Genomic DNA, 67034 nt, shown 5'->3' with positions numbered 1-67034 from the left:
AATTATTATATGTCATTGTCTTTTCTCTCCTTTCAAATCTTCAATAAATTGGGTAGTAGATTTTCATCATGATATAATGAGGTTCATTTACTTCTCATAATTATTTAGGTTATATGTCAATATCAACTTAAGTTTATCTATACAAGTGAATGTCAACCTTCTACCACCATGAATATAACATTTAAATTACTAAAATAATAATAATAAATATGGAACTGGGAGATAATACATGTGATACATATATATGGGGAGCAAAATTGTGTGGCCAATCTCTTGGTCAATAAAGCTGGACTTGGGACAAGCTATTGAGAACGACAAGTAGGGATCCGGATCCCTCAACTAAGAAGAATCTTTGAGAAACCGGGGTTATCTCCTAGTCACATTTTTTAAATCAGAAGAGTTCATGATTACATATGGCAAGCCACCATGCAATCTTTAGCATTAACTATTATTAAAGACCTACACAAGTAACCCGGTGTGTGATTGAGTGGAAGGAATTTATCCATCTTTAAATTTCCGAACTAGCTAGCAGTCTCACCCAATACAGTGTTCTATATTGAAAAACGAGGGTTATCTCCTAGTGATCCCCCCCCCTCCCCCCCCCCCCAAAAAAAAAAAAAAAAAAAAAGATGTAAGTATTGTTTCTAAGAATGAGGAAAACTTTTTTGTCTTAGCTCAAGCCTTAGTATTTTGTTTTTAATTTCAAGGGAACACTTTTTTTCTAAGCTCACCCTTACTATTTTGTTTTAATTTCAATAAAAATTATTAGGATAATTTTGCCCTCACTAAAGTTTATAATAATAATCATCATTATCGTCGTCGTCGTCGTCATCATCATTATTGTGTAGGAGTATATTTGTCTTTATACTCATTATTTTTTAAAATAATGAAATCAACATTCTCACTAATTTCTTTTTCCACCAACTGAAAAATGTATATGATTGGATACAACCCAAATTCATGTTGCATGGAATTAAAAATAAAAGTTGTCATACAATTTTGCTAATTTTCTAGAAAATGAATCAAATGCACAAAGACATTTTAATTTTTTATTGTGTAACCAAACACTGGAAAGAAATTTTTTTTCTGAGAAATGAATCACTTTCTAGAAGTCATTTTTATGTTTTCCAAACATACGCTTAGTAGATTTGTATACACATAATAATATCTTGTATTCTGTTTAATCCGACATAAATCGAAATTTTCCTATGCACACTTTAAATTAATGTCAAAGATGTGATGTATGAGCATTGATCATTGATCATTTTTATTTCTACGTATTTCATGCCCATGCCTTTGTCCATCCGGCCATCATTACACCAAAGAGAGTCACTCTCTTTCACAATTATGAGCCTACAACAACTATTAATATCGTTGGAGGAACTTAATGCTTCTTTAGTATCATTCTTTAGTACAATTAATTTTTTAATTATATATATATTACATTATACTGAAGGTATATAAGTATAATTGTACAATATTAGTATAATTATCTAATAATTATTATCGTAATTAAGTTATTAATTACACAGATATTAATATAATTGATTAATAATTATTATATTAATTAAGCTAAAATTACACAGATATTAGTATAATTTTTTCTAAGAACAAAAAGAATGCAATAAAGGTTAGAGTGGTGCATACCTATGAGATTTAGAGAGAAGAGGTGCTGAAACAGTGAAGTCTATAGAGTACATATTCCATGATGAAGAGGTATTGTATTTGTACAATCGGTTTTGTTTATGCATATGGTTTTTCACTATATTTTTTTGTAACACTTCAATTTCAAGCGATTTTTCTTCATGCACATATTACTAAAGATTATGTCCAAAAGTATTCGAACAGATTTAAAAAATGTCGACTTTTTTGTATAAAGAATTTTTTAGTAATTACTAATTTGTATAGATACAAACTGTTGGAAATATTCCATTCAAAGCAAGCAGCGCATAATGTGGATACATGGTCACTAATGACTTGACACGTACAAAGGAGTGGCTGCATGGGTTGCTCATTTCCACTCCCTAATTTCTAGCTAATATGTGGATGAAATGAGCTAAAATCTCTCCTTTGTACAGTATATAAAGGAGTTTGTCTTTTGTCTAAAACACACAAAAAGAGATATCTTCTTCTTCATTCCTTCTCATACTCATTATATAATATATATATATATATATATATATATATATATATATATATATATATATATATTATATATATATATATATATATATATATATATATATATATATATAGGTAAAAGTTCAGGTGTAAACTATTACTAATGTGTGCACATATGCACTGATTAGAACCGTGTGATGTATGATGATCTATGGATGTGAATTAGGGTGCACAAACACCGGGTGCACCCCGCCACATTTACCATTTTATTAGAACGGGGGATTGTATGTGTGTGTTCATACTGTTGGCGGCACACTCCGAGCAAAGCGGCACACTCCGAGCAACTCTCGTGACTTCGAAAAAAGCGAATGGCTCGTTCTGGTGGCTACCGGCGTTCTAGGAGGGGGAGGTCACAATCGTCGTTCTCGCCCACGACTCCACCGTCAGCTTCGGTGCACAGGCTCGCCGACGCGTCACGGGCGTTCAGACGCCGGGCTGGACGTCAGACTCCGGCGGCGGCCGATCGTGCAAGGTTCGAACGAGCTGCTCCGGGATTGCGGCTAGGGTTTCTGCACGGCGGCGGACCGCGCATCGAAGGGGTACGCGAGGTTTGTGCATTGCTAGATGATATCTTCGTGTATAATTTTTTTGCGGTTTTTGAATTATCTCCTCTGTTCCTCCTGCAAAAATGCAGAAAACTGGGAATTGAATGTGTGGGTATTAAGGTTTCTTGTTGTATTGCATGGATTTTCTTCATACTTGTTTTTTTTTTCCATTTGCGGTTTTTGAATTATCTCCTCTGTTCCTCCTGCAAAAATGCAGAAAACTGGGAATTGAATGTGTGAGTATTAAGGTTTCTTGTTGTATTGCATGGATTTTCTTCATACTTGTTTTTTTTCCATGCACAACATGAGACCATAAATATTCCAGGATTGGGGGAAAAGAAAATGACAGTGGGAGAGTGGGAGCTGGGAATGGTAAATTTGTTTTGACTTGGGGAATGTAATTTTTTTTGCAAATTCTATAGACAACAACATTGGCTTGCGTGCTCTTAGTCTTTGTGTCTATATATATAGAAGCCATTGTATGCCTGTATTCTTCCTTATTGTGAAGAAGAACACACATACCATCCAAACACTACTTACAAAGAAGCTAAGGAAATTGGGAGAATGTTGCTGCAAATTAGGCTTGCAGCAGTCTCACTTCTACTTCTAGTGTTGTATTGCATGGATTCTCTTCTTACTTGTTTTTTTTTTTCCATGCACAACATGAGACCATAAATATTCCAGGATAGTACAATATGCAAAGATAAAATGCAAAGCTAAAATGCAACAGTACCTCTGTTCTTATGCAAAGCTAAAATGCAGAAACCAATAAAAGTAGGGTAAGTTTATGCTTGTGAGACCATAAATATTCTAGGATAGTACAATATGCTGATGAGATCACAGAATTAGGAATTTTTATCCTAGGAACAATGTGTTGTTAACATCATAAACACGTTTGGAGTTCCTTGAGTTATAAATGGTAACCACCATGTGGAATATTGCATAAGCAACTGCCGTTTTCAGTCGTCTGGGAGAAAGTATTATGCCGAGCAGATATAGTCAGTCAGCACAGGGCAGTATGGATATCCAAAATACGCTTTCCACATAACAAAATTGTAACCTAAATTCTGAGTCACTTACTATTGTCACTTACCAGCACTGTAGAGAATTCCAGACATAGTAAGAGCAAGGAAAAAATCAAATGTTGTTTAATTAATTTGAGTCCCTACAATTTAGCTCTAAAAGATTACAATAACACATTATCTAAGCTGTTTTGCACTAGATATTTAAAGATGTTAACGAAAACAATGCCTAGCGATGACAAACTAGAATAAGTATGGCGGTAGAATAGTGAGTATGGGATGGGAGTATGGCAGTAGAATAGCATCCTCTGCATTTTTTGATTGCATGGAGAATTCCAGACATAGTAAGAGCAAGGAAAAAATCAAATGTTGTTTAATTAATTTGAGTCCCTAGAATTTAGCTCTAAAAGATTACAATAACACATTATCTAAGCTGTTTTGCACTAGATATTTAAAGATGTTAACGAAAACAATGCCTAGCAATGACAAACTAGAATAAGTATGGCGGTAGAATAGTGAGTATGGGATGGGAGTATGGCAGTAGAATAGCATCCTCTGCATTTTTTGATTGCATGGAGAATTCCAGACATAGTAAGAGCAAGGAAAAAATCAAATGTTGTTTAATTAATTTGAGTCCCTACAATTTAGCTCTAAAAGATTACAATAACACATTATCTAAGCTGTTTTGCACTAGATATTTAAAGATGTTAACGGAAAACAATGCCTAGCAATGACAAACTAGAATAAGTATGGCGGTAGAATAGTGAGTATGGGATGGGAGTATGGCAGTAGAATAGCATCCTCTGCATTTTTTGATTGCATGGAAAGTGTTTCTAAGTACTGAAGTAGGGTAACATTTTACCCGGTTAGTTATTATTACAAAAAAAAATATTACACTGGATCTTGCAATGCACAAATCTAATGTGGTACGTTGTTGTGGTGTTTCAGGTCGGGATGATGGCCACCCGGTGGGGTCTAGTGACGTCGAAAGTGATATGGACGAGGGGTTTCAAACGCCGCTGGAGGATTCTGAAGACCTCAGTGATACAGAACCGGAGCATGGTGCGGCGGCCCGCGAAAGCCAGTTGTTCCCTAAGATCAAGACCCGCGGCAGCCCAAGGGAGCTTGTTCGTCTTGTTTCATCGCTCACGACACGGCAACGGCAAGATGTTAATGCCATGGGTATGAGTGGGTTGGTGGGGTTAAGGATTAACGAACTACCCCTGCACCTCGGCCATTGGTTGCTGTCTAATTTCGACCCGGTGGGAATGAAGATAAATGTAAGCCACGGGAGGTCAATTGACATTACGAGAGAGGATGTGGCAGCGGTGTTGGGACTTCCGAATGGATCGATCCCCATAACAGAACGTGATAGCCTGGTGGTATGCCCCGACCTGCGAGCGTGGAGGAGCAAAGTTAAAAAACGGGAGGGTAATATCACCGTGAAGGGGCTTACAACGCAGCTGCTGGAACTGAAGGGGGGCGGCGTATGGTTTAAGAGACATTTTTGCGTGGTGGTGGTTAGCACTCTGATCGCAAGCACACTCAATGGGTATGCAAACCAACGGACTGTGCACATGTTCCGCGATGTTGCCAGGGTTAGGGAGCTGGACTGGTGTGGGTACCTCCTGCGAACATTGGCCAGTACACATGTGAGTTGGATGCATCGTACTGGTACGCGTGTGAAGAAATACCCGGGGCCATTGCTGTTCCTAACTGTAAGTGGGGTGTAGACATACAAGGTGGGGTGTGTGGTGGGGGTTCTAGATTTTGCATACATAGTGATATGTTTCAATTATTTTCGTGCAGCTGTTGTATGTGGACAGGGTTGTTGTCGGTGCTCGGGATGTACCCAGGACCATACCAGCATTGCGCGGATGGACGCCAGAATGGTTAAAAGCACGGCAAAGACGGGAAGTTCAAGGTGGGGGATTCGGGAATGGTCAGCTGGATGCACCGCTCCGTGCACCGGCGGCGCGTGATTGGCGAGATATGCCGCAAGGAACTAATGGTGACACAGGGCTCCAGTCGGCTCAGCATGGACTCGATCCAGGTCCCATTATGGTATGTTATCGACGTGTTATGTATTCGGGGTTAATGTGATAGGTAGTGCAGGTTTGGTACCGCATGTCATTACTATATATGTATATATAATAATTCAGGGCTGTTACCACATGCCATTTCTATATATGTGTATCTAATAATACAGATCTTGTGCGGGTGTGCAGGGGGATGCACGGCCTCCTAATAGCCCACGGGGAGAACCGCAAGACACTCTTGGTAGGCCAACGGGCACGGCTGGATCACCACACACCCGAGCATAGTGCCGATATGGTATGGCAACTTAACTAGTGCAGTTTGTTTATTCCAGTGTCTATTATTTATTTTTATTGCTTGCGGGTGGTGGAGGTCATGGGAATAGTGTAAAAAACAGAATACTAGTTACTCAAAATAATCAAGATACTCTAATTGCCAAAAAAAAAAAAACAATAACTGAAGGTAATCGAGATGCTAGGTAGTGAGGTAGCAACTTTAACTAGTGCATTTTTTGTGTTATTCCAGTGTATTTAAAAAAAAAAAAAGATTATTAGCGGTGTTGTGCTGTGATTTATCTATTATTAAGTTTTTCTAGCTAGTTATATATTTAGGTTGTGTTTAAACAGGTATCTACAGTTTCTGTTCATGGCATTATTATATATGTATGTCTGACTCAGGACCTACAGGGGGATGCACCGCCTAATAATAGTCCACGAGGAGAACCGCAGGTCGCTCGGGTTGGCCACACGCCACGGCCAGTTCACCACGGGGCCGGGCCTAGTGCTATTACGGTAAAGTAGTGTATTTGTGCATTGTAATACTGTTTCGTACTGCCTAAATTATAGGTTTATTTAATTTGATTGTGGTGTGTATATCTAGTTAGATATGTAGGTGGTGGCTAAGTAGTTTATATACAGTTTCTGCGCATGGAACTATTATATATGTATGTCTAATTCAGGACATGCAGGAGGATGCACCGCCTAATAATAGTGCACGGAGAGAACCGCAGGACACTCGGATTGGCCAAGGGCCACGACCGGTTACGGTATGGCAGCTCATAGAAAATGTGTGCACAAACCACGCAGAATAGCCTGTTTGTGCATTGTAATACTGGTTCATACTGTAATAGCCCTAATTTCTTATTAAGTATGCACATCTGTTATGTGCCCGGTCAGATTTGAGTGCCCGGGCAGATTATTTTACCGTATCCCTGTGCTTATTATACAGGAGGTTGTTTAAATTTTAGTTTTATTTAATTTTATGTGTACAGGAGTTGTGTGGTTCATTTTTTTTTCCTTTGAATCATTTATAGGGGGATGCACGGCAAGTACCATAAGCTACTCGGGTTGAACAACGCCCACGCGTTCCTAGACCCATTACAGTATGCCAAAATAAACTGGTGCACTAGGTTATACAATGTGCACGAGTGTCCGTAACAAAATTGATTTAACTGCAGGTTGATGCACTGGTACATGCGGCGGCGGCACGTGCTAGGAACCCTACTGCACGAGTAGGAGACGGGGCTACACAAACAGTGCACAACGCCACCACTACAAGTTCTACCGGGGTATGCATATTGTTTCCTTACTATTGCACCGGTTGACGTTGCTATATTGTTTCTTTTCTAACCAATCGCTTGCCTGTAGGGGTTCCACCAAGAATTCGCAGCCATGACTAGGGACCTGCTAGCGATAGCCACACGGGTTGCAGAAACAATAAGGAAAAATCAAACACTAGCTTTCGAGGACCGAAATTTCCCGAGGATTGCCAACGTGGGTAATCTGTTATTAAGCTGGGCACGTAAAGGGACACCACAAACCGGCCCACAGCCACCTCAACCACGAACCGGCCCACAGCCACCCCAACCACAAACCGGCCCACAGCCACCTCAACCACAAACTGTGACGACTGGCCATCTAGACGACAACCTTTGGCAAGACTCGCAATTCATAAGGGAGCTAGACCGGGTGGAGGAGGAAGCAAGACGAGCGATAATACCAAGGCAGGCACAACAGGTTGCAACGCAGGACACAGGGGACTTTGAGGCACCAACATTTAGTCTAGGGTTGACTCAGGAGTTCGTAACCACGTGGGCAGACGGCAACACGCTAGGGCCGTCAACTGTACACACGCCAACTCAGCAGGTGAGGGGTATTAATAGGTACAGCCATGTGAATTACGCGCGATTTGCATGGTATTTTCTAACTTCTAGGTGCAGGTATCCATGCAAGCGCAACCGGGAGGGGGGTCAACAGCACAGCCCGTATCCCCAGGGGTGAGAGCAGGCCCGGATCGTCAGCCAAGGACCACCGTTGGGGCGGCAGACCAGCATTTTGGCATGTTTTTCAGCACCAGCAATGGGTACCCTAACATACCGTTACCACCAGTGTATGTCGTTTGGATGTGGCTGTTCAACTCCCCACACGGTCATCGGTAAGTTGCATGGATGTCACGTGCGAATATATACAAGCCTGCGTTGGCTCCGTCATTTTGTCTTTAAAAAAAAGTAAAAATACAGGAATGAAGTTCTATTCCGCCATGCCACGCGCACAGTCAGATGGTATCAATTTTTAACATTAAAGGCAAGGACGGATGTTGGGAAACCAGTGGTAGATGCATGGTGCTCGGTGCTCAATGCAAGGGAGCAACCGGGGGGTCGGGACATGCCTTCTCGATTGTTTGTGTCAGCGTCGGCGACGGTAGTGTGGATCATGCAATTTAATTTACATTCTTCGCAAAACAGTCAACACATAATGTTACACTATATACAATTAACAAGAGTATATATTCTTCGTAGTGCACCCATTCAGCACCGCACTGTGCACAAACAAACACAATTAGCATCTTGGGGTTTATATATATCTACTAACTAGTATTGGTGCAGATTGGGACGGTGGTGAACGTTGCAGCCAGGCGGGATCAAAGGGTAATGTGGTTTCAACGGCGTCTTGATGCTGAATTCCAAACAACTCACCATGTGGGGACAACCACATTGGACATGGTAAGACGCCAGTCGTGTTCCGAATAGGCGATCCAATCGGCTACGCATAGCGGACATCGTAGGCTAACCACTATTATTTGGGTTTTGCAGTATTTCTTCCCCGTATTCCATGAGGCACGATTCTACGTGATGTGCGTAAGTTTTAAGCATAATGGGTTTCTCATCATAGACAGCTCACCGACGACTAGCGTGGGGACAGAGATGTACGGCGCAGCTCCAAATGAGTTGGTAAACATCATGCACCCTCAACACTTAATACTATTGGTTAAGTATACTCGCACACCTGCTGAACTAATCTTTTGTTTCCAGAGGGACCTACTCGCCGCATACCTAGATAACAACCAGCACACTGTGCGGGCGCTGCGGTTGAGGAACATGCAGCCCGAGAGGATGAGGTTGGCGTGGTCAGACAACCCTACCAACGGTGACTCGGGAGTATACACAATGAGACATATGGAAGATTTTGTTGGTCAAGATCCCAGATATTGGCATTGTGGGTTGGGGACGGGGGATGCCGCAGTGATTGAAAATATGCGGACGAGGTTTCTGCATAACATCTTACTATGTACAGTCAATGCCAACATCGATGATATCCGCACACGGGCAGTGGAGTATGACCGCCATAGGGCCGAACAACTAATGGGAGGAGCACCACAATGAAAAACTCGGGTATGAGGTAGTGGCTGCTTAGATCTATTTAGGTTAGTGCACAGCCTGAGCAAAGTATTGGCTGTTTAATTTTGTTTAGTTTGGTGCGCAGCACTAGTCTTCATATGGGGTATATATACTTTTCCAGGCTGGAATAAAAATTTCTTCAATGTTATCTCTAGAAAATGCCGGCACAAATGCATGAAAGGGTTCGTAATTGTATTTAATTTTACACTACTAATTTGGTAAAGTACAACTTCAGTGAAATAAATACACCACTAATTTCATGCGACACATGAAATAAATTCACCACTTAATTTAACTTACTATCACCATAGACCATGAAAAGCACCAGGGGTATGAGGTTGAAATAAATGCATTATGAGAGGGAAAGGTAGGTAGCTTAGATAGTTAATTTAACACGAAATAAAAGAAACAAAAGACAGAACCATTCTAATTTGCTAATGATGATGGTATTTAAATTACATGCATGCAATACAATGCACTTTTACTCCAATCCCATTATCCCATCTCCACCCCAATACCCCTTTCGGCATTTATATAATGCATGCATTGCATGCTTCAAATAATACACATTAAATTTACCACTGCAACAATATATGCATGCATAAATGCTTTAATCTTTTGTTTTTGTTTGGGTAGGGGTATATGCTTGAATTTGCTTTAAAATATTTACTCTATAACAAAGGTACACAAGCATTTGGAAACTTTTTATCGGTATTACAAGCTTACACCACAAGAGAATCCCTAGGACAACATATATTTTCCCCACATTTGAACACCTTGAATCCCTAGGACAAATTAACAGCAAACAGAATGATAACATGAGTATTTAGATCCAAGAACCCCACTTACCAGTCATAATGCGGGCAGCCAAACACCCACACCCACAAAAAAAAAAAAATTAATAGTTTTTAGAAGGTTAACCAATCACCATTCAGGTACCACAGAAAGCAGACCCCACACACACTCCAAACACTCCAAAGTCATTATTAATAACCAGATACACATGCATCTGCACTCCAAAGTCATTATTAATAATCGGATACAAAGGATATAAACGTAGAGTTAATAAAATTAGCTAAAATCGCCAGAGGAATGAATTAATAAAATGGACCAGGACTATGTGGTCCAATGGTACCCGGGTTGGACTTCCATTTGGAAGATTGTGAGTTCGAGCCTCAGTGGAGGCGTTATTAGCTCTTTGTGTTTCAGTAGGTTGAGAAAGTATATGAACAGATACTACAATGTAATAGAGCTAGTAGCATTCAAAAAAAGAATTAATAAAATGGACAAACACTCCAAAGTCATTATTAATAACCAAATACAAAGGATAGAAACCTAGAATTAATAAAATTAGCCAAAATCCCAATGTATCTAATCATAACCAGTAATGTCTGTTTGGGCGCACTAATCACTTCAACGGACAGCTGCGGGCATTATGATGTGCATACTCGCCGCACACCCCGCACTTTCTGCTAGCCTTGCCACTCCTCTCAATAGCTAACTCGCGTTGGCTTTTAATTCGCTTGCCGGTCCCTTTGTTTTTTGCTTGAGCTGGCGGTTTGATAATTATGGACGTCGGCGGCTCCACACCGCACAAAGCTGCAATGGCAACACCGTTTCCTTTTGGGGGGTCAACGTCCATACCATCGCCCAGAAACTCGTCTCTTAATTCTTTTATTACCTGTAGCATTCGCGTTTGGCGCACTTTATTGCTTCCAACTATCACGGCACAATTGTGTATCTCAGTCCACAACTGACTAGGCACAGTTTCTAAAGGAGGGCAGTCAGAACATCGAGCACACCAGCTAGCTAGTCCTTCTTGCTTACACCATCGTGCTGCGATGTACCGCGATGGCAAGCTCACCATTTCGGCATCTTTGAACACAAGAAACATATGCCGGCAAACAAACCCCAATCTTTCAAACAACTTGCAGCTACATGTCGCAATAGTCAAAGACGGGGTATATTCAACAGTATGGACAACGTTGTACTCCCCTCTAATGTCGTAACGGATGCACTCACCATATGCATGGATCCCCACAACACTGCAATAAAAACATGCAGCTTCGATCTCTACCTGGAGCTCATAAAACACTGTTAAGGTAAATACCTGCGCCATGTGTCGCTCCAATGCTAAAGGAGTTTTGAAATCAGGCAAGGACCCTTCACTCTCAGCATTTAATTTACTTTGTCTGTGCCGTTGAGTTTCTAGGACGCTCTCAAATTGCACGTAGAACTCGACCAGACTACAATGTGGGCGTGTGTTTTTACCGTACGCACTGTTCTCCGCTTCTGAACGCGAGGTGGTACGTAGAACACCGCTCATGGGTAAATCTAAAAAATATGAAGGAATCCAAAACCTCCGGTCTGTGTATAATTTAGTAAACCATCGGTGCCCCGTTAAGTTGTACTTCTCCATTAATGACTGCCATTGCGTTTCAAAATCATCAATGCTAATGGTCTCATTCCACACAATGTTGTTAAGCTGGTTACGGAAATTCTGATCTTTTGATAGTTCAGCCCCTGACTTCTCACTCACTTTGGTCATGATATGCCACATGCAGTAACGATGACGGCACTCTGGCAGTACTCGTGCAATAGCACTCTTCATAGCCGGATCTTCATCAGTTACGACGCACAAGGGGCTCTTTCCCATTGCTGTTTTAAATCTCTCCAGGACCCACACGTATGAGTCAGTGTCTTCTCGAGTTACCAACCCACCAGCAAACGTAATGCACCGTTTGTGATGGTCTACTCCGGTAAAAGGTATGAACACCAAACTGTACCTGCAATACAACGAGTTCACACGTTAGCATGGTGGCAACAAATTTAGTGATTCGGACGCCGCCCAATTCCCACTAACATGTCACCAACGTGCACTTAACATGAACAATACAAAAATTCACAAAAACAATATTAAGTGACTACTACATTTCAGTATGATTAGCATGCACAGAATGAACGGTGTAACGTTGACATACCTATTCGTACCATACGTTGCATCAAAAGAAATCACATCACCGAAACTCAAAAAATTTTGACGCCCGGTGTGGTCAGCCCAAAAAAGACGCGCAACATGGTTTCCTTCATCAAGATAGTAATCAAAGAAAAAGTTCTCACAGACGTCATGTTTTTGGTTAAACATTGCAATGATCATCTCTCCGTCCTTATCGGCAACGTATGACTGGAGGTCCCGTTTGAAATTATGGAACTCCGTTTCTGTTGCACCAACGTTGGCGAACGACCCCACTGATTCCTTGTATAATCGGAAGCCTTTAGACCCACCCACGTTAACTTTAATACAATTCGTAAGGAACGCTTGCTGGGCCACGTCCAGTTTTCTGTTGATTCGCATAAACAGTTTCGAAGGCTCGGAGCACATGCGGTGGGTGTGTTCGGGAACAAAAATACTGACAATGAAGCCCGCACCTTTGTCTTTTGTGATGCAAATTCGAGCGTTGCAATTAACCCTGTTAGATACTCGTCTCCTACGTTGAGTGCTCGGACCACCACTGCCACCCTCTACTGGTTTTGGGGTGCTTCTACCGCCACCTTTTACGCCTTCTCGGTTGCATAACAAATAACATGTTGTAACCTTGCCATCACGGCCTCGCTTTAGTGTGCCTTGCCTCACAGAGAAGCCACATGTTCTCGCATAGGTCATATAGAAATGCACCCCTTCTGCTATTGTGTTGAAACGGTAACCGACAGCTGGGGTAATTGCACTATCCACGGTAGGCCACCAATATTTGACTGGTATACTGATGTACCCACCCGTGCCCACACTCTCTTGCCTCCAGTCAGCTGCGGGGGGGAAAAAAAAAGAATTATCAACACCCGAATATGCATACCAAAAATGTTAGTTTGAGCTATTATATTATAATAACTGTACCCAACCAGCAACAGAGTCAACATGTATCCCCAAAAAATAGACAAATTGTAGCAATATGCAGCCTGCCAAAAGGTTCAGAACATCCATTGCATGCTACCCGCCACAGTTTTCATTAAATGCATACTTCCCCATGACTTAATTAAGTAAAATCACAAATTTAAAGGATAATAGTTATAGTAAATTCATACACGATCTGTACAAGAACCAATTGCTTCTTAACCGTAAAATACTTGCGCAAATAGCTATATCAAATAAGAAATGTCTTGATATGATTTCAAACGAGATCGTATAAATAAAAAAAGTAGATTGTAAAGAATCCAACGGAATATTTTCAATGGAGTTCCCGGAGAATGAACTCCGGGAAGGTAGAGTAGAAATTACGATGATCAAATATGATAAAATAGTAAAACACGTTCAATCCAAAAAGATTTCTGATTCATTTTTTCCTTATGACACGATAATCAAATATAGATTCACGGATTTTTCGAGCAAAACACCAATCCGCATTTGAGTTCGGATTGGAATTATGATTCAAGTGAAGTAAGCCTATTTCTTTTTTTTGAAAACCCAAGCATACAACAGGATGCCACTATTGCTTCATAGAAAATGATGCCACTAATCTAAATTAAATCAAATAATTGATATGGATTACTATATATTCCAGTGGTGAGAAAATACCATATCATGCTAATAATGTCCTTAATGTAAGTTATGGATTACTAGCTTCAGTAAGTTAAAAAATCTTAGCCACCAAACAAGTAAAAGTAGACAATTTACTCTATAATCTCAAAACAACAGATTAGATAAACTTTATCAAACACTACCAACATGTATAACAACAATTACCGATCCTGAACAGAAAAATATGTCAATGTGATGTATACATGATGTTCCAAGTATTTAAATAGTTAGTTCATATACTATCATTCTAAGTGTTTCAGCAATCCATTGGCAATATTGCTGGCATAGCTACATGAGGCCCGATAGACATTCTGTAAAACTGATATGAACATTCAGTAGAAAGACAGCTGAACATTCCAATACTGAGCGTTTAACTTAAATGTGATGAAATTTTAAGTTCATAGATAATCAATATCCGATCCAACACACTGGGCTAGGGGAGCTTGGCTCATAGTACAATTCGCATAAACAAGCATTCCAAAAAAAAAAAAATGGAAAATTCAGAATTTCTTTCCACAACAAAGCTTTAAAAATTAAATTTCAATTCGTTCTCAACAGTAGAGGTAGAAGAAGTTTTTCCGAACTATTTGAACTATTATTGGTGCACCGGAAAAGGTTATTGGTTGGCATGGTACTCTGTGAACATGGGGGACGTACCTGGTGGATTACCCGGAGGGAGTTGCAGCGGCGGCATGCCGTAGTCGCCGGTAGTCTCTGGTGCGGTGCTTTCCATGGTTCCACGCGCAAATCTAACCACTGCAAAAGTGAAAAGTCTCTAAACATAGCATTTGACAAAATGTAAGCTTAATTAACTTCATTAAATTCTGACTGGCTTTTGGATGTCAAGATCAGAAGAAGAGTTCTGGCTCGTCGGTGGTTTGCAAGCGCATAGGGTATTGGTGCACCGGAAAAGGTTGTTGCTTGTCATCATGCTGCTCTGTGAACATGGGGGACGTACCTGGTGGATTGCCCGGAGGGGGTTGCAGCGGCGGCATGCCGTAGTCGCCGGTAGTCTGTGGTGCGGTGCTTTCCATGGTTCCACGCGCAAATCTCTCCAGGGTATGTGCTACGGAAAAACAAAAAAAAAAAAAACACAAATGATGAACGACCGCATAGTTTGCAGGAAACACGCACAGTTTATTAAAATTAGTTTATCGCAAACTCTGAAATGCACCCCTACATGGCAGTGCACGGGAACTACAATGCACCAAATCTCCAACCGTCAGATCGCACAAATCAGTGCACCACAACAGTCCACTAGTTCACATTAAAACAAGGGTGTGCACCAGAAAAGAACCCTATATATATATATATATATATATATATATATATATATATATATATATATATATATATATATATATATATATATATATATATATATGTATATATAATATATAATTTGTGTCTGCCTATTAAAGTCTGAGCAATAGTGAGGTTCGCCTACGTGATTGCTAGTGCATGCTATCCGTAGAAGGTCTGTGTAGCCTGTCGAAAGCGTGCCAGGGTCCTAACTGCACCGTTACCGGGCAAATAACGCTTGTACGGTAGTGTTATTATAACACGGCACAGATTTCCTTTCAACCATACACCAATAGTGTCCGTGCTTCTTAAAAGGCTTCCAGATCGCGCGTTGACGTTGCAATTTTCCCCAACAGTTAAAAGCGTTATTCTGCAACAGTCAGCCTTTAACATTATGGCACCTTCTGTCATACCGGATCTATCAAAAATTACCGCGCTTGATGGGAAAAATTACAGTAGGTGAGCTAAAAGAATGCTTATTCTTTTCGAACAATTAAAGTTTGTTTACGTGTTATATTCAGTTGCACCTGAACCTACTCCAACAGTGTTCTCTCCCTTTGGTGCTACAAAAGCTAACCATGATTCTGATTACACTCCGGGTGAAGAATCGAGAGAAAGCTCTCCTGAAATAGATTATATTCCGGGTCAAGAACCGGGTGTAACTCTGATTCAATTTAGAAATGACAATGCGGCAGCCAGAGGATACCTGCTGTCACAAATGAATGACGATTTGTTCGACATCTATGTCAAACAAGATTCGGCAAAAGTCATTTGGGAATCACTGTCAGAAAAGTACGGTGTCAATGGAACTGAAAATCAAAGTGTCAGAACCGTCTACAACGAAAGTAGTAGAAAAATCAAGAAGTTTAGAGGAAGGTGTTTTGCGTGCAGAAAGCAAGGACACCGAGCTCACCAGTGCTGCCATCACAAGGGCAAAACTATTAAAAGTCAATCTGACAGAGCAAGATGAGTATTGAGTCTCTTTAAATAAATAGTTATTTTGAGTAACTATGTTTGCTCTAGTTCTAAGGGTTCGCATGAAATATGGTTATCTTAGTACTGAATTCTAGTTGAGCTGTCTAGATTTTGATTACTTAGTAGTACTTATTTCTTTAGTATTTTGAATACTAATGACATTGATTGAAATAATTCGTGCATAGATATTACTCAAACTTTTTACTAAAATTATTTGTATAAAATTAAGAGCATATATCATAGGCTTCAATTGTAATTTAGTGAGAACATGGAAAAGTCATCATTCTTGAACACTCTGTCTAGGAAGATGGTTTTTAAGTAAACTTCGGTTTCACCACTCGACCTGGGAGTTTTAAGATGTAGGGTGTTGATCATGCAGGCTAGTTAGAGCGCCACTTGATCTTTACCTGAAATGAGGATGACTTTCATATGTTGCTAATACAATCAAAGCCTTGCAATAGAAGTTGTTGAAGTACTGCAATAGTAATATTGATCTGCATCCTATAAATGCTTTATATGAGGTTTAAATTCCTTAAGGGAAGGAAAAAATTGTGCTAGTGGCAACTGTGAAGTCTCATTGTTGAGAGATATTCTGAATAAATATGAACTCAAACATATTCCTTTTGTATGAGATTAATTTCTTATAAAGAATATGATGTGAAATTTGTGATTATGTTGTTCAACTTGATGTAGCATGTGGACAACATTATTTCTATGGCTTACTAACAATGAACATTTGTATATATATTATTTAAACTCTTGGTTGAGTCATATTGAAATACCTATAATTCCTAGTTAAAGGGTAATTGTGATCAATTGAGGTAACCAAGCTTGTTGAAATATATTCAACTGTTGAGCATGTATCAGGCAAAGTGCGAAGCTTCTATAATGCTCCACAAAGCAAATCGGCAAAACTCAGTCTACAAAGGAGCTAACGTTGGGCACCAAAGATCAGTCTGGGTAAGAGATCAAATACGCTTGACAAAAATATTTGTAAGTATTGCATTGTGGGGGTAATAAACTCCTTATATTTTCATCAAAAGTTTCTCTGTGGTATTGAGAATAATGGTGAAAGAGAATGTTTCATGTTAAACATGAAAATCTCAAGGGATTGTTTACGAGTAAACGAAGTACTCGTCAAAGTGCATGTAAGTTTGGTCAAGAGAATCAACTTACTTGAGGGCTAATTATGAGGATTAGTCGTTGACTCATTGGAAGGACTTAAAGTCCAAGTGGTAATGAATTCGTGGTGGATCCCACTTCTGTGGTCAAACGAAGCCATGAAAAGAGTTACAAAATAGTACACTAGTTGGTCATTCCGACAATGTGTGTACTTGTGAGGTTGAGCTACAGCTCTTAATGAATTCATAAATCTTTGAGAAAGGGTGGTTTTGTTGAGACAAACCTAATGAATTCACCGCATGTGAGGTTGAGCTACAGCTCTTAATGAATTCATAACTATTTGAGAAAGGGTGGTTTTGTTGAGACAAACCTAATGAATTCACCGCATAATGACATGAGTACAAAGTGCTCGTGGTGCCCATAGATACTCTGTAGCCAGTCATGGTGGTCTGTGTTGAGGTAGACTTGACAGAGTCGAAGGTCTATCCTAGAATAGACCTAACAGGGGATATCTCAGGGTCAAGAGTATGACCTCACATATTTTAAAGCGACCAAAGCAAATTAAGTGCGTTAAGTTCAAACTTTGTCTATTCGATGAGTTCAAGATCAAATTCACTCCCGTTTAGAGAAGTACTTAATGTCACTATATGACAGTTCAAGTTTTATACATTGGCATGAAAATTTGTTTTGATCGTTGTCAGGCAATGACAGCATCAGCCTAAGTCCCTTTAATGGTGGGGGATTGTTGGGAGCATTTAAAAGGAAAGGCTTCCTTTTGCCTATCCATGTTGTCCCACATTGGAAGTTTAGCCTCTTATACTCAATTGGGATGGTCTATGTTGAGATAGACCTAAAGAGATCCTTAACTTGAGTGGAAAAAGGCTACCATGGTCTATGTTGAGATAGACCTAAAGAGATCCCTAACTTGAGTAGAAAAGGGCTAACCGCCTCTTATGAAAGATAATGGGGTTATCCCAAGAAGCCGAGTGGCTAAGAAACATGGTGATAACCGTGTAATTGTGGAGGTGTCCATCACCTTCACCACATTGTGATTCACAAACTGTCGTTTGCATTGCAAATAACAGCCTATGATAGAAAGAAAAGACTTACAACTGATTTATGTCCTTGACTACTCTATAAGCCTTTAATGGTAGTCTATACTAAGATAGACTTGATAGAGTTAACAGTCTATATTGAGATAGACTTGATAAGACATAAAAATTTGTAATGCGATAAGACTTGTCAGAGTTAAAAGTCTATTTTGTGATAGACTTTGACAGGGTAGAAGTCCATTTTTGAGACAGACGTAACATTCTTTAATACTAAGGGTGTTCATAAGAAGTCAAAGAGTTTGACTTTTGTAGAACCTGCTTTTTGAGTTGGTGTGTGCATTCGAGTTCAAAATTTATCTAACCGGTCAGTTCAAGATTCACATCACTCCCGGGAAGAAAATTACTCAGTGTCACTACGTGTCAATTCAAGTTCTCAAACACTGACATTAAGATCAACTCATTTGTATTGCTCAGACATTACCTTCTTCTAGCCCCTACTTTGAATGTGTGGGGGATTGTTGGAAACATTCCATTCAAAGCAAGCAGCGCATAATGTGGATACATGGTCACTAATGACTTGTCACGTACAAAGGAGTGGCTGCATGGGTTGCTCATTTCCACTCCCTAATTTCTAGCTAATATGTGGATGAAATGAGCTGAAATCTCTCCTTTGTACAGTATATAAAGGAGTTTGTCTTTTTGTCTAAAACACACAAAAAGAGATATCTTCTTCTTCATTCCTTCTCATACTCATTATAATATATATATATATATATATATATATATATATATATATATATATATATATATATATATATATATATATATATATATATATATATATAATATGTATATATAATATATAATGTGTGTCTGCCTATTAAAGTCTGAGCAATAGTGAGGTTCGCCTACGTTATTGCTAGTGCATGCTATCCGTAGAAGGTCTGTGTAGCCTGTCGAAAGCGTGCCAGGGTCCTAACTGCACCGTTACCGGCAAATAACGCTTTTAAGGTAGTGTTATTATAACACGGCACATATTTCCTTTCAACCATACACCAATAGTGTCCGTGCTTCTTAAAAGGCTTCCAGATCGCGCGTTGACGTTGCAATTTTCCCCAACAAAACCAGTCACAAGTATATATTGAAGTTCTATTCTAACACAGTTGTGAGAGAATTCAAGGATGCAACTTTCTCTAGGTATATTTATGACAAAGAAGATGATGATTTCTTTGATGAGGTGCAGTATTGTTTGCATTTGTGATTACTTATTTGTCACTAATGTTTTTTTCCTTTTTGTGTAACTTTATTTAGTTATTTAACTTTTCCTGCCTTTTAGGACTTTCTAGATGGAGAGGTGACCGAAAGTCGTATTGGAACTCTGGAGTGTAACAAGCAATGTGATGCAAAGGATGGTGCATCTGTTAAGGCTGAGGAGGTTGAGAAGCTAGATTGAAATTATTAATAAAATGTTTTCTTGTTGAGAGCCTAGCCATTTATGCCTTTGGGCATTAAACATTGTTTCTATGATTGATGACGGGCATTTTACTGACATTTGTCTCTGATCATTTCAATGTTTTTGTTATATTTTATATTAAAACTTTTAAAATTTGTGTTTTTTTTAAAAAAATTGTAAGATTGCATGGTTTTACATCACTTTGAATATGCATTTGTTTTATTGGTTTATTCACACCATGTTTAGAGGTGAAATTATAGCTTAAAAATGAATATTACAAGAAAGCATTATTAACTAAGAATAAAAACTGCACAGAATTTAGGCCAATTGAAAAAGAAAATGAATATTAATAATTGACTAAAAATGAAAAATGATCCAAACTGACTCAAATGCAAAAAAAAAAAAAAAAAATGGTCAGACAACCCAAACAATGTATAGGTAAATTGGTAAAGTATTTTGTTATATATATATATATATATATATATATATATATATATATATATATATATATATAAATAGTATAGGTATTAGAGTCACTATCAATAATAATCACAATATATATATATATATATATATATATATATATATATATATATATATATATATATATAATGATATGGCGTGTTTAGTTTAAATGTCGACTAACGTGTTAAATTTTCTCTACAACATCATATCGGCCCCTTACTTGATTTTTCTGATTCAGTCCTGGTGTACAAGTTATCAATACACATTATTACACCCACACAATTTTTATTCCCATTATAACTTTACCAATATTAACTTGAATCATATTTAGTTGATTTTTAAAAAAAAAATTATATTTAGTAGATTTGTATACACTATACACATAATAGTATCTTAGTATCTTCTGTAATCTGACGTCATTTGCAATTTTCTCAAGCACACTTTAAATAATAATCACAATAACGTATGATATATATAATGATATGGCACGTTTAGTTTAAATGTCGACTAACATGTTAATTTTTCTCTACAACATCATATCGGCCCCTAACTTGATTTTTCTGATCCAGTCCTGGTGTACAAGTTATCAATACTCATTATTACACCCACACAATTTTTATTCGCATTATAACTTTACCAATATTAACTTGAATTATATTTAGTTGATTTTTTTTGAAAATTATATTTAGTAGATTTGTATACACTATACACATAATATTATCCTGTATCATGTGTAATCCGACGTCATTTGCAACTTTCTCAAGAACACTTTAAATGTCAGAGATGTGATGTATGAACATTGATGATTTTTGTTTGTACGTATTTAATTTTGTGCCCATATATGCCTTTTACCCATCCGGCCATCAATACAACAGAGAGTCACTTTCTTTAACCACTGTTAATATCCCCTTTCTCCTTCTCTTTTCTTTGACTGTAAACAGAGAGACAAATACAGAGTTGCTTGAAACACACTTACCTTTCATTTATCTTCTTTACTTTGCACCAAACAAAAAATCCTTCATTTTTAACCAGACCAAAATCCTAAAGAGTTAACCAGCTTAGTTGGCGTGAGTGGTCGTGCACTCTTGTCCCTTAAGAGAGGTTAGGAGTTCAAACCTTGGTATCAGAGCTTAGAGCATACAAGTGAGTAATGAGCTTAGGTTGCTAATTTATTAGGCTCTGATACAAGTGTACAAGTGGGTATCAAGAGCTTAGGTTGCGACAATCATGATTATGCTCCGATACAATTGGTATTAGAGCTAGGGTATCAAGACTTAGGTTTCGAAATGATTATGCTTTGATACCAATGTTACAAGTAGGGTATCAGGACATACGTTGCGAAATCTTAGGTAGAAAAAATAAAATTAATTAGGCTCTGATATAATATATCAGAGCGGTACCAATCTTTTGGATATAAAAGCAAAGTTACAAAGTGGTCTTAAAGCCTAAGTTAGGAAGTTTGGTTATATAAAATGAAATTGGGTAGGAATTTAAAATTTTGAAAATCGGTGTTAGGATATGTGACATTGCATATTAGGTATAGTTGCATAATTATTGGTACTTTAAATGGTGTTCTGAAATTTGGGGAAATATTTGGCCTTGGTTGTTTTATTTAGACTTATTGCTTATTTATCTACTTGCTTATTCTTTTTATATGTGATTGTTGGGTTAGTTTGGCAATTCAAGAGAAAAAAGTGTTATTATTTCTTCAATACATACTAAAATATTAAACGATGAAAAGAAAAAACAAAAAGAATTTACCTGTAAGAATAATTAAATGGGATTATGTAAACATAAAGTTGTAAGAAAGAGGTATGGGAATTAAATAATAGAGTAGAGGATAAGGAGGTAAACCGACTTCGCCCGAAAAGGCCAGGTTAGCAGTTCTGTATGATCAAAGGAGCTTTGCCTCTCATCGGATTGTTCGTCGATAATAAAGTCTGGTTTCGTTAAAAAAAAAAAAAAAGAAAAAAAGGGTAAACCGAATTAAATATAGTTGTCTATCTTAAACCAAGAAGGCTAATAGATAGCTTTCTCAAGATAGTTGATATTTAATTTGAATCTTGTGGTTATAATTACGAAGTCAACTATTCGACTAACTTACTTAGTTGGAGTTGTCCATAGTAAGACAATTCTTAATTTAGGTGAATGCCACCCATGGAAAATATTTTGTGTTAGAAATTTTACCTGTATTATATAGACAATTTTATTGCAGGATATATGGAGTATATACAATTTTAAGAAAACCCCAAATTCTTTGGTAATAAGGTCAAGGCTAAGGCATAGATTTTAGTTTGTCCACAAACAGGAACATAATAATTCTTGAGGGTTTTTAAGGATTGCTAATTTTGTTGTGTGTATAAGTGTTGGTTGTGCAAGTCTTGAGTATGGATTGATGATTACTTTGAGAGTATTGGCTTGGCTTGTTGAACCCATGATGAAGATCCTTTCTATATTTATTTCATGTACTAATGAATAGGTCTTTCCAAGATCATAAAAGATTATTAAAAGATATTTATCTTGGTAAGGATGCTCACACTCCGCTGTCAAATACAAAATAACCTAGAAAACCTCATCCTCCACCCCCTTCCCCCATCCTCTTATTATTATTAGGAAAAACTGCAATTTTAGTCACTAAATTGTTTATAACTAGCGTTTTAGTTTATGTTTCTGTTTATAATTTATATGTATTTTTGTTAAGTTACGTTTGACATGAATATTTTGATAATAACATATAAAGTATTTATCAATTTAAATTAAATATTGATCAATCTACTTAAAGTAAATAGTCATATAGCCTAGCTGGTTCTCAATAGCTTAAGAGGAAAGCTACATGATTTTGGTAGAACTGTTGTATCTTTACCAAAACTGTCTAATTGGGGCAAGGTGTTGCAAATAGCAATTGATTGTTTACAAAGGAGCAGAAAAATGATATATAGCTTTATTGTTGTTATTTTACAGCTAGCCGAGATAATGACAGACGAAGCAACATTCACTTTGTGTAGCTAGGACACTATTATCTACCATAATAAATGTTTATTCAACATCTACTTTACATAAATATATGTAGCCAGTGCAATGAGTTCAACTTAACAATTTGCAAAACCTTTTGATAATTCTAGTATGTGGCACATTGAAAATTTCCTTTTCTAATCTTAGTGGTCAAAAATATATAAGAAAATATTTTATATTGTCCATGCATCCGTCATATTTCTCAATCATACAATAAGAACCGAAGCATGTAAAAAAAAAAATGTTCATTGTACCCAAAATCGAAAGATAAATAATAAATAAATAAATAAAAACAACACCAACAATAATAATAAATTAGTTCGTTGTATAGCTAGCCTTATAATAAAAATTCGCCATTCAAATAAAAATTTGTTCGACCTTCAAATAAATCATACTTTTGCAACTTCCCAACCAAAATACCTCCCAAACAATTACTATATAAAATCTGATAATTATTATTGTAAACAATAGCTCAATAAATGTGACAATTATTATTATTATTATTATTATTATTATTATTATTATTATTATTATTATTATTATTATTATATATTATAAAATCTAATAATTATTATGGTAAATAATAGCTCAATAGCAAGTTTGCAATTGACTTTTATTTCCTTTATATGTTTTAAAAAAAAAAATTATCCGTGCATTGCACATTGAGTAATTAGTTACTCGAATTCAAACAATGAACATCAAAATAATATAATGATAATTTAAACACTCATTAATTATTTGACTTAATTAATAATCTATAGGGATCTGCCCCAATGCTTCCATCATCCTACATTGCAAAAGTCTCTAAACCAAGTTTGGTAAGTATATATGTTTATTAGTTACATACATTCACTGTGATACGAATTAATTAAGTCTAAGTTGTTGAATTAACAATGCTTTTTCCCTCAATACATACTGCAAACCATTGCACGCAACACCACTGTTTGTTGTGATGTCAGCCTTTGTTCGAATCCAGGTTAGCTCGATCCATTGTTATATAGATACAAATTATAAAGTACATACTTATCAATTGACTTTATTTTAATATTAATTAATATTGACATTGTAGTCCTGTTTTAGACCAGGACTATGTGGTCTAATGGTACCCGGGTTGGACTTTCATTTGGAAGGTTGTAAGTTCGAGCCTCAGTGGAGGCGTTATTAGCTCTTTGTGTTTCAGTAGGTTGAGAAAGTATATGAACAGATACTACAATGTAATAGAGCTAGTAGCATTCAAAAAAAAAAAAAAAGATTCATCAATATGATTTGTCATTTGAGCATCTAGCTTGCCTAATGTACAAAAATTGCAGCTTGGTTGAGAATGAGATGACGGCAATTCAAGGTTAGTAGACTTAATATAATTAATGATATAACATATTAAGTAGGGAAGAAAAATAATGTAGAAAACATTATTTAATTAGACTAACCAACTAACAAAAAAAAATAGTCTTTAATTGTTTATTTATTTGATGCAGAATTAAGATTAGAAATACTTGATGCATTACCAATCACAAGTAGTCCTTCTCTCAAAGACATTTGGCTAACTAGTTGCATCACTCATGATGTCACTACGTTTTTATGGGTTGTTCCAAAGATGAAGCGCATTGTAGTCAACAAGGTAATATTAATATGTCAATTGCTTTTCATTAATTAATATCCCAAATCATAATTTTAATCACCAAAATGACCTATTATAATATATATTTATATTTATTTTGAATTGTTACATTATATTTTGCAGACTTACGCCCAAGTGTCAGCAATTCAAGTAATTGACTTGTCTATTTGATACGCTAGCGTATCGTTGTACCTTTCGAGCAAGTACGGCTCCTTAGTTACGAGCTTCGAGTGCACGTAAAACTCCAAAGACAAGAATTAAGAAAAACAATGCTTGAATTCTTCTTACTGCAATAAAACAAAGGTGCGTACAATATATAGAAAACTTATTGAATGTAAACAAATTAATCTTTCCTTTCTAGCATGATTCTTTCCTTTCAGTGATACCATCCAATCTTCTCAATCCTTTAATTATAGACATAATCATTTGTCATCCATCCAGCCTTTTTCTTCTCTCGATTTGTCCTCCTCAAATTAATGCTCTTTCCTTGTATAGTGGATCTTTCCTTGTCTGGTTCAGAAGGTTCACGAGTTTGTGTCATGGTAGTTGGCGTAACACTCCCGACCCCATCGGAAACCACCTTGTCCTCAAGGTGTTGGTTGCCAAAATACTTGGCAATGACTGCGGCAGGTTCCCACGTTGCATCAGCAGGACCACCATCGCTCCATTGTGTTAATATCTGCTCTTCCTGCCTTCCATTACGCAACACAGTTCGAGTATCTACCAAAGCCACAGGTTTGGAAACTGGTTTACCATCCCAGAATTCTGCTGGGAGAGGAATGACTGTTGGTAGAGGTGCGGATGTCCGGACCGAGCGTAGCAACGACACATGAAACACTGGGTGTATCTTTGATGTTTCTGGCAGCTTTAAACGATACGCTACAGCCCCAATCTTTTCAATAATTGGAAATGGCCCATAAAAACGGCATGCTAACTTTTGAGATGATCGTTTAGTCACTGAAAACGGTATGGTTGCAGTTTTAACAGGACTTCATCACCTATTTGAAAAGATACGTCTCTACGCTTGGAGTTTTCCCGTTGTGTCATCCTGTGTTGCGCATTTAACAGGTTGGCCTGGAGTTCTTTTATCAGTCCATCCCTTTCCACAAGCATTTCGTCAATCGTGGCAATTTTACTGGCATTTTCTGTGTAGCGTGGGATTGTGGGTGGTGGACGGCCATATAGTGCTTGAAAAGGAGTCATTTTGAGTCCCTCATGGTAGGTAGTATTTATACAATATTCAGCCCAACAAAAGAAATCGTACCAGCGCATCGGGCGAGCATGTGTAAAAGCTCGGAGGTATTGTTCTAAGCCTCGATTAACCACCTCCGTTTGCCCATCAGTTTGGGGGTGATATGCCGTGCTTCGTTTGAGTGTAGTTCCGCTAAGACGAAAAAGCTCTCTCCAAAAGGAGCTCATAAAAATCACGTCGCGGTCGGAAATGATTGAGTCTGGGAAACCATGCAATTTTACCACCATGGTTGTGAACAACACTGCAACTTTTGGCGCATCAAATCCTGTTGGCAATGGACCAAAATGAGAGACTTTTGACAACCGATCAACCACCACTAGTATGACAGTGAATCCTCGAGATGACGGTAGATGGGTGATAAAATCCATTGTAACTTGCTGCCACACCATATCTGGGACTGGTAATGGTTGGAGAAGGCCTGCAGGCGGTTGAGTGGAATATTTTGTGTGCTGACAGGTAACACAAGAAGCCACAAACTGCCTAACTTCGTTACGCATATTAAGCCAAAAGAAAGTTGTTAACAGTTTTGCCAACGTCCGTTTAACCCCTGGATGACCTGCTATTGGTGCCGTGTGGAATTCATGCAAAATACTATTCTTGAGGTTCGAATGTTGGCTAATAAAGTAACGATTGTTGTGGAAAACTATACCGTCATGAACCGTGAAAGGAGGCAATAGTGTACCAGCACGTGCTTTAGTGTGTAGAGCTCGAAGATCCTCCAAAGATGCATTTTCAGCTCTAATATCATCAATCAGGGACGGTAATGGTTGGCAAAAAACAGAGAACATGGTAGCTGCCCCATCATCCTCCCCGGATTCCACTCGTGACAAGGCATCCGCTGCTTTATTTGTGGTTCCTGGCTTATATTCAATGGTGAAGCGGAACCCCAATAACTTCCGAATATAAAATTGTTGATCTGGTATGTGTACTAATTGTTGCCACAACTCCTTGAGACTACGGTGGTCGGTTCGTATGATGAAAGAACGACCTATCAAATATTGACGCCATTTATGCACTGCCTCCACAATGGCATAGAGCTCGCGATGATAAGTTGAAGCCGCTTGTAATCGGGATCCTAACTTTTTGCTAAAAAAAGCTAAGGGTTGATTATCTTGCATGAGGACTGCACCCACCCCTGTGATTGAGGCATCAGTTTCCAGTACAAATGGCTTTTCAAAATCTGGCAATCTCAAAACAGGGGCCGTGGACATAGCATGCTTAAAGGCCAAAAAAGCCTTGTGTGCTTCCTCTGTCCATGTGAAAGCATCTTTCTTCAACAAATCAGTGAGGGGTGCAGCAATGTGAGCATAATGACGTATAAAACGCCGGTAATATCCCGTCAACCCAAGAAACCCACGTAATTGTTTAACAGTCTTTGGAGTTGGCCAATTGTTCATGGCAGCTACCTTTTCCTCATCTGCATCCCTTCACTAATAATGTGTCCCAAATAGTCTACGGAGGTCATGCAAAAAGAGCATTTTGTGAGTTTCACATAAAAAAATTCAGCTCCCAGAGTCTCGAGTATGATATGGAGGTGCTGCACATGAAGCTCCATGGATGAGCTGTAAACCAAAATGTCATCGAAGAAAACGATGACAAATTTTCGTAAGTAGGGAGAGAACAGACGATTCATTGTGGCCTGAAATGTTGACGGGGCATTCGTCAACCCGAAGGGCATTACTAGAAACTCATAATGGCCTTCATGTGTCCGGAATGCTGTCTTGAAAATATCTTCATCGTGCATCCTAATTTGGTGATACCATGCTCGAAGATCAAGTTTAGTAAAATATTTAGCACCACCAAGCTCATCAAAAAGTTCATCAACGGTGGGTATCGGAAAATGATCCGGCACTGTAACTTTGTTTAGGGCCCGGTAGTCAACACAAAACCGTGTACTCCCATCCCTTTTTTTTGACCAACAACACTGGTGAAGAAAACGGGCTGAGACTTGGGCAGATAATCTCTTGTTCGAGCATGTCCCGAACCAACTTCTCTATTTCTGTCTTTTGATAGTGGGGGTAGCGATAAGGACGCACATTCACTGGTTTCGTATCAGGTAACAGATGGATTTGATGGTCGGTTTGCCGTCGAGGTGGGGGGCCCGACGGAGTCTGAAACACAGTTCTAAATTGTTGTAGCACATTCTGAATTTGAACAGGAACGTCATCAGGGAATTGAATGTCGTCGTGCACTGAGGAGCTGGTTGTGTGCAAAAATAACTCGTAACCCTCCATGATTTCATTTTCTGAGAATAACGCTTGCAGGTGATGATAAGATATTTGTGTGGGCAACAATGGTTGGTCACCTTGCAACAAAATATTCTGCCCCTGCCAAGAAAATTCCATGGTTAGTTCGGAGTAATCATGTGTTATCTTTCCAAGTTCCTGTAACCATTGAACACCGAGGACAACATCAGGTCCTTGAATGGGTAGAACAAAAAAATTGACAGCAAATTCATGGCCCTGCAGCTTCAACGGGGTTGATTTGCAGAGCATATTACATGCCAAAGAATCTCCATTGCCAATGTAGACCCGAAACGGTTTAACAATAGTGAGGGGAAGAGCTAGATTCTCAGCTACGGCGGGCTGAATGAAATTGTGGGTGCTTCCACCATCAATGAGGACTTGCACTTGACCATTTCCTATGAACCCCATGAGACGTAATGATCGTGGCGTGCCCGATCCGTATAGAGAGTTCAAACTGGAAACGTCTCCGGTCAAAAGCTGCTCATTAGATTCCATGGCCTCCTCAATGTCTTCCTTGTGTGCTTCAAACAAGAGGAAACGGTTGGGGCACTTATGATTGCGGGACCACTTCTGATCACAACTAAAACAGAGGCCCTTCTCAATTTTCTCTTGGCGCATAGCTGGGGTAATATGTTTTACTGGTAATGATAAGGGTGTATTTCTATTTATATTTGAAGGGTTTTGAATCTGGGCAGTTGGCTGGTGTGGTTGTGGGTTATGTGGAACTGGATATGGGGCTATTTGGGAGGAGTTTGGGTAGTGGCGTCTTTGTACTGGCAAGGCCGTAGTCCGTAGTTCTGTCTGGAAATCAGTATGTTGTGCCTCAACCTCATGTGCTAAAGCAAACGCAGCAGTTAGTGATGCTGGTTTGGCTCGCATAACCTCCCTACGGATCAGCGGTTTCAGCCCTGCGATGAACATAGAAATTAAGACCGGTGCTGGAACGTTAGTTACCTTGTTCAACAACTTTTCATATGCACTACGATATTCTCCAACCGTCGTAAGCTGTGTTAGTTTTGAAAGTTGGCCAACGAAATCTTCAAAATGAGACGGATCAAATCGCAACTTGACTTGAGTTGTAAAATCTAACCACGAAGTCAAGAGACGGTTGTTCTTCATCCAACGGAACCATTCCGAGGCCTCTCCTTCCATCAATAATGATGTAACCCGTAGTCGTTGTTCAGATGAAATATTATTGTACTCAAAATATTCTTGAGCCCGAAAAATCCATCCGTCGGGGTCAGTCCTTGAGAATTTTGGAGGATCAAACTTGAGGCAATTTGGCCTGTTGTTTGAGTCGGAAAAAGTGGTGTGATGACCGATGTGCGGTGGATCCGACATGTCTTGTTGTGTGGGCATGGATGGCATTGATATGCTCATATTGTCCATGGTCTGCTGAAGTTGATGCATGGACCGTTGCAATGCCTGTGTGCTATGATGTGTAAAAAGGGCTTGTTGATTCAGTTGTTGCTGCAAAGCAGAGATAGATGCTTCCCACGGCTGTTCCGAAGGATTCTGGTTACTACCTTCAATGTCAACTGGGGGGGTTTGAGTGGTGTTTGAAGTTGACATGGTGGGTATGTAAAAAAGAAAAAAAAAATGAGAGGTGAGGACAAAAATGAAAGCACCAATTGATACGCTAGCGTATCGTTGTACCTTTCGAGCAAGTACGGCTCCTTAGTTACGAGCTTCGAGTGCACGTAAAACTCCAAAGACAAGAATTAAGAAAAACAATGCTTGAATTCTTCTTACTGCAATAAAACAAAGGTACGTACAATATATAGAAAACTTATTGAATGTAAACAAATTAATCTTTCCTTTCTAGCATGATTCCTTCCTTTCAGTGATACCATCCAATCTTCTCAATCCTTTAATTATAGACATAATCATTTGTCATCCATCCAGCCTTTTTCTTCTCTCGATTTGTCCTCCTCAAATTAATGTTCTTTCCTTGTATAGTGGATCTTTCCTTGTCTGGTTCAGAAGGTTCACGAGTTTGTGTCATGGTAGTTGGCGTAACACTATTGAAGCAAAAAATTGTACTGAATTTCAAATTTTTATAGACCTACATAATAGAGGTTGAGCTAAATATTTTATTGATGTACGGGTATAAGGATGTATTTTTGAACAAGTTTTTTTTCAAATAATTTACAATTCTACTGTGCTTTGTAGTTTTCTCAATTACCTTTGTTTTTAATCCAAAGAAATAATTATTATATATTTTATCATGATAGTAGTTACGGAGTATAATCTGTTTTGTCAATAGCATTTTCCCCGAAAATATGTCGTTATTCTTGTTGAACAAAAAGTTTGAGAATGAAATGACAAAACACACTATACTCCGTAACTACTATCATGATAAAATATAGAGAAAAAGTACAAATATGCCATTAAACTATGTGGGTATAGCAATTAAGCCACCGAACTCGATCGAATAAGCTCCAAATTTATTTATGAACTCGAAAAGAAAAAGCAATTATCATTTTTAGCAGGTTAACAATATGATTGTGCTGATTGGAATTCCATGCATTTGACCCTCTTCCTCAATTGACCAAGAATCAAAATGAAATAAGAAACCCCTATTTCTTCTCTTTTCCGTGCGCAAGTTTGTCTCCGTCCCTCCCTTCATAGCTACTATCCAGTCAAAATTAGGGCATTGCATAGCTACAATCAGCAATAAAAAATATTCAAAATTTTAAATAATAATGAGAATGAAGCTAATCAAATAATTATTCAGTCCCATTGTTCCGCATTCGTAGGGAATTTTTCGCATTCGTATGCATACAAAGATCGAAACCAATGGGCAAATATATATGAACTGAAATTCAATAATTAAAAGAACAAAAAAAAAAAAAAAAAGGAAAGATAGAAACTTCTTATGAATTTTGCTTATGTAAATACAGATGGAAGGCGATAGGGTAGAACTTGCGCAAGGAGAAGAAAAGAAATAGGGTTTTTCTATTTTATTTGGAATCTTGGTCAATTCACGAAGATGGTCAAATGCGGCAAATTATGCCCTGGACCTGTGTCCACACTGAATTGTGGACACGGGCCCAAAACGACATCGTTTTTTAAAAAAAACGCGTCATTTAGTTTAAAAAAAAAAATCCGCGCGTTTTGCTGTTTACGGCGTTATTTTTTTTTTTTTTTTTGATTATGAATGTACAATTATGCCGTTATGAATGTACAGTTATGCCGTTATGAATGTACATTTATACAATTATGAAATTATGAACACAGAGCTCTAACATTATGAACTTACAATTATGAACATATATAGTGATAAAATTATGACCATGGAGCTTTAAAATTGTGAATATAGAGCTTCGAAGACTATGAATGTACAGTTATGGAGTTATGAATGTATAGTTATAGAGTTATGAATCTACAGTTATGGAGTTATGAATCTACAGTTATGAGATTATGAATCTACAGTTATGGAATTATGAATGTACAGTTATTGATCGAATTATGAACAAAGAGCTCTAACATTATGAACTTACAATTATGAACATATAGTGATAAAATTATGAACATAGAGCTCTAAAATTGTGAACATAGAGCTTCGAAAATTATGAATGTACAATTATGAAGTTATGAATGTACAGTTATGGAGTTATGAATGTACAGTTATTAACATATAGTAATAAAATTATGAACATATACTCCTATAACGAAGCGGTCTGAAATTATTAAAACAAAAAAAAAAAAAAAAAAAAGAAGAGATGACAGTGCCGTTAGGCACTGTTACCCGTGTCCAGCACGGGTCCAACGCATAACGATTGGTCAAATGCTTGGTAGGATAATAATAATAATAATAATAATAATAATAATAATAAAATATACATATGTCATTCCACTTAATTAATTGTTAAGGCTGAGCTGGAAGAGGATTGTATTGACCCAACAACTAAGCTGGGTTGTCAATTAAGGGCAAACCAAGAATGGATAGGAGGAAAGTGACAAATTATTGTATGGACCATGGTCCACACAGTGTTACATGAACCATAATAAAAAGTACATTTTTAATATACTAAATATACATTATTTTTGTACTGAATATACATTATATAATATAATGTACACTCAGTACAAAAATAATGTACATCCCTTGAATACAATGTACATTATTTTTGTTCTGAGTGTACATTATTTTTGTACTGAATGTACATTGTTTTATAGTATATAAAATATGGTCCACACAACTTGTATGAACCAGGGTCCACACAATAATGATTGGAGGAAAGATATGTAGATGGGCATGGAGAAGGCATGGCCCAGGCTACCCTCATGAAAAAGATAAGGAGGGGGGTTGCCTTGTGGAGTCTGCAGGAGCACAGAGCTGATGTTCAGTATGAAGAAGGGGGTTACTTATGGGTTCTATGGGCCATTCTAAAGCTTATCAAAGTGGAGGAATGGACTGTACTGGGACAGATTCTTAATTGGAAAATGATGTCTCAGATTTGAATTCAAAGAAGGAGCATGCTTCTTGTGTCTCGATGTAAGCCTGGGCTTTAAAGTTGGATTTGTTGTGTGCTCAAATGATGAGAAGTTGGGATTACGTAATGATGAGGAAGAGTTGGGCACCTGTATATGGCCGAATGGCTCTTTGATTTAATAAGGAGGTTCTTTGATTATTGAATTAGCCCAGCGTTATTTGGGGCCTACCATACTTGATGAACCCATGGAGTTTTATAAAAGCCTGACTGGGAGGGGCTTTTGGGCTTTATGGACCATGATATGCGATAGGCAGACGTTATGCCATGGAACCGTGTTCACCATTCTTGGTGAACACGGTTCTAACGGTGTTAGTACACCGTTATCTTCTTTTTTTTTTTTTTTTTTTTTAATTAATTGCGTGACTTTTCTTCTTTATTTTCACATTTTGCGGTTTTACTTTAATTTGAGGTGAACAAAGATTTTGGACATTTATAAATTATGAATTTATGCCTGCACATTCACTTTGGAACCATGCCTACACATTCCCGTCCGAAATTACGGACATTCATAAATTATGAATCCATGGCTACACATTCACTTTGGAACCATGCCTACACATTCACTTTGGAACCATGAGATTATGAATTTACTGTTATAAGATTATGAATTTTCTGTTATGAGATTATGAATTTTCAGTTATGAGATTATGAATTTTCTGTTATGCGATTATGAATTTTCTGTTATGAGATTATGAATTTTCATTACATTCATAATTTCGGACATTCATAAATTATGAATTCATGCCTGCACATTCACTTTGGAACCATGCCTATATATTCCCGTCCGAAATCACGGACATTCATAAATTATGAATCCATGCCTACACATTCACTTTGGAATCATGCCTACACATTCACTTTGGAACCATGAGATTATGAATTTTCTGTTATGCGATTATGAATTTTCTGTTATGAGATTATAAATTTTCATTACATTCATAATTTCGGAGTTTCGGACATTCATAAATTATGAATTCATGCATGCACATTCATTTTGGAACCATGCCTACATATTCCCGTCCGGAATCACGGACATTCATAAATTATGAATCCATGCCTGCACATTCACTTTGCAACCATGCCTACACATTCACTTTGGAACCATGAGATTATGAATTTTCTGTTATAAGAGTATGAATTTTCTGTTATGAGATTATGAATTTTCAGTTGTGAGATTATGAATTTTCTGTTATGCGATTATGAATTTTCTGTTATGAGATTATGAATTTTATGAAAATTCATAATCTCATAACAGAAAATTCATAATTTGATCAGTAACGCGCCGTTAACTCCACATCCGCGATTTTTTTTTTTTTTTGCCTAAAAACGACGTCGTTTTGACTTGTGTTCACCATTCTCGGTGAACACGATTCCACGGCATAATTTGCGTGCGATAGGCTTTTGGGCTTTTGACAGTGCTAGAGATTATTGAGAGGCAGATGTTTGGAGGGCTTCTGGGCCGGTGATTAATGAAGGGTTCTTGGGATAGGGCCAGTGGGCCTTGGTAAGCTAGAAAGCCGGTTGGCTTGTTGCTGCTTGAAGATAGCCGTAGGGCTTATTGGGCCTGAATAGGCTTTGCTACAATTCAGGCCAATATGGGCCTTTTGGATGATAGGCCTTATATGGCCTTGGTTCGAGATTTTGGAGGCCATCTTGGCTGGGCAAATTATTGCATGGATTATGGTTGTGTGGACCATGGTCCAAAATGATATAGTTTTGCCTTAATATAACAAAAATTCTCTCATTGCTGGTTAACGGCGCTAAATCAGTCGTTTCTTCTTTCTTTGTTTCTTCTTTTCTTCCGCGTTTCTTCTTTCCTTTTGCTCTCACCAGTAGCTATTTCTCTCTGCGATTTCATTCGGACTACGCAATTTGTTTCTTCATTCAATTTTCGGATTGTGTTTTCGGAATACTCATCTTGGATCATGGATAGTATTGATGATACGGAAAACTGAGTAGATGCGATTGAGTTGGGGGATGATATTATTACAGGTTTTGACACTATTTTTATGCAATTTATGATTCGTTTTTTATTTTTCTTTTTATGCAATTTATGATTGTGTATATATTTTTTTTTATGTATCGTAGGTGATTTGAATGCTGTGGTTAATGTTGATTCTACTTATCCAATTGGTGTTGATTTTAGGCATATAAATCCAGGTTTGTGATTCATGTATTGCAGTGAATGTGTGTGATTAGGGTTTGTTTAGTTGTTTGCATACTGTACATTATATGTGTTCATATTGTACATTATTTTAATGCATAATGTACATTATTTTCATACATAATTTTCATTATATTTCAGTTGATGTCACTTTTGGGGATGCAGTTGATGAGAGCTTACCTAATGTAGTCAATGCAAGTTCTTCAAATGCTATTGATGAGAGTTCATCTATTCCAGGTTTTGTTATTAATTAGTATTATTAGTATTATTGTAATTATTTTAATGACTGGTAGTTTTGTACGAAAACGATCATGTTGTAATGATTTGTAGTTTATTTGTTATTTTTCTTTGTGTTTATCTTATGTTATAATGAATTATTTTTGCCCCTAGGTATGCATCTCAAAATAGTTCAAATGATAATTGGTTGACATAATTTGCTGCAAATGTACATTATATTTGTCCTTAGTGTACATTATGTTTGCCCCTAGTGTACATTATTTTATATTGTTGTTGTTTGTGTGCATCAGAATGAAAGTTCCTTTCAATCTGAAAATATACATTATTTTTATCCTTAATGTACATTATTTTCCAATCTAGTGTACATTATTTTACTGCGTTGGTATTTAAGTGCATCAGATGTCATTTTCATTCAATTTGAAAATGTAGTTTATTTTTGTCCTTAGTGTACATTATTTTTGTAATTTTCAGTTAATCAGGAGCTATTGGGGCTTTCAGTTCATTCAATTGAAGAAGCGTTTTCTCTATATAATGATTATGCATTTAGGATGGGATTTAGTGTTAGAAAGGGGAAGCAATATTACTTTGCTGGTAGTCAGAATGTGAAGATTAAAAAGTTTCATTGTTCAAAGTTTGGTTTCAAATGCAAATCGGATAATTCTGTTAGGTCTTACACAAGGGTAGACACACGTACGAGATGTCTTGCTTTTTGCCAATTTGATGTGGACCCTAATGGGAATTGGATTGTGACAAAACATGTGAAGGAACACAATCATGAGCTGTGTCCATCTTCTAAAAGCTATATGCTAAGGTCACACCGAACCATTGGTATTGACCAATTATCCTATCTAAAAGACTTGAAAAGAAGTGGGGTTGCAGTGGCGGATGGCATCCGATTTTTGAAAAGACAATCTGGAGGGTCACCCTTTGTTGGATTTACACAAAGAGATGCATATAATAACTTGCTTACAGATTCAATAAAAAGTTTCGATGGCACTGATTCAAATTCATTAATCGACATATTTAGGCAGAGACAAATCAATGAACCTGACTTTTTCTATGATTTTGAAGTGGATGGTGATGCAAGATTGTGTAATTTTTTTTGGAGGGATGCAAGAATGAAAGAAGATTACGCGTTGTTTGGTGATTTGGTAGTACATGACACAACTTATCGTACTAATAAGTACGATATGATTTGTGGTCCCTTTGTTGGCATGAATCATCATTGTATGAATATCATGTTTGGGTGTGGGTTTTTGTTGAATGAAAGGATTGAATCATTTGTTTGGCTTTTTAAGACATTTTTGCGAGCCATGGGTGGTAAGTTCCCACAAACGATCATGACGGATCAATGTGCTGCTATGTCTGCTGCAATTTCTCAAGTTTTTTCAAACACAAGGCATAGGTTGTGTATTTGGCATATTGGGGAAAATTCAAAAAAAAAAACACATCAAAGGATTACGAAATCAAAACGGTTTTGTAGAGTTATTCAACTTTCTGTTGAAATACACTGATACGGAAGCTGAGTTTGAGTTTTATTGGACTAGGTATGTTTTATATTACATTTAACATTCTTCTCTACGTGTTTATAAAATCAAGTTACACAATTTTATGTTTTGTTAAGTATGGATTACATAGTAGTCATAAAATAATCATTTTTAGATATGTTTTAGAATTCCATGTTTGATGTGTTTGGAGTAATGCACTTTATTCTTTAATATTATGATCTTATGTTTAAAATTGGTTGTTGAGTTGAACACTGAGTTTGAATACAACCATCATTCAATTCCTTGGCATAAGTTTCTGTTAATGTACATTATATTTGTCCTTAGTGTACATTATTTTTACTCATAGTGTACATTTTGTTACAGTTTTGGGTTTTGACTTCATTAGAATGAGAATTTTATTCAATCTGCAAATGTACATTTTATTTGTCCCTAGTGTACTTTATATTTGCCCCTAGTATACATTATTTTACACTGTTGGTTTTTAACTTCATCAGATTGAAAATTTCAGGATGGTGACTGAATACAAGTGTCATGGAAATAGTTGGTTAGAAAAACTATATGATATTAGGGAGAAATGGTGTCCTGCATTTAACAAAGATTACTTTTCTGGAGGTATTCTATCTTCTCAAAGGAGTGAGACTACAAATCACTCAGTTTCAAGAAGGTTATCCAAGACAGCTGGCTTGTGTGATTTCTACAATTCTTTTGCTAATGTAGTTCATGAATGGAGGAGTAAAGAGAGTGGGGAGGATTTGCGTTGTTCTCAAGGGGTGCCTACAATGGCTATGGATCATGTGAAACTTCTTTCACATGCTAGAGGTGTATACACTATTGAAGTTTATTATTTGTTTGAGGAACAATTTTTGAAAGGTGGTGCATGTCATCAAGAGATAGTGGTCAGCTGTGGTGATGAGTTGAAATATCATGTATGGCGTCCGGATATTGACATTATTCGGCATGAGGTTTGTTTTAACCCCAAGGATATGAAGATTTGTTGTAGTTGTAAGTTTTTTTTCTGAGATGGGGATCTTATGCTCACATTGTCTACGTATTCTCAACATTAACTGTGTTGGAACAATACCTGACCAATATATATGTCAAAGGTGGACAAAAAGAGTTGTTGAAGATAGGATCATGGACATTTCATCTGGTCCAAATATGTCTACTGTTGCATCTTCCATTTGGGTTATACAAATGGGTAGGAAGTTCCAAAGATTAGTCATTTCAAGTCAAGATAACTACGAAGCTCGTGAAGTTTGTGAGACAGGTTTTGATGATTTTAGAAGAAGGGGATTGAAGCTAAAGTTGGTCCCATTACTGTAGATGACTTTGAAACACCTTTACCAAGTGGTGTAATACAGAATCCTGTACGTAGAGGTGTGAAAGGAGAGCGTAACCGAAGGTTGGTTAGTACAATGCAAAAGAAGCATAATCAAGCTAGAGCTCGAAGGAATTATAGCAAGGCGGTTGAAGAAAACACGAAAGCTGCAGCCCAATCATCGGTTCAACAGGTTGTTTCAGAGATTGTTGGGAGTGGATATCTTGTTCATTCAAGTGGTAGTAGTAGTTCAAAGTTAGTTTGTGCTAGGTCTGGATCACAGAATGTTTCAAATGATAATTGATTGAAGTTGTAATAGAATTTTACAGGATATAGACTTTGATTTAGAATTATGATCTTTATGTTTAAAATTGGTTGTTGAGTTGATTATTGATTTTGAATTTAATCAGTTGGTGCAATTCAGTGGTAACTTAATGGCTAGTTTGAATTTAACTAGTTGACTTCATCATAATGAAATTTTCATTCAATCTGCAAATGTACATTATTTTAGTCCCTAGTGTACATTATTTTTTCCCCTAGTGTACATTATTTTACACTTTCAGTTTTCGACTTCATCAGAATGAAAATTTCATTCAATCTGCAAATGTACTTTTTTTTTTTTCACTGGTATACATTATTTTTGCCCCTAGTGTACATTATTTTACACTTTCAGTTTTTGACTTCATCAGAATGAAAATTGCATTCAATATTCAAATGTACATTATTTTAGTCCCTAGTGTACATTATTTTACACTTTCAGTTTTTGACTTCATCAGAATGAAAATCTCATTCAATCTGCAAATGTACATTTTTTTTTCAGTAGTGTACATTATTTTTGCCCCTAGTGTATATTATCTTACACTTTCAGTTTTTGACTTCATCAGAATGAAAATTTCATTTAATCTGTAAATGTACATTTTTTTTGTCACTAGTGTACATGATTTTTGCCCATAGTGTACATTATTTTACACTTTCAGTTTTTGACTTCATCAGAATTAAAATTTAATTCAATCTGTAAATGTACATTTTCTTTGTCACTAGTGTACATTATTTTTGCCCATAGTGTACATAATTTTACACTTTCAGTTTTTGATTCCATCAGAATGAAAATTTCATTCAATCTGCAAATGTACATTTTTTTATATACATAAAAGCTAAGTAATGCATTAGGTTTTTGTAACCTATTAAAAACTTTGCATAATACTAGGAAATCAAATGCTATTAAAATTTTGATACTCAAAATATGGGTAATCACAAAAATATCTTTCCTAATTAGTTTTTGAAGCATAGTAACATATTAAAATTTACATGAGTTTTGTGACTGCATAATGCACTTGTCAACCAAAAAAATTTACATGAGTTTTGTGACTCCATAATGCACTTGTCAACCAAAAATTAACTTTCCCCTAACTATATCAACCTACTTCAAATATGATGAACATATAAAGTCATTTTGCAACATATATTTTGCCTGCTTTCTTCAGCAATTCCTCTTTTTTCTCATTGATTTCCATCACTAATATGCATGCTGCATACTTTGCTCTCAATGATTTTAGGATATTGGCCTGCACATGTATTCACAAATAATTGGGAGTTAATATATATATATATATATATATATATATATATATATATATATATATATATATATATATATATATATATATATATATATATATATATATATATATATATATATATATATGCCAATTCTTTATAAGGAAAATATGATAAAAACAATGATACCTACATCTTGTTTTGTTCTGGTAAAACCTGTAGTCTAGTTTGGACCAACACCTTTGAAGGTTTCAAGGTGCCTCATACAATAGACTCCACAATCTATCACATTGTCAGAATTTCTCCAATGCATTTTCACAATCTCATGCTGGAATGCATTTTCCTTTGCCATTTTGCTAAGCAATGTTGCGATTTTTCTTTCTTTTAAGTAGCCTTTGAAGGCATTTATCTGCACAGTAGTTAGTTCTCATAAATTATAATCATTAAAGAACTTATATATATATATATATATATATATATATATATATATATATATATATATATATATATATATATATATATATATATATATATATATATATATATATATATAGCTTCAGCCCTAAAGGAAGGGCCAACACCTAGCACTGTACTAAGTAGGGATCATGTGCAAATTGAGACCAAATAAAGGATTCATTGAAGCATGAAAGAACTGCAACTTACTAGCAATTTATCACAATTTTCATATTTTTTTTCAAAGGTGTTAGTTTTTCTAAGGGTCCTGTTATCTATCACTTGAAGAAGTAGCTTCTTAAAATTGAGACATAAAATGAAGTAGTGGTCATGACGAAGAACAGCAAAGAACACCTAATTTAGAATAGAGTTAACAAAACATTTAGAAAAGTAGAGAATAACCAATCACCAAAACGCCAAAATATTCAAATAAACTCATACCAAATCTGCGTCAGATATGTCCAAGTTGGAAACCATTCTAAGCTCGTGGTCTATTGCATCTTCAAATTGCTTTTGTTTGGTCATATCTGGCACCCCAAGTCTATAAGGAGCAGCTGAATCAACTTACATCTAGGAGAAAACAATATAAACAAAGATTAAAGAATGTATATTATATAGAAAAATAATTTCATGTAGGAGAAAACATAATGTACACTACTACTTACGAAGAAATTTGTGAAGTAGACGCATTTCGGTTCACTCATGCCACGGGTGAGATTTGTAATGTTCATCCTTATGCACCATACATCAACTATGCTCTTCTCCACCTTACCATCCCGCAAAGTTAGGAATTGGTCCCGTGCAATATAATTCCCGTCATATTTAAAGAGAAGTTCTCTGCAACAAATATACCCGTTAATACATATTAAAGATGAAAATTAGTATGTAATAGTTTCAAAGTTAGTTAATAGCATACTCTTTTCTGTGCTCCTCACAAGGCTCAATGAAAGCATAGTCAGATAAAAGCTTTTCTTTCTGAGTCACATCTAAAAGCTCTTTATTATACTTTGTCCAATACGGAGACCTATATTTTAATGAAAGATTTTTAAACTTTCTATGCTCTCTTTTTCTGATTCGGAAATCTTCAAGATCTGACTCGGATTCTTCAATGATACTGTAAAAAATATATTAATGACACACAAATATATGTATATATTCATGTGTATACAGTGAAACAATAGCAAATTTAAATAATGTACATTATAGGCAAAAATAATGTACTGAAGGGATAAAAATAATGTACAATTTCAGTATAACTTACTTATCCAGCAATGTTTTCTCTTCAGCAGGTGGGGTAGGTGTTAGAAGATCAAATCTTGGTAGGGAGAATGCGCAAGAACTTGATGTTTCTTTGAATGCATCCTCAAGTGCTGCTATTGCAGCCATGAAGTTCTCATCTTCAAATATTGGATCGTCATCCAACAGCCTTGGATCCTTCTCAGTCGGTTGTGAAGCTGACATTGTGGTTAGTAGATTAGATATCTTGGTAAATGTCATCTTCACAACTTCCTTGCTTGTTTGCTTGCTACCCACATCAGCCATCACCCCTCCAAATTCGACTACTGCAGCAGCAAATTTCATCATGCCCTTGGAGATCTTCTTAACATCACTTATTTCACAGTCTTTATCATGAACACCTCCACTTGTTTCTACGTTGTCAGTGTCTATAATAACCTCTTTAGCATCATGAACCCTCTTTGTAAGGCTGTCTAGGACCTTTCCTCTGCCAAATCCTTTTGATTGTTTTTCACTCATAATCCTCTTTTGAACCATTTCGAATGTCTAATTAGAAATGGCTGGGTAGTTCCTCTTAAATTGTTGCCCCTTGAACTGCAACCTATCAAGATATGAATACTAAAAAAAAATGTTAGGAAGAAAGCAAAAAATAGATTAAGATATTAAATAATATTTAGAATTAGTTGATATCGAATTAGATGTATTACCACTAAGAAAACAAGTGGCCCAGTGAAAATTGTACTTGTTTTTGCTTTCTTCCATCTATCAACTGTGTCAACCAAACACTTCATGATGTAGGCACACCAGTTTAAGTCTTTGATTTTCTTAACATCCAAGAGTGAGAAAAGGATTCTGAAATTTGTAACTCTGTTTGTATGGCCGTGGATGAGAGTAGAAACCACAAAGACAACAAAATCTATCTTGAACATGTCTCCATGTTCTTTCATTTCGGCGATTCCCGTTGAAAGATCCTTAATCAAAGGACCGCATGTCTCGATCTTCCATATTCTCCTCCACTGCTCCAATACACTGTTGTATTCCTTGGTTGAATTTGAATTGTTTCCTTCAAAAATTTCTATATCTCCTTTTGGGAGACCTAATGTGTTGTGAACATCATCTTGAGTCAGTTGCATCTTCTCATCTTGCAACATCAATGTACAGCTATATATATCAAAATTCTTCACCAGATATGCACATAATTCTGTATCCCAGCAAGACAATTTCAACTGTAGTAGTGATCCAAATCCAATATTTTCTACCGCTTTTCTTTGCTCATCTGTTAGTTTCTCCACCAACCGCAGGAATTCGATAGGTGACATTCTAGTTTTAAGCTTGTTTTTATTGATATGCTGCTGTTGCTCTACATTCTCAGATTGACTCATTTGTTTTCGTTTTCCTTTGGTTTTTCCTTGTGATGTTCCTTCATTATCTACTGCTCTAGCTCTTTTCCTTTGATATTTTCTTTTCATTTCAGCAGTATCTTTGTTTGAAGTCATCTTTTGCTATGGCTAACAAGATAAAATACACTGCATAAATGAAGTAGGCTTAAAACTTTGACAGTGGCATTAAAATGTTTCTGCTAAGAACATTGTAAAAAGTTATTAAACTACATACTTTCTTTATGCACTATTTGAAATAATGTTATTAAACTCTGGTTTACTGCACATATTCATATATAGCCTAAATCTCTTCATATTCCTAGCATCCCTTCCTTGACATATTATATTACAATATTACTATGAAAATGGCTATTACTACATATTTTTTGTTTTTTTTTTGCTGGTTCTTTAAGTGTCTTGGCCTACTAATAAATATTCAGATAGCAACTCGTACATAGAACTAAATATGGAATTCTATAGCACTTATTGTCCTCCATCACACATGACACTGTGACACATTCAAGCCCAAAAAACATTGACAATAAGATGGGAAATTAAATTGTTGAGACAAGGAGCAGCAATAGGACTAGAAGGACCGAAAGTGTACAAGGAAAAACAGGAAATATACATTTACAAATAATCAATCACCCAAAACTTTCAGTTTGTTTCAGCCTACATTTAAAGACAAAAGATTGAAGTCTTTCAAGATTACCTACAACAGATATCAGGCAAGTCAAGTTGCTCTATCGAATGAAATTTGTCCCTTTTACCAGAATATAATGATCATTAAATAAGAATGACCAAACTTCAGTTGTGAAATATTGGCATTATATCCCTGGGCAATTTTTGTCTATAGTTATGTGCATATTTGGGTTTACTACTATTATGATTCATGGACAAATCTCCTTGTCATTGACTCCTTGGAAAAGCTTTTCTTAAGGGTTAACTTTGAGTGCAAACATGAATAACAACAATAAATCATATCAAATAATGTACATTCATGTTGTTTTAAGCTCTAATAGGAGTGTGTGTGTGTTTAATAAGAATCATAGCAAACACATGAATGAAGGTTTTATCTCGTATAAACCCTAGGTAGAAATCACTAGTAATGTATAAACCCTAGGTAGAAAATAATGTATATTCAAGTGTTTGAAGATCTAATAAGAAACAATACCTTATGAATCTGTAGGTATGAAGCTTTCCTTCGTTTCAGTGATGGAGAAGACGAAGCGCATTGGAGTGGCGAAGCTCTGAGCATAGGTCTGTCATCGTCGAAGCTCTGTGTATTTTGAAAAAAAGTAGTGTGCTGTCATCGTCGAAGCTCTGTGTATAATGAAGCTTTCCCTCGTTAACGGCGTCGTCTCTTCTTTAAGAAGAGACGGCGTCGTTTAGGACCGCGGTCCACACATGTTGTGTGGACCACGGTCCATGCAATAAGCATTGTCTTGGCTGGTTAGATTGAGGGCCGTATGGCCATTTTGTAGGAGGCCAAAATGGCCCTTGTTGAGTTAGGCTCTTGGGCCTTTTAATTTTGTTTGTGTTGGGGTGGTCACTTTTGGGCCACCCTTGTACATATTATATACTTTGTGAGCCATGGCTCACTTTTAGGATAGTTATGCTGTGCATCTGTATGCACCATGCATGGTGCATACGGATGCCAAAATGACGTCGTTTTATTAAAAAATGCGCGTCTCCCATTTTAAAAAAAATCAGGTTCGATTCCCAGCAACAACATTATATTGTTCATTCATTCTGAAATTTTAGTTCATTGATTATGTAATTATAGTTCATCGATTATGGAATTGTAGTTCATCGATCTGAAATTTTAGTTTATAGATTATGAAATTTTAGTTCATTCATTCTGGAATTTTTAGTTCATAGATTAGATTATGGAATTATAGTTCATCGATTATGGAATTTTAGTTCATATGTTGTTGCTGGGAATCGAACCTGATTTTTTTTTAAGGGGTGACGCGCATTTTATTAAAACGACGTCGTTTTTGCATCCGTATGCACCATGCATGGTGCATACGGATGCACAGCATAATTTGCCTCACTTTTGGGGCCATGGCGTCTTTGTTAAGGCGTTAGCCTCTTTTGAGTATGGAATAAATCCACAGTTTAAAAAAAAAAAAAATTCCCCTAACTAGATTTAACTACAGCTTCTTTTTCTTCTTGTACGGGATCCCTTGTGCTTTGGTCTGGCATTCCTTAACCTCCCGGAGATAAACCCGAATCACGCCATTCCCGAATGGATTATTCTCTTGCGAGCCGCCATTTTCCTCATAGGCGGCCCGAGCTGGCCTATCAAGGCATTGAGGCTACCCAGTGCTTGCCCGAGAACAATCCATTCGGGAACGACGATTCGGGCTCGCCTTGATTAGGTCCCTTCAAGCCCTTCCTCTAGTGATTCCAACTCAAAATTGAGCTTTCAATTCGCGTTGATTACGTTCCTACCCTTTGTACGCACCGCTCGAAAAAAAAAAAAAAACATTTTATTTTTTTAGGTTTGATGGCATGAAGTGACTCTCTCATATGGGAGGTCATGGGTTCGAACCAAATATTACATTGTAACAAGTCAGTAGTATTCGAAAAAAAATTAATATTTAAAGAAATTATAATAAAACATTAAGAGATCGACCCTTTTTTTTTTGGTAAAGTAAGATGCTTACCTGGTGGAAAACATGGTATATGGATAGTGACTACGGGCTTACTCATAATAAAGAAAAATAACTTTAATTTGTAATTGTCGATCAAGCACTTAATTAATACTATGTCGCAGGATGCTGGAGTTGACCTACCAAGCCGTCGCCAAACAATCCCATCCCAGCACCACTGAATAGCATGCTTTCAATATAGTTCAAACTGTTTCTGACATACTCTGATACTCATTTTTAAAATCAAACACTTACCACTACGTAAAAAAATTATAACTAGTAGTAAATGCACGACTTTATTTCTTTATACTATGCATAGCAATTAGCGCTACTTTTCTATGTCAAGGTGTTGTACTTGGTCATCCAAGCCCCACGCAACAATTGTATTAATAGTCCGCTTACAAATTGTCTTAAAATAAATTACTTATTTTTTAATAAACGAAAAAGATGCAATAATGGTTAAAATTTATTTTTAAAATGATAAGCAATGACAGCAGAGTTTTAATTGTACTCCGTATTATTTTTATTAGCATGTTTGTAATTACAATATATTACAAATTTCATAAAATGTTTAGAATTGTAAATTAATTCATCCCAACAAATAATTGGGAGCCGGTCATGATATACTTGGTAAAGACATCCTTTTGTTAAGAAAAAAAAAAAATTTAATTTGGCCCTCCCTATTGGATGACTGATTTAGCTATAGAGAATGCTTTTTGGCCTATACAAACATGGGGTGGATATTACACCGCCGGCCGGAAATCATGAAACTGCTGGTTGGAAAATTCCTAGCCTGGACGGTCGAAGCTGAATTGTGATGTTGCACTTGATATTAATCAAAACACCATGGGTCTTGGTTGGGTTTTGCGGGATGATTGTGGTAGTTTCTTGGCGGCAAAGGGGATGTGCATGGAAGGTCAGTACACGGTAAAGGAGGCTGAGGTTGTGTGTGTATGGGAAGCTCTGAGCTGGCTAAAGGATATTGGCATGGGGGAGGTTGACGTTGAGATGGATTCTCTACTAGTTTATCACTCCTAGGTAGAAGTGAGAGAAGAAAGAGAGAGAAGAAGAGAACTCCTTGCACGAGAACCTGATTTTTGGTCTCAACTGTGGGTTCCACCAGATTTTCCTTGTTTCTCCGCCTAGCCGCGTGCAAGACAAACACAAAATTGGGAGTAGAAAATAAGAATACACATAGCATTTTTCATTAATATCTCCTTCCATATTTAAATATTATCATTAATTGAATATCTAAATGACCATAGATAAAATATTCTCGAGAAGTTTGAATAATACAATATCACATGTGTACTAAAAAAAATACAATATCACCTGTTACATTAACTTGGAAATTCAATTTGAATTCGTTCCAATGAATCTTGTGTGAAACATGTATGTTTTGTACTTTATTTAGATGTTAGCATATTGTAAGTGTAAATATGTTGCACATTTAAATCTCTTAATATTGTAGATTAGTTGTCAAAGTAGTTCTGGATTAGTTGTTGGATTAGTCATAACGTCTGGAGTAGTTGACTGGATCAGTGCAAGAAAGTAATCCAGGAGATATGAAGCTTATTCAAATTATTTATTCAAGACCCTATCAAAGGGGAGATCTAAATCTACTGGAGCAGCCGAAATCAAGGATAGGAAGAGTGCTTGTTTTGATGATCAAAGGATCCTTTACTACCTATATAAAATGCTACTTTGATTAGCATTCATTTACGCACTCTTTCATATTGATTTACTCTGAAAGTCTTGGTTCATCTATACCAAACATATACTGCACTGTTGAGTGTGAAGAACGGCTTGCAATCAGATCATGAAGCAATGAAGAACGCCTGCACTTCGGATCCACTGGAGTAGGTTCTGGAGTAGTTATAGGTTATACTTTAGTGTGTAATTAACTCTCCTCTTGTACTCCGTTTTTGTAATAGTAGATTTGGGTTGATGTGAGTGGCCCCGCAGACGTAGGAGTGAGGCTCCGAACTGCGTGAACATATCCTGTGCATGCTTTCTTTTACTGCTATTTATTTTATGTTCGTTATTATATCTGAAGTATGTTTGCATCTACTCCAGCTTTATAATTGAAATAAAATTAAAGTACTTAAAGATAAATCTTGCATTCAAGACTCACGTGCTTTTTCACATATTATTTTGACAAAGGCCGAGATGTTGGAGTTAATAATTGGCTGATTTGGTTATGAGTATGTGATTTTTAAATTCTCAAAAAAATATTTTCTGTTATGATATATCAAACTGAACTAGTTTGGTTGCAAATCCCATAATATATGTGTTCAATGCATCTAATTAATGCTCCGTATGTGTTTATGTCCTTGTCACTAATTTGCTAAAACAATTGCAATATCAATATATAATTGTTTTATGAGATTAATTAGATCAGTTCTCTTTTCATTTACGAATTTTACATACGTACACACAGGCACAAAATTTATTTATTTATTTATTTTTTTCAAGAAACAGAACTTTATTAAGGGCGAATAGCCCGATGGGAGACAAACCCCCGAAGATCATACAACAAAGCCTATTTAGCCTTCATAGGTAAAGAATTGAGAGAGCAAAAAACTTTTGAAGCAACAAAATTTAAACCAGCTAAAGCTAGTGCGTCTGCAACCTGATTGGCCTCTCGGTAGACATGTCTTATCGAAGAGCCCCACGCACCAAGACACGAACGAATGAAGAGAACGGCATCCCAAACCCTCCAAGGGATCCTGATTGATCCCGACGCAATCAGGTTGGCCAGGACTAACGAGTCCACTTCAATTTCATATGGTCGTTTAGCAAAAGCCTCGCACCATTGGAAAGCATTCTGCAGCGCCAAAGCCTCGGCCTCTAAAGCTGACGAAGCCAAGCAAAGCCCTGCAACAAGTTGCCCACGGGAGTCACGCAAGCAAGCGCCTCCCGCAGCACCCTCCGACGAGAGTGCCATTAATAACATTTTCTTAAAATTGCTATTCATTAATTCGATGTAGTGTTTCAAAAATTCCATCTAGGCGCTAGGCTCCAATCGGGTCACCTAGCATATCACCATAATCGGTGGTCTAGGAGGCTAATTAATTAAAGCCTCCTAGGCCGACTAGATACTGACTAGGCTTCCTAGTCGGCTGATTAAATTAGCTATTGTCTATTACTTTTAAATGTGTTATTTCACTCAAAACGACATCGTTTTGATCAAAATAACACTAAATTGTTTAAACTCTAAATCTTTTTTTTTTTTGTTAATATTTAATATTTTTCTATTAACTATTAAAGTATTAAATAGTTTATATTTATTAAGTTTTTAAAAATTTAAAAATTTTAAACAAATTCTAAAAATATAAAAAATAAAATAAAAAAATACATGGGTGCCCTAGTCGCTAGACACTCCCGGATACCCGATAAGCGCCTAGCTATTTTTTCAACCACGATTCGATGTATAAAAATTGAGTTTGTTTGGATATAAATTCCATAATTAGTGTTCTAAGTTTCAATAATATGTCTTCTACCCTCTAGGGTTGATGGGTGACACAGTGACACTTAATTTTGTTCATTTGATAGCTTTTTAGATTCAAAATGACTTTTAATTAAAAAAAATTGTTTAAAGGAAATTTATAATATTTAATATTTTTTTTCCATAATCCTCTTTGGAATAATCTTGTTCTTTGAAGATTGGAGGTCGATGTGTTAATTAAACCAATTGTTAGTGGACTACGTATAGTGGTTGTTATTCCAAGAATAGGAGTCATTATTCTCAATTTACAATTTTTCTTTCTAAAATTTCATAGAAAATCTAGGTATAACAAAATTAATTTATTTAGTTATTTTTATTTTCTAATTGAACAATTAGTTTTTGTTGTGTATAAAATTTTATAATTGGAGCATAAAATATGTTCCATATTATGATGGATCCTCATTTTCAAGAGATGTTCAAGTAGTTGACATTGTAAGCATTTTAAAATATTTTAATTTACAATACACTAAATATATATTGTTTTTCTTTTAAAGAAAAATTAAGTTACTAATGTAACATACATAGATAATTTTTTGTAAAGGAAGAAGGAGAAATATTGTTGTTGGTGGAAGGAGAACAAACAAAGAAAGAAAAATGGAAGAAAAAAAGTTGTATTTGAACAGGGAAGAGGACGGTTAACAACATTTACATCACTAATAATTCAAGGAAGGGCAATATATGTCATGTTTTGAAAATTAAACGATAACATTTAGACCACTATTAATTCATATGTGATATTAATAATTGATATACTTTTGAGAAGTCAATTAGATCTCCAAATTTTTTAAAAGATAGTTACAATTAAGTGCATCGAGAACAAAGAAGTCTATTTGGTTTGGTTATTATTTATTAATCAAATTAACCAAATAAACAGATCTACATACATACTATTCAATATTAGCCCTCTGCCATTTACAAAAAAAAGTTATTTAACATCCACATTAAATAAACTAATTACAGTTTTAACATTTTATAATTTATTTTATCATGTATATATTAAATATTAAATGCATTATTTTAATAAATAAATTATCAAAATTTATTTGTAAAAGTGAAGCTCAATCCTTTCGATCTTACATTAGCATGTTTCTTTAAAAAAACATTTTTCAATCACAAACAACTTATGTTGTTATTTTAAGGGTTTTTTTTTATACATATGTGGTTCCATTAAAGGAAAAAATATCTAAATTAATTATTCCTAAATAATGGAGCTGATTTGAACGACCAATTTTTATTCCATGCCTATGCAACGAAGAAAATCTATGTTGTTGTAGTTTTTTTATTTTTTAGTTTTTTATTTACTCCGGCATTATTTATCTTTTTAATGCATTCATATGGGAAGCATATTTTAAGCGAGAATCTATGAACTACTGTATGAGTATACCTTCAAGTGCACCAACCGCATTTTCGCACGGGAAGTCTTGTGTGCACCTGATCCTAATCCTATATATGTGTACAAGTGGTACAAGTGGTATCAAGACCCTTAGGCTCTGATACAACTATACAAGTAGGGTATAAATTCTTAGGTTGCGAAATGATTGTGCTCTAATACAATTGGTATTAAAGCTTAGAGTTTAAATAGAATTTATTAGGCACTGGTACAGTTAGGGTATAGAATTTATTATGCTCTGATACAAGTAAGGTATCAAGACTTAAATTGCGAAATTATTATGCACAACTAGAGTATAGAATTTATTAGGCTCTGATACAAGTAGGGTATCAAGACTTAGTTTGCGAAATGATTATGCTCTGATACAATTGATATTAGAGCTTAGAGCTTAGGTTGCGATACAAGTAGGGTATCAGGACTTAGGTTGCGAAATGATTATGCTTTGACAATTGGTATTTGAACTTTGGTTGCAAAATAGAATTTATTAGGCTCTGATATAAGTAGGGTATCAGGAATTAGGTTACGAAATGATTATGCTATCCTACAATTGGTATTAGAGCTTAGCTTACGTTGCATAATATTATGTAGAGAAAATAAAATTGATTAGGCTCTGATATATATATATATATATTGGTATCAGAGCGGTATGAATCTTTTGGATATAAAAGCAAAGTTACAAGCTGGCATGGGCACGTGGCTACCGAAGGATTGTCTTTGAATCAGACTGTATGTAAGCTGTAAACCTGATCAATGGAACTGAAGATTATGATGGAGTTGCCAGCAACATCGTTGAGCTTTGTCGAAGAGCGAAGTCCAGGAATTGGGAAATTAGCTTCACCCATGTTCCAAGAGAACAAAACAAAACGGCGGATGCCTTGGTTAAAGGGATGCGTCACAATGGTGAAACGTTCAAATGACACGACACTCCTCCAAGCAAAATTCGAAGATTCATGCGCGAGGACGAGACTGGCTTGTTTGGGGCCTTGAGCACTGTTAGGATCAGCTAATGATCTAAGATATTCTCCTTCCCTTTTCAAAAAAAAAAAAAAAAAAAATTACAAAGTGGTCTTAAAACCTAAGTTAGGAACTTTGGTTATATAAAATGAAATTGGTTAGGAATTTAAATTTTAAAAATCGGTGTTGAGGATATGTGACATTGCATATTAGGTATAGATACTTATTTATTGGTACTTTAAATGGTATTATGTAATTTGGGGAAATATTTGGCCGTGGTGGTTTTATTCAGACTTGATTGCTTATTTATCAAACTTGCTTATTCTTTTTATAGGTGATTGTTCGGTTAGTTTGGCAATTCAAAATAAAAAGTGTTATTATTTCTTCAATACATACCCCACATACTAAAATATTAAACTATGAAAAGAAAAAACAAAAAGAATTTATCTGAAAGAATAATTAAATTAGGTTAGGTAAACATAAAGTCCGGTATGAGAATTAAATAATAGAATAATTAAATTAGGTTTGGTAAACATAAAGTCCGGGTATGAGAATTAAATAATAGAGTAGAGGCTAAGGAGGTAAATCAATTTAAATATAGTTGTCTATAGTTGACTGTTTTAAACCAAGAAGGCCAATAGATAGCTTTCTCAAGAGAGTTGATATTTGAATCTTGTGGTTATAATTACCAAGTCAACTATTCAACTAACTTAGTTGGAGTTGTCCATAGTAATACAATTCTTCAAATCGGAAAATGTAAATAAAAATCAAAAAGTCCAAATACATGTGTCACTGGGGCATATCCTTATACATATATCAAAAATCAAAGTTGACATAATTAGTATTCTATTTTACTCTTATTAAATTAAATAATAATTGAGTAGCTACAACAAAAAATAATACATATGCATTTCTTTAATTTAGAATTATGTGTCTACAATGTCTCTATTCAAAAAAAATTATTCATTTTCAATAAATTAAATAAGAGAAATAATTTCATTAGTTATATTGTCTTTATTTTTCTCCAATATAAAAATTCTTTACATTCGAATTCATCAATTAATTATATTCGCTACATTATCCCTACAATGTCTTTATTAAAAAAAAAATTATTCATTATCAATAAATTAATTAAGAGAAATAATTTTATTAGTTATATTGTGTTTAACTTTCTCCAACGTAAAAATTCTTTACATTCAAATTCATCAATTGATTATATTCACTACATTGTCTATTATCTTTGTTGTGCTCTATTTTTTTAATTAAATATCAAAGTTATAATACAAAATAATGCTATATATTTATTTTCCAAGTATTTTATTAATACCATGAAAAAAGTAATTAATAAAGCCAATCATATTAACTACTTGAGTGATTTGTTGACAAAGAGACTATTCAAATCACACAACAAATTGAAATGAGAGCTATCTCGCAATGTCCTTGTTTGACAATCAGCAGTTAGCGGTTAGCGTTAGTGGATAATATTAGCGGATTTGACCAACGAATTATATCAACGGTTGGTAAAAAAGATATTTGAAAAAATTAGCTGTTTAGATTAACATGTAAAATGACCTATGGATATACATATAATAATAATAATAATAATAATAATAATAATAATAATTATTATTATTATTATTATTATTATTATTATTTAAAAAAATAATTAAGCTAATCATATGGAGGATTTATCGACAAAAAGAGTATTCAAATCACACAACAAATTGAAGTGGGAAACTACCTCGCAATGTCCTTGTATGGCAATCAGTAGTTAGCTCTTCAATATAATTAGTATATATTTATTATTTTATGCACTAATTTTTATTTGCTTTCCCTTATGCCCCGTATTTGGTTTCGACCATACCTATACAATTATTAATTGACAATTATAATCAATCTTGACTATAGTATCTTGCATTTGTAAACTTAGAATTACCTATTTAAATTTGCAAATTCAACATTCAATTATCTATGAATGAGCAATTCCAATATAGTCTTTTCTTGATATACTTTAAAATACTTATTTAAAAAAAAAACATTGGGCATTATCTCAATCGCGCAATGTGCATAAAAAAATTACAGGGCGTTTGGTTGGAAGGATTTTAAATTCCCTTCCCACTTAATTCCCACCTAATTCCAAAGACCATTAAATTCTGTAGTTTGGTTGGAGGGAATTGCAATTCCCCCATTTTCATGGAATTAAAATCCCATGTCACCCCTGGTATTTTGATTCCTGGGAAAAAAAGATAGTGATGAGTCAAAATTACCACTTCCTTTTTTAACCTAAAATTAATGTCTAACAACAATAATGGACATTTTTGACTTTATACTATTTATTTCCTTTCAATTTCCATGTATACCAAATATTGGAATTGAAATTCTCAGTAATTTTATTCCTGTCAACCAAACACTGGAATTTAAATTCTCACTTTAATCCCAGTAATTCAACTCCCATGAAATTACAATTTCTTTCCCACATAATTCCCCCTCCAACCAAACGGCCTGTTAGTTTTGAAGAAGTGCGTAAAAACTAGTTATTTTAATAAATATTGGTGTATGATGGTATGGAGTAACGAAAGCAACTTGCATTAAATAACATAAATAACTTTTGAAATCAATTATTTATTATTATGGATAGTCGTGACTTTTTGTGCATGTTTAGAGCATCCACATTTGTGGATAATAGAGAGATATTTCAGAAAGAATTCTCCCCACCCAAGATAATAACTAATGTGGGGAAGAGATAATGTGAGAAATAATTAGTCTGCAAATGAAGGGATAATGCAGAAATGGTGGGCCCCACCACAAAAGCCACCACTGGTGACAGCCACGCGTGGCTGTCACCAGTGCGCATGACGGTGCACGCGCCCGTCAGGCGCGTCAGGCACGCCTCTAGGCGCGCCTGACAGTCTGATTTTTTTTATTTTTTTTTAAATTTAATTTTCCTTTTTTTTTTCTTTTTTTTTCTCTCCCCTCCCATCTTCTCTTTCCTAATAACTCTTACATTATCCCCCTATTCTCCCCAACAAATGTGGATGCTCTTATTATGAAAATTGCCTTTTTGGGGGGCTTTTATTACTCCAATGCCCTAGTCCATGCTTTCCATACCAACTCTGCTTCCCTTGTCGTCTCACCCACGAAATAGCAATGGCATTATTATATGGAGTATTAATCAATTTTTCTAAAAGCTTATTAGCCCAGTGTGCTTAAAAAATTATCCTGGTAGAAGTGTTCCCTATTTACAAGTTAGTCAATTGTCCTTAAAGACAACACAATGAAAACCTTGGTAAAGACATCCTTTTGTTAAGAAAAAAAAAAAAACCTTTAAGTTGGTCCTTCCTATTGGATGACTAATTTGGCTATCGAGAATGCTTTTTGGCCTATACAAACATGTGTAGTGCGTGTGCTAGTTTTGTCAATTAAATTATCAAATTCATTCAACAAGATATCAATTAAATTATAGCTATAAATATAATTATTACTTGTAAATATTATTTAACCTAATATCTCATTATATTACTTGTAAATATTAAGAAGATTTTTACTAATTGCAAACATATCTCTTTTATGATTGAAAATTTTTTCGCTCTTTCTTTTGTACAATTTACTCTTTGGACCTCGCAGCTGACGACGACAATGACCAACCCGCAGTTGAGAAAATACAGCCAGACTCTGCCTAATTAATATCATATCATATCGTATATGTTTTCTCATATATATGATGGAACCAACGTATTTGTTTCCATCCTTTTCAATTCCCCTTTTCAATTCGCTTTTGTTTTCATTCAAATTCTTTTAACTTTAATTTTTGTCTTCCAACCACACTTATATTGTTGTTATGAAATATATCATTCTTCTTATTAAAAAAAAAAAAAAAGTTCTTTGAATCAAGTACTTTTTCCTTAATTAGATTTCTTTTATTTGATTTTAATTTTATTTGTTTGAATAAAGATCTACAACTTTTTCTTTGGTTTTTTTTTTTCCTTAAATATGTTCTTTGTTGATGACTTGACAATCCTTATACCATGGACCAGGCAGGGTTCACAGTGCACTGCCCGTGGACCCTGCTACATGTGTACATGTTTTATGTTGTGAGTTTTTGTATTTTGTGTTATGAAATTTTTTAACTTAAAGAGTATACTTGAAACAAATTTGTAGTTGTTTTACATTATGAATTTCTATGTCTTGTGTTGTATTATTATTATTATTATTATTATTATTATTATTATTATTATTATTATTATTATTATTATTATTATTATTTTGTGTTATGAAATTATATACCTTACTAGTTAATTCTATATATACCTCGTCATTTTAGTTCAGGGTCTACAAGACTATGTTGACCATAGTGCATGATATAAATTGCCATGATTTGGTGTGGTTTTTCTTCTTCAAATGAATGGCCTTCGAATTGGTGTTAAATATGTTTTGTTTTTCATCCTATAAAATAATATGATTATTGTTCGAATATATGTGTAGTTAATGTGTATAAAAAAAAATAAAAAATTGCATAGTTGTTCATGGTTCAAATCTAGCTACTTAATTGTTAGCTCTTCGGTTTGTTGAATTTATTCAAGTAATTCGAGGGTCGAATGGAAATTAAATTTGAACATTTTAGTAATAGGTCATTACAGTTCGGAATTTAACTCATGATCTTATAATTACAAGTCAATAGTCTACCCGATTTAGCTTGGGTTGCCCTTATTATTACATCATCATGGAAAAGGGCCAAATACAAGTTGTTATACCATGCACCAAGGTCCACCTTGCAAGGTGGATCCTGGTTCTGAACGACATATAAAATGTGTATTTTTATTATTAGAATTGTGAACTAAATATAAACTAGTATTTTCACCCGTGCGATGCACGGAATGGAATTGTTGTAATATATTAAGAATATTTAAATCGATATATAATTATTTAAGAGTTAATTTCACCAGAGGTCGTTTATCTTTCCTGACAATTCCAAATTTTAATCCTAGACTATAGTTATTAATTATTACAATTTATTCTATGTTATAACTCTTACGTTAATATTCTTACTATTATTATTAACACTTAATTACTTTTAGATATTATTATTATTATTAGTTTCTTTTCAAGTACTGTTACAGCTCGTTTGGTTCGCTAGAAAATATTTGAAGGGAAATGGAATTGAAATTCCATGGAAAATAAATTCCAAGAAAATAGATTCCATTGTTTGGTTGGTGGAAAAGAAATTACTGGGAATATGAATTTCAGTGTTTGGTTGAGTTTGGAATGGTAAGGAATAATGTGTATAATGACAAATATAACCCTATGCAACAATTATAATACAATAATAATAAGAGTAATTAATAAATAATGGTGATTCTAAAATTGTCATATTAGTTTTCCATGGAAAACAAAATACCTAGGATAGGCTAGGAATTTGTTTTCCTCATTCTCAAGGAAAACTTTTTCCAATGGAAAATGTTTTCCAACCAACCAAACAACATAAAACATCATTTTTCCTTCACTTTTAAGAAAACATTTTCCCATCCAACCAAACACCCCCTTAGTATATAATGGTCGTGAGGCACAATAATAATATAACCATAATTAAATATTGTTGTATTGTATTCCGGAGTTAATGCCATTTTTGGTCCTAGACTTATTGAGGCATTGACACTTTTCATCCTCCATAATAAAAATTGTCACTTAGTAGACACTGTTATTGGTCGTTGGACAGTTTTGATCCTCCGTCAATGAAGTCATTTGTTGACCATGAATTAGAAGGGATTTTCTGTCTTTTTATGCCTTATTCTTCTAATCTTGTTTAGACCAGCGCTGCTGTGACTCCTGTGAGGCGAGATGGCGAGACTTGGTGGCTAAGTAGTAACTGTCGGTAGTGAGTAGCAGCGAGTTTCTTCTCCGGCGAGTTGTGGGTACGGCGGCGAGCATACGAAGCAATAACTCCTTCCGGCGACAGACCAGTAAGGCAGATCTGGCGGTGCAGCAACAGATCCGGCGAGGTTGGGGCCTTCACAGGTGGTTTTTGGTTCCGGCGAAGCAGAGAGGGTAGCAGGTCGGCGAACCCTCCTATGGTAAATAGCAGTTGTAGCTGTAGATGGCGTGATGTAGAATTTGCACCTGTAAGTCCTCCTTTCCATATTGACCACAAATATCCTTCCCATCTCTCTCTCTCTCTCTCTCTCTCTCTCTCTCTGACCACAACTACTTGGTGCACAACCTCAAAAACTCTGTTATTCTACCTGAAATTCATTGAAGTTTCAATCTGAAAATGTGGAATCCGCCGCTCCCCAAAAATCGCATTGTCTGAGGTGTTGGAATGGCCGGTGTTGACTTCCTGGCTACTGTAGCTTCATTCCCCAACCCGGATGATAAAATTCGGAGCACCAGCTTTGAGGTTCAAGGAGGTGGTAACACTGGCAATGCTTTGATAAAACCCGGATGATAAAATTCGTCTTGGTCTTAATCCAAGGATCATATCTAAGGTTGCTGATGACTCGCATGGCGAAAGAATACTTGATGAGCTTGAAAGGGATGGTGTTGATACATCTTTTATGGTGGTGTCCAAAGGAGGAAACTCACCATTCACATATGTCATTGTTGACAACCAAAAAAAAAAAAAAAAAAAAAAAAACTCGCACGTGCATTTTCACTCCAGGATATCCACCCATGATATCTGAGGGTCTACATACCCAATCAAAATTGTCTTCAGCGCTTGGAGTAAATATTGTCTACTTAGATGGATGGCTGCATGAGACTGCTTTGATTGTAGTGCATGAGGCAAAGAGTAGGGGCATACCTATTATAGTTGATGCAGAAAGGTTAAGGGAGGGGTTGGGTGATATTCCTGACTTTGCTAGTTATGTTGTATGCTCGACAAAATTTCCACAGACATGGACTAACGCCCTTTCTATTCCAACTGCACTTGTTTCCATTATCTTGAGATTGATGTCAAATGTAAAATTCGTGATTGTTAGTTGGGTGAAGATGGTTTCTTAATGTTAGAAAGGACTGAAGCGGATAACCTCAGTTTGAGGAAATGGATGTAGCAGTGACCAACGGATGGAGAAATACAAGGATCAGAACATAAAAAGACAGAAAAACCATTCTATTTCACGGTCAACAAACGGCGTCATTGACGGAGGATCAAAACTATCCAACGATCAATAAACGTGGCTACTAAGTGGTAATTTTTATTATGGAGGATGAAAAGTGTCAATACCCCAATAAGTCTAGGACCAAAAATGGCATTAACTCTTGTATTCCGTGAGTCATAGTAATAATATAACAATAATTAAATATTGTTCAATTCTATATTCTTCTAGGATTTCTATTACCATCATTAATTATTCCCAAATTTACCATAATTAAATAATTTGACCAATTATAAAGAAAGATTATTAAATAATGCACGTGACAATTGTTTAATTAAAAATTTTAAAAATTCATTAATAAAACATAAGGTTCTCATAGTTTTTTCTTAGAAACTCTTTAATAAAGTAATTTTTTTAAGAAATTGGTGGGCCAAACCGCCTACGGCTGTTTGCGGTGGATAGATCTCGAAAAAATACGCGATTTCAAAAAAACATTTGTCCGAAACGGACAACGGCGTCAAAAGTTATGCCTTGCCGAACTTTTGACACTTTACAACTTAAAAAAAAAAAAATTAAAGGCCGGTTCAGCCGGCAAGGCGCCCGCTGAGGAGGCCGATTTCAGGATTTTGTTTTTATATATAGTATAGATTGTATTACACTATTTTATAATATTAGAATAAAATTTTAACGCAGAATTATTGTACGAATGTGAAAGTAGAAATCAATATATTTTATTAGGGAGAGAGATTTTTTAGGAATTGGACGGAAAGTTAAAATTTCAGGATTTTGTTTTTATATATAGTATAGATTGTATTACACTATTTTATAATATTAGAATAGAAATATAACGCAGAATTATTGTACAAATGGGAAAGTAGAAATCAATATATTTTATTAGGAAGAGAGATTTTTTAGGAATTGGGCGGAAAGTTAAAATTTCAGGATTTTGTTTTTATATATAGTATAGATTGTATTACACTATTTTATAATAGTATAATAGAATTTTAACGCAGAATTATTGTACGAATAGGAAAGTAGAAATCAATATATTTTATTAGGAAGAGAGATTTTTTAGGAATTGGGCGGAAAGTTAAAATTTCAGGATTTTGTTTTTATATATAGTATAGATTGTATTACACTATTTTATAATAGTATAATAGAATTTTAACGCAGAATTATTGTACGAATAGGAAAGTAGAAATCAATATATTTTATTAGGAAGAGAGATTTTTTAGGAATTGGGCGGGAAGTTAAAATTTCAGGATTTTGTTTTTATATATAGTATAGATTGTGTTTCTATGTCAAAACACATAACGAATGTAGAAGGGAATTCTTTTTTGAAAGTTGCTGGCTCTATTACATTGTAGTATGTGTTCATATACTTTATCAACCTACTGAAACACAAGGAACCAATAACGCCTCCATTGAGGCTTAAACTCATAATCTTCCAAATGGAAGTCTAACCCGAGTACCATTAGACCACATAGTCCTGGTAAGTTCAATTGTACATGTTTCTTGTGTTAGTTTGAATCTATTTGTGAGCCTAAGTTCATTAATTTGATACTTTAATTGCATATTCACTTGCTTTCTCATTTAGATATGATTTTACACTTGTTTTGAATGTTTTACGGTGTTTGTTAGTGTTTTGGAACCATTATAGATCAATTGCAAAAATAAGGGAAGTTCTAGGACGAGCTTTGGAGCCGAAGTGAACCGGACGATGCTGAAACAGGAGATTCGACGCGTCGAGCCAATGGCTCGATGCATCCAGATTTTCCAGTAGCTATTGTGTTCAAGCAGTCGAACACAATCATTTCAAGTATACAAGTCTACACAAACCCAGGTATCCATAAATCTTTATGCTTATTTGAATTGGTTATTAATCAAATAAACCAAATAAACACATCTACATGCATACTATTCAATATTAGCCCTCTACCATCCACATTAAATAAACTAATTATATATAGCTTTAACCTTTTATAATTTTTTTTTATCATGTATATATTAAATATTAAATGCATTATTTTAATAAATAAAGTATCAAAATTTATTTTTAAAAGTCAAGCTTAATCCCTTTCTTACATTAGCCTGTTTCTTTGGGAAATTATTTTCAATCACAAACAACTTATGTTGTTATTTTAAGGTTTTTTTTTAGTCATACCCTCTTTATCCCATCCCTGTGTTGACGGAACTATGTGTTTTCCCATTATCCTTGGCGAATGCAGTCACGGTCTGGTTGGCAACATCCTTAATCCAGTCAATCTTTCTACACAGGGCCGGATTTTAGGCTGTGCAAGCTGGGCTACCGCACAGGGCCCCCAATTTTAGAGGGGCCCCAAATTTTAGAGGTTCAATATTTAATTTTTACACAGTTAGTTTCGAAATAAAAATTAAAAGTTTTCAATTGAATATAAAAGGTTTTATGAAGAGGTGGTGAGAATATGTATTTATTGTATTTTAACTTGTAGGTCAAAGGTTCGAAACTTACATGTATTGGTTTTCAAAATTGTAATTTTGTAGGGCCACATTTATTTACTAGAACAGGGCCACAAAAATTTAAAATACGGCCCTGTTTCTACATATCCAAATTATTAGCAACCTGCTTTGGGGAAGAATTCCATTGGCGCCGCTTTTGCAACTCGTAGCAGCTCAGGGGCGGTGTTGCTCCGTCGTGGTTGGTTGAAGAAGAATTCATGGATGGGTACGCTCTTTTTGGGGAAGATCAGATCGAGAATATAATGATTAGTGTGTATCTTCAGCTTTAATTTTCTCTCCCCAAAAATACGTATAGTACCCATCCGCCCATGAATTCTTCTACCTTCTTCTGTTAGAATAATTATACAATATTATAATTGTAATGATCTAACCTCGTAGCGGAAGCATAGGAATCGAGCAAAACTCCAGCCATAGTTGATACCTTTGTATATTGCGTTGTGAATAATCGTAGCAGCAATTTCTGCGGAGTAATGTTGTTTCTCACTTGGTCTCCGGACAGTATAGATGGTGTGTTTCAGGTGTTCCAGAGCAGTGGTAGGACCTAAACTTATATAGCCTTATATGCCATCAATATAGGCTTTGTAACGGAAAACGTTATTTCCGTTACAACATTAATGCTACCACTTAATAGTCATAAAGTGCTCAATTAAACTTGCACCACATTAAAGTGACTTAATGAAAATATTGTTTACATTCTCCCACTTGGTGCAAGTATAAACTTTAAAGAAATAGAAAACATGAACGTAACCATAGAGATAGTTCCTCTCAATGGGAGTAGTATCCACTAACTTTTTCTCTAAGTACTTTATGTCTTTATGTGGTAACAAAACTTAATGAATAAACTTTATGTTCATTCTTGATTATAATTAGTTATCAAAAGCTAATTATTGCCTCAATGGCTAAATTTGGCCTAATAAACTTGCACAACTTTATTTGTACAATATTAATGGAAAATGTTACAATTTTCCACTTGGTGCAAGTATTGGCACAACCCTTGTTGAAGATAAAAAAAAAAAAAAAAAAAAAAAAAAAAAAAACATGAATCATAGTGGTATGTCCTCTAAATTAAAGGGTGAGTAATACCATCTATGCATCACATGCATTTTGATTCCCAACTCAGGTCCTTTATGAATAAACCCTACGTTTATTCTTGGTCCAACGTTTAGGGATGTTTCTCAAATAAATATGCGCATAACCATAGGAGAAACCATCCAAATTATTACATAGACGTGACAATATAAATGTACGTACAATATAGTCACATAATAAGTTCTATGTACCATGTACGATCCCTAAAATTCTTATAAGCATGCCTTATGTAGGGATCCGAAACTATTAGCAAAATGCTAATATATTACATGACTAACTCATTATCTTTAATATTATCGTTGACAGCTAAGTTTTCAGAGTTGACACGTCTGTCACTCCTACTCTCATTAATCTTAGCCAAAGATAATAATTGAGTAGTCCATATTCCAACGACTTTAGATAACAAATTCATGAGTCTAAGCCCACAAATGGAACTTTAAACATACACCTTATAAATATAATCTCCAAAACAAAAAGGAAGCCCAACTTTCATGACAGAGAGCAATAACGAGGACATATCAATGTAACTTTATGAAACAACAAAATATTGTATCAACATAACCAAATATCCTCAAGATTCATCTAATGATCGAACCAACATCATGAGTCTTTGCTTGCTTTATGTCTCTCAACATTGAATTTTTGAGCCTTTTAAAAAAACTTAATGGCCCAGGATCAATTTGATGAGATTAAAGACTCCAATAAATGGCAAATTATGCTGTGCATCGGTATGCATGGTGCATACGGATGCAAAAACGACGTCGTTTTAATAAAACGCGCGTCTCCCCTTAAAAAAAAAAAATCAGGTTCGATTCCCAGCAACAACATATGAACTAAAATTCCATAATCGATGAACTATAATTCCATAATCGATGAACTATAATTCCATAATTGATGAACTATAATTCCATAATATAATCTATGAGCTAAAAATTTCAGAATGAATGAACTAAAATTCCATAATCTATAAACTAAAATTTCAGAATCGATGAACTACAATTCCATAATCGATGAACTATAATTCCATAATCAATGAACTATAATTCCATAATCTATGAACTAAAATTCCAGAATGAATGAACAATATAATGTTGTTGCTAGGAATCGAACCTGTATTTTTTTTTAAAGGGGAGACGCGTGTTTTTTAATAAAACGACGTCGTTTTGGCATCCGTATGCACCATGCGTGGTGCATACGGATGCACATCATAACGATTGCCAATAAATACTAAAGAATTCAACTCGTGATAATTCACCATAAACTTAATACCATTGTTATATTAATAAAAACTATTAATGTTGTTACAACATTTTTAGAAATATATTGCACAACTTGTAGTTCAACAAATTGAACTATTGATTTTATAATAACAAGGCGAGGTGTCTTATCCTTGAAGTTGAGCAATCTTGAAGTTGGACATCTTTAGTGATCTTTCCAAAGTAAGTAGATGTAAACCTACTGTCCTATATAAAGTGGATGTTGCTTCATCTGTCATCTCGGCTAGTTGTCCAACACACACACGTGTATATGTATGTATATATATATATATATATATATATATATATATATATATATATATATATATATTGTTGGAAATTAATTATATAGTAATGGAGATTAATGTTTCATATGGATTATCATGAAAGCTTAAATGACATTTGAAGTTGTGAAATTATAAATATTATTTTAGTTTAGTAAAAAGTTAATTAGAATACAAGAAGAGATTTGGATTAAAATATTTACCGAAAGATCCGGTAAATTACGGAAGGTTAAATCAGATTAACCGGGAATGTCTTCGGTAAGGTTTTGCGGATTATTTTTCGGGAAAAGATCGGAGTTGGCCGTTCTTCAAAGCATCCAATTGGTAATTTCTTTGTTTTCGGCTAATGAAGTGATTATTGCCGATTTGCCAAATTGTTTGCGGCTGAAAAGTGATTGCTGTTTTTTAAATTCAAAAAGCAGCGCATGAGCTTTCATTTCTTAATTCCCATGCAACATTTTTGTTCTTAGCAAATATAATGTTTGTATATATACATTATTTTGCACGCGGTTCACATTGCAAAGGCTCATTTTACGAATGTAATCATGTTGAACATGACCGTAATTATTATTTTTCATGATTGATATATCAGATATATCTTGTTAGAAGTAGGAGTTTTAAACCATTGGTAACTTTCATGTAACCTCTCATAACAGTTAGATTTTATTTCTACAAATATTTAGAGAGATATCTAAAAGGGCAGGCAATTGAGAGGCAATCATCTTGTAGGAAACCAAGGTATATTTCACAAGCTTACAATTTTACAAAAAATTCTCAAACAAAGCAACTTGAGAATTTCATTCATCTTCTTGTATCTCATAGGATTAAATCTTGAATCTTATTGCTTTTATAGAGGGAAGTTTAAAGCTTATAAGAAAGTGATTACATGCGATATAAAATGATCCAGTTTTTATTCATTTGTCTTCTGTATTTTTATTATATCTCAAATGTATTACAGAATACAAACACTTTTTCCAATATATATATATATATATATATATATATATATATATATATATATATATATATATATATATATATATATATATATATATATATATAATAGCGCTCATATGCGGCGGGGTCTTACCATGCGGCGGTGCGGCGAAATTCCAGAATACACAAACAGTGTTAACAATATGCACCAACAGTGTAATAGAAACACACCACAATGAAATGCAATAAAACATCACAAAATACACAACAGACTCAAAAAAAAATACACCATATAACTCATCACCCCCAATGGTGTATTTCCGAACAGTGTATGGTGTTTTTACTCACACCTAATGGTGTGTGTTTGGTGATACAGGGCTCTGTCTACTCTATTTTGTGTGGTGTATTTTCCTAACGTTGATGGTGCATATTTGTTGAACTATTGGTGTTGCCGCACCGTAAGAAATCGCTGCACCGTAAGACACTGCCGCACCTGAACTCGCCTATATATATATATATATATATATATATATATATATATATATATATATATATATATATATATATATATATAGATAGATTTTGAATCCGGTGCACATCCCCTAGTCAGCCGAGCCCGTGAGCACATTTCATGATCGTTGATTTTAATTTTTTGACGATTCAGATTGATTACCACTTGGATCCCATGTTATACTGATTTTAGATGAAGCATGGGTCTTTTTGTCCTTAACCACTATATTTATTACTTTCCATTTCATTTATTTCCATGTTTATAAAGATTTGTAGCGTTATTTCAACTCTCCTTAATCAATATTTCTCTCTCTCTCTTAGAATTTTTCTTTGGAATTTTACGGCGGTGTGCGTGGGTGTGGAATGGTGTGTGCGTTTTATTGTAACATGGCTCATACATCATGGCGTGCTGGTTTTTTTCATAAAATTATGCGTTTTGGTATGTGCGTTTCGTGATACAGGCATGTACATTTTGGTTTTTGTTTTACTAGTTTCGGGCGTGTGCGAAACGTAGATATAGTATTGGGCTTGTTGTTGTTGTTGTTGTTGTTTTTTTTTTTTTTTTTTTTAATTGTGGGGAATTTTAGGATGGTGTGTGCGCGGGTGTGGAATGACGTGTGCTGTTTTCTCTAACAAGAGGTCTACACCATGACAAACTATAAAACGCACACACCATTCCGCACCCACGCACGCACCGCCGTAAAATTTTTTCATAATTTAAAATTTTAGATGTACAAAATATAATTAATTATTAACATTGATAGGGTCCCTAATAATTTAAAATATCAATTTGTATTCATAATCTCCCTAATATAATGCTTAAGATTCCAAATGAATTATATTCATAATTAAACATATATCTACAATTACCATTTAATCCTTTTGATTTAAATATATCCTTAATTACTTTCACAATCTCTTATAATCTCAACCATTTATGAAAAATAAATCAATGGATATCATGAGATCTCATGAGCTCATCTAGTATAGGGGTTGCACCAGATTCGAAGCCTATATATATATATAATGGGTACTCTTCTGTGCAAACTAATGTTACGGTGTGAACTTGTGGACGAATGTGGTGCATCGATTTTACACCATCACACGGTCTACAAGTAAATGGTTCATGTTTGCGTGGTTCGAATGCACAGGGTGCATGAGGGGTATACACGCCAAAGCAGCTTTCACCGTACGTTGAATTGGACTAAAGATATAAGCATTGATGTGTTCATCATGAAATATGAAAATTGTGGATCTTGAATGCAGGATAAAACTTAACTAGTTTCTACTTATTTTTAGAATGAATTAGTCATCTGTGTTTAATACTGTATTAGAAACATAATAAACAATAAAACAGTGCTGTAAAATAAACGGAATCAGACAAGGTTCCTAAAGGTAGACGACTAGCACCAAAAATATAATAACCCTACTCCATGGTCATGGTCGTTGAGCGATGAAAAAACATGACCACTTAATCTTTTTAGCTTGAAAGCAATCAACAAGTACAAGCAATTCAAGTAACGAATATAATTGATTTAGCAAGAGATTTTCTGCTTCACACAAATCTTTGATTTATCTACTCCTTCCTATTATCTGATCTGATTTTCTAGTCAGTTGCTTCTTCCATTTGTATTGTTGTTTTCTTCAGAAAAGTGTCATCACGCACGCAGCATGCACCACGTCGTCTGAAATAAAGAACAAAATATGCATCAATGAAATATAGAGGAGATAACATAAAATGACGCAATTACCCCTCACTTACACGGTCATTTAACATAATTACAAACGGAGGACCAAAGTCGTTGTCATAATAAGTCTGTCCATAAAATGGCAAAATTTTTTATGAAGGATCAAAATTGTTTCTGCCACTTTTTATTTTATTTTATTTTATTTTTATTTTTATTTTTTATGTGCATGATCTGCCGTGATAATGCATCTTATTAAACAATGATAGGGGAGATAAAACTATTGGTGCTGTTAA

The 67034-nt window shown here is 35.4% G+C and overlaps 1 protein-coding gene and 1 long non-coding RNA gene across 2 annotated transcripts; one reads left to right on the top strand and one right to left on the bottom strand.

Moving 5' to 3' along the window:
* Positions 1 to 10869: 10869 nt before the first annotated feature.
* On the bottom strand, positions 10870 to 15068 carry LOC109192015 (protein FAR1-RELATED SEQUENCE 5-like). Its single transcript, XM_019342643.1, has 4 exons — positions 14993 to 15068; positions 14692 to 14790; positions 12443 to 13265; positions 10870 to 12247 (listed from the first exon to the last, which is right to left on the bottom strand). The coding sequence occupies exons 1-4, from the start codon at positions 15066 to 15068 to the stop codon at positions 10870 to 10872; spliced, it is 2376 nt and encodes a 791-aa protein (XP_019198188.1).
* Positions 15069 to 22732: 7664 nt separating this feature from the next.
* LOC109191988 lies at positions 22733 to 40665 on the top strand. Its single transcript, XR_002056025.1, has 3 exons — positions 22733 to 22868; positions 35191 to 35194; positions 40654 to 40665. It is a non-coding gene; the product is annotated as an uncharacterized LOC109191988 (long non-coding RNA).
* The last annotated feature ends 26369 nt before the right edge of the window (positions 40666 to 67034 follow it).

Source organism: Ipomoea nil, unplaced genomic scaffold (genome assembly GCF_001879475.1).
Source record: "Ipomoea nil cultivar Tokyo-kokei standard unplaced genomic scaffold, Asagao_1.1 scaffold1735, whole genome shotgun sequence".
NCBI lineage: Eukaryota > Viridiplantae > Streptophyta > Magnoliopsida > Solanales > Convolvulaceae > Ipomoea > Ipomoea nil.
Note: the sequence above shows the minus strand (reverse complement) of the source record. Positions and strands in the feature narration are given on the sequence as shown.

What these genes read in the sequence shown, in the direction of transcription:
- LOC109192015 (XM_019342643.1), bottom strand. Translation starts at nt 15,068, where the DNA reads ATGGAAAGCACCGCACCACAGACTACCGGCGACTACGGCATGCCGCCG. An exon ending in CCCTCCGGGCAATCCACCAG is followed by an intron (nt 14,791 to 14,992) that starts GTACGTCCCCCA and finishes TCACTTTTGCAG; the next exon opens with TGGTTAGATTTGCGCGTGGA. An exon ending in CCCTCCGGGTAATCCACCAG is followed by an intron (nt 13,266 to 14,691) that starts GTACGTCCCCCA and finishes TCCCCCCCGCAG; the next exon opens with CTGACTGGAGGCAAGAGAGT.